At 36.7% G+C, this 60,948-nt stretch overlaps 2 protein-coding genes across 3 annotated transcripts; both read left to right on the top strand.

The window, feature by feature from the left end:
- Positions 1 to 9,710: 9,710 nt before the first annotated feature.
- LOC110737638 (protein FAR1-RELATED SEQUENCE 2-like) lies at positions 9,711 to 10,535 on the top strand. The gene has a single exon (XM_021917969.1). It carries the CDS (start codon positions 9,711 to 9,713, stop codon positions 10,533 to 10,535), a length of 825 nt encoding a protein of 274 aa, XP_021773661.1.
- A 19,541-nt stretch (positions 10,536 to 30,076) lies between these two features.
- LOC110737927 (phosphoglucan phosphatase LSF1, chloroplastic-like) lies at positions 30,077 to 46,742 on the top strand. 2 transcript variants are annotated; one of them, XM_021918275.1, is made up of 10 exons: positions 30,077 to 30,764; positions 32,674 to 32,780; positions 33,537 to 33,996; positions 35,237 to 35,305; positions 35,395 to 35,516; positions 36,169 to 36,384; positions 36,843 to 36,948; positions 37,091 to 37,203; positions 44,676 to 44,820; positions 46,193 to 46,742. In XM_021918275.1, the coding sequence occupies exons 1-10, from the start codon at positions 30,498 to 30,500 to the stop codon at positions 46,310 to 46,312; spliced, it is 1,725 nt and encodes a 574-aa protein (XP_021773967.1). In that variant the 5' UTR covers positions 30,077 to 30,497; the 3' UTR covers positions 46,313 to 46,742. The 2 variants fall into 2 exon arrangements, with proteins under 2 accessions (XP_021773967.1, XP_021773968.1); XM_021918276.1 differs by lacking the exon at positions 30,077 to 30,764 and having other exon boundaries at positions 32,674 to 32,770.
- Positions 46,743 to 60,948: the final 14,206 nt, after the last annotated feature.

Consider the following 60,948-nt stretch of genomic DNA (forward strand, 5'->3'; position numbering starts at 1 on the left):
TGCTCAAAGGCTGGTCGGACACCCAACCATGCCAGACCAGCTATGCTTGAAAGGGCGAGCTTTCCCATTTCACTCGGACAGACAACTCGGCAAGGTTGTTCGCCGCATGAAAGTAGAAACATGGATCCTTGCTCAATAGCAGCTCGGCCAGCTATGCTAGGAGGTTCATACCTTGAATTTTCACTCGATCGGCCTACTCGACCTTGCTATTCAGCCATGTTGCTGCCGCCTAGAAGTGAAGAGCTAGACCTTTGCTAAGTTGCAGGTCAGCCAGCTTGCTTGGTCAGATTGCTTAGCCGACCAGCTATTCTATCATGGTTATGTTTCATGATTTTAATCGGCCAGCAATACTGTTTCCGCCCAGCAGCCATTTTGCCGCCTAGAAGTGAATAGATGGGGCTTTGTTGCATAGAAGCTTGGCTAGGCCAGGCTGCTCAGCCAACTTCATCGTCTCTTGGCAATAATCATGTCAAGTGGCTAGGCTCTTAGAGGTGAGCTTTGCCTCCAGATTTCTCAGCCACTTAGCTCGGCTTTCTTGCAGCCGCCCAACTCTACTTGTAAGGACGAAGCTTTGTAATATCTCACGGCCATGATGCCTCCTATAAGAAAACAAGTAGGCCTTTACAGAGTTGAGGATTGCCTCGTATCAAGCTCGGCACTACTTAATTGGCCGGTTATTTTTTACTATTAGTTACTCTTGAAGGGCCTGCTCGGCGGTCATTCTTAGATGGACGGTCTTTATAGACGATTAGGCACTTGCTTTGTCCTTCCACGCTTGCTTGCCCATAATTTTCACCTGGCCTACTCACAAGGATTGCTCATAATAGTTTTGCTCTTGTTGTCATAAGTCGATCATGGTAGAGCTTTGCTTCTTATGGTTTTAGTCGGCCCATGCAACTCCCCACAATTTTGGAATGAGCTGCTCAAACATAACAAATGTATTTATTTAATGATAATTTTCTAAGTGAAATTATTATTATTAAATAATATAATTTTTCTTGTTTTTTCTTTATCAAAATCACATATGTATCACTCGGTCAACATTATGCCGAGTAAATGCTTGAAGGTGAGCCTTCCTTCAAGGGCAGTTCAACCGTTGCTTTCTCACATGGTGCTCGGCCAGAATACTGAGCAGCTAAGCTCATTAAATATGAGTGCCGAGCTGCTATGCTTGCGAAGGCAAGCTTTCGCATTTCACTCGGCAGAAATGATGGCCGCACAAAAGTGGAGACATGATGCTTCTCTGAAGTGCAACTCGGCCTGCTATATGTGCTGCTACTTCCGAGTCTCGGACGGGCAGGTGGTCGCATAGAATTGAACACATGAGGGCAACTCGGCCAGCCTGCAGCTCTGAAGTGCAACTCGGCCGAGTAGCTATGGTCACAAGGGTGAGCTTCGTATTTTCATTCGACCAGCAAGCCTAGCTTGCCGAGCACCTGTGCTGTGAAGAGCGATCTTGAGCATTTCACTCGGCGTCATTTAAGTGCCGTTTGGTCAGCTTGCTGCCTACTCAAGCTTGCTCTCCAATTTTTGCTTAAAAATTATGAACTCAAGCTTGCTCTCAAATGGTCTGGCCGAGTGACCTTAATGCCGCTTGACTTGAGCTCATAAAAGAGGAAATTTATGTAGTAATGCAGCTCCTACATTTCCACTAATAACTGTAGCAAAATGTAGTATATTTCTTCACTCTGCCTCATCACATCAGACATGTAAAAATGATTATATTAATTATGATAAATTATTATCATATTATCTTTTTTGGAATAATCTTCCCATGTAATGGAGCATGCCCACTATATATTCGGCATTATCATGCTTGGACAGCCTGCATGGCGATTTGCCCAAGTGGTGATGACATCAGGTGCCATTCACCTTTCTTTAATATACATATATTGGTATTAAATAATAATTCTTGGATTAAAAATAATTATATTTGTATTAGACAATCATGATATAATCATGATAGCTTTTAGTTAGTTGCTTTAATTTCATGCATACTAGCCCAGCTAGCTTCCGTATGATATAATCATGAGAGCTTTGCAAATTCTTCCGGCAAGATGGCCGTTTAGAAACAAAGAGGTGGGCCTTTGCTCATATGCAACTCGGCCACCAAGCTCGACCCACTAGCTGCCGTGTGAATTTTGGAAGGAGGGTTGACACTCACAGGGAGCTCGGCATGAGGAGCTTGGCATTCTTGCCGAGCTGCTATGCTGTAGAGGGTGACCTTCGCTAATTCACTCGGCATGAGGAGCTCGGCGGCCTAGCAGCCATGCCCTAAGCTTGTAGGCTGTAGCCATGATCGGCATTCAAACTTGTAAGTTGTAGACAAATTATGCCGAGTTGCTATGCTCTAAGCTGTTGTAAAATAAGTGTCTACAATAAATAAGAACAAAAATAAGAAAAGGAAATTCGGTGTGGCGTGAATAATCACTGCCTTTGAAAACGAATTCCGGTGCAATCAGGGTGCTCAATTATATTCACCGGATCGTTCCCTAAGGTTACACACCACTCTTACGCTAAGGCACTTTAGAATGAGAGGTGGAGCCTACGCAAATTTATGCCCAAAGAGAAATAGAGTTGTGTTTTAGCTTAATGTGTTTAGGCTACTTGTGACTGAATTTTTATGTGTCACAACATAAAATCTGATCACAAATATATACAACAACAAGGGAAGATGGAAAATCAAGAGGAAGTGAAAAGGTAGAGAAAATAAGCAATAAAAACATGTGTTTTAATCATCATAAAACACCTCTTAAGTGAGGGGTTATAAGAGATTGAAGAAGAAAAGAATCCAAGGAAGCTAGGCAACCCCACAGCTGAACCCGCGCCCGATCGGGCGAGCATCAGCCAAAAGATTGGCTGCTCTCGCGCCCGGTCGGGCGAACACATCTTCATTTTCCAAGCGTCCTCTAGCGCCCGGTCGGGCAACGAAACTCAGGAACTACAACCCTTCTCGCGCCCAGTCGGGCGCCCGAGTCAGGCTATTTTGGATTCCTTCCTTTATTCCAACATAAGCAACCATGGTTTGCATTTGCATTTTCATCCGGCGTCGATGTCGTCTCAATGTACAAGGCTAGCTTTCTCTCAAATTGTTGTACAACCACCAAAAGCTGCATATGTTTTTTGAGGTCGAGCCGTTTAATTTAACTCGACATTGAGGCCGTTTATGGGCTCTTTTCTCACGGCCATGGATAGCCATTTACGGGATGGTCAGTCGTTCCCTTTATCTCACAAGAGCTTAATTAGCTTACATAAGTTAAGCTCTCTTGCTGGCTGAATGTAGAACAAAGGTACGAGTATCAAAACTCTTGCCGCATGCATTTTGTATATGTACATATGTTGGATACCCAACATTTGTAAACAAATGTAAATGCATTTTATTGCTGTATGCTTCATGTACGTGTGTATACATATATATTTTATGTCGGAGTTGAAAGCTTCCTCCCATTGAGCTCGGCACTTGGCCGTTTGCTCTTTGAATGTGAGTTGCTCTTTAGAGGCATGTTTGGCTCGGCATTCTTTAGAATTGCTACTGCCGAGCTGCTATACTCTGAGCCATCCACGTTCGCATTTTATTCGACATGTTTACTGACTATTGAGGTGCCGAGTTGCTATCCTCAAGCCACTAACATTTGCATTTCTTCCGACCTCCATTGCTTGTGCAGCATACGTTGCTGGCCGTATGCATTGATGCGGCATACATGGGCAGCCTTAGTGCCGTATGGATAGGGGCGAGACGGCTTTCATAGCCACTTGGTTCCTTGGCTGTATATCGCTGCACTTATTCTCACACATTGGCTGTATATCAACTAGCCTTCGGACTAGCTTCCATTAATTACTTGCACGGTCTTAGTAATACGTCTTGAGTTTGCTACTTCTCATAGAAATAGCTTTCATCAACTAGCTTTCGTGCTTTGATGGCCATTCGAGAAGTATTAGTATAACTGGCTGGGTAGCAATACAATAAATATGCCACTTATGAAAGTAGTGTGTGTGTTTATATATATATAAGGATGGGTGCCATGCAAATTATTATATAATATAATAATAGTGCTAATGAGTGGCTGTACTTATACATTCACAAAATTATTCGGGCGGCTTTTTCTTTTTCTTTTTTTTTTAAAATGGGATCATATGAGAATCCTTAGCTTAGGTGAGAACCATTTTAAAGATGAGAATCCATCTTACACTATCCGTTTTCATATTATGGATGGTTGAGATTGAATTTCAGATTGCAGACTTGTACATGCGGGCTTCTTTTTTTTTTGTATTGGAACATGCAATTAGTCATCATTGCTTTCTTGGAATATGGTTTTATTTTTCTGCATTGAAACACGGTAATATGCATTGGAAAATCAAGAGATTTAAGCAGCCCATTTTTTGAATTGTAATTAGAAAATTGTTCCTCAACATTCTTCATTTGTTATGACGTTTTGGTCTGATTTTTTTCCTTTGCTGAAATTTTCATTAACAGATCTTGATTTGTAATGAAGCATGGATGTAGAAGAAAATTACGTTGCTTTAGTTGAATGCGATACGGCGAATGTTGTTCATGTTTGTACTCCTGGTGGAACAAAGCTATGGATTCCATGTTGTGATAGTGAAATAAGACCATGCATAAGTATGAGATTTTCAAATGTGGATGATGGGTTGCGTTTTTACGAGTCATATGCAGCTGTTGTTGGTTTTATTACTAGAAAATCTACTAAAAAAAAATGGTGTGATTTCTTTTCAAATTATTTTGTGTAATAAAGCTGGGTACAAAGAAAAACGGAAGAACGTTGTTCAAGATAAAGGAGATATTAGTGAAGAAGAAGACAATGTTATTCAAGATAAATAGGATATGAATGAAGAAGAAGTCAATGATGTTCAAGATGAAGAAGACAACGATGTACAAGATAAAGGGGACAGTAATGAAGAAGAAAACAATGTTGTTCAAGGCAATACTTGTATTATTAGAAGAAGATTGGATAGTCGAGTTGGTTGTAGGGCCAAAATGATATTAAAGAGATATGAAGATGGAGGTTATATTGTTTCTAAATTTGAAGAAGGGCATACTCATCCAATGTATTCTCATAACAATGCTCATTTTCAGAAGTCGAAAAGAAAGCTGACATTGTTGCATAGGAAAATGATTATTGATAATTCAAAGGTATTTAATTATGGTTTCATTAATTTGATTTATATTTCTCATACTGTAGAACATTAGTTTAATTATATGGAACATTAGGCACAATGTTATGAAACAATAATGTTTGAATATGGATTAGTAGATACGGTATTATGTACGACGGTTCATGTATGTATAATTGTATGGAACAATAGTTTTTGAAAATGAAACAATATAGTTTGTAGGAAAAATTATTGTAATTATTAGACTTCAAATATATGGAACAATTGTGTAACTAAATGGAACTTGTTAATTTATAAATGGAACAGTAGTTCAAGTCAGTGGATTAATAGTTATTATAAAAATGTGTTCATACTGAGTAGAACAATATAGATTCGTTTTCAATTTCCTTTTTTTTAAATTAAATGTGCACCGTCAGATCTAATTAAGCCCTAGATTTGATCTCATATATAGCATGGTTTCCATGTAAGGTAGGGTTTTCACCTACCTTATTATACACACTTATAATAATTTTATTATTGTTTTTATTGTACACAGGTTAATATTAGCCCTGTGAAAACATTCAGAATGATGAAGGAATATGTTGGGGGATATGAGAATATAGGTGCTAGTAAGTCTGATTTCAAGAACTTTCATAGAGATTTGAAGGCTTATATTGAAGGATCAGACACCCAGATGTTTGTTGACAATTTTAAGAGGAAAACGTTAATGTGGTCGACATATTTTTTTTTATTATGAAATGGATGAAGATGATTGTCTTTGTAGAGCTTTATGGGAAGATCCTATTTGTACAAAGAATTATGTTGTTTATGGTGATATGGTCTCCTTTGATACTACTTACCAAAGTAACAGGTATTTGTATGTGTATTATAATGGTATTTTTATATATGTATAAGTCGACTAGTATTTTCATATATGAATTCATGTTATACAAAAATGGTACATTAGATTATATATTTGGAACATTATAACAGTTATGTGGAACAACAGAGGAAGAATGAAGAACATTATTTTTAAAATATATTAATATTGGTTATATGAGTTTTTGTATTAATTTCAGGTACAATATGGTCTTTGGGCTATTCACAGGAGTCGATAACCACAAGAAATGTGTTACTTTTGCTGCTGGGTTTATAGCAAAGGAAGACGTAGTTTCATTTCTATGGCTATTTAGAACATTTATTAAGGCAATGGGCCATAGAGAACCTACAATAGGCGAAAAATGGTAATCAGCACCAGTTCAAACCCCTCATTTAGCACCGGTTTGAACCGGTCCAGATTTGAGGGATGCCAAAAACCAGAAGATTTCGCACCGGTTCAAAACCGGTGCCAATTCTTAGATTTCGCACCGGTTCTTGCTATGAACCGGTGCTAAAAGTGGCCCAAAAAATAAAAATAAAAACTTTTAGCACCTGTTTTGTTTCAAAACCGATGCCAAAAATACCCCAAAAAAATAAAAATTAAAAAATAAAAAAAATTTGCATTTTTTTCACTTAAATTGATATAGAACCACTAATATGTATAAAGTTACATATTTTCATTAAAAAAAGGTTGTAATATTACAATTAACCAACACTTCAACATCTTTATGCTGTAACGTCCATATAATTGCTTTCTTTCTATATCCAGGTAGCAAAGAAACGGCCACATAACCCTCAAAACCTACAAGGAAGATTAAAGTAACCAATCTCATTTTCACTCTGACCAGCAATACACCATGTCAAGAGATTTAATTAAGCATCAGTTTGACGAATGCTTTCCACACATAATAAGTAAAATAAATCTATGTAGAAGCCATCATATGATATAGCATATAACCCGAAAAAGACCTAGAGTGAACTCCTTAATCTTTAACCATTCGTACTTCTTAGTATCTTACAATCAAACCCCCACATACTCACTTTCACAACCTACAATCTGTATGGTGGAGCTAGCCTAGTTTGCTTCTGATCAAAAGAAAAAGAAGCCAAAGGTTCAATTGCTTGCTCACCCAACAAAACAATTAAACTTTCTTACCAGTAATGCACTACAATTACAGAAAGAAACAAACCTCATTCACTATTGTAATATACCAAGTACATAATTATAACTTGTAAAAAGGGATTTTCCCTCTTTAGTCTTCCATTGAATGATGAATCACTTCAAGCACCAACAATTAACGATAACTCGAAATTCTTAAATTTTATCACCCAAGAAACAATTAAATCAACAACACCCTTATTGGACTAAAATCACAATTAAATTCAGAAAATCAACAGTAAATCAATCTTCATAGATTATAAAATCACTTCAACAAGCTCAATTCCAACATTCACACAATTCAGTATGTCGAAAACATCAAAATATACAGAACACATACAAATTCCAACTTATCAACATCAATAAAGCAATAAAAATCCAACAAAATCACGAATTCTCCCCAAAAATACCCTCAACATACATCAGGAAGTGTAGCATCAAGGTAGGAAACATTGATCTCAACAGAAACACCGTTAGACGGAGCTCCAATAGTGAAAACAACAGCCGAACCCACCAAATCCACCAAAGACGCAATTGCGCCACCATGAAGAGTATTCGCAGTATTCTACAATATCATCCCCAAAACAATTTCGGAGATTCGGAGTCAAATTAGAAACCCTATTACAAAACCCATCAAAAATTATCATAAAAATTGAAGAAAGAGAAACAAATCAGGAGACGTTGATGAACATTGAAAGAGCAGAGAATACAACCATGTTCGATTTGATCAATGCGAAGACCATGAATGAAAGCGTGAATATAATGCAAAACCACCACCACTAAACTCGTAGCAGCAGCTCACGACCCACAAAACCACCACCGCAACCACAAAATCACCACCGCACCCACGATACCACCACCACACCCAAGAACCCACCACAAATAGCACCGACCACCGTCACCATAATCACAAAAAAATAAATAAAAATCAGAAATCCTATCATCTCACATTCTCACCATTAAATTCAATCAAAATTTCATTTTTTCATCTTTAATAAAAAATAAAAAAAAACATAGAACCTAGATTTCAAATCGAAGAGCACATACCTCGAATTTGTGATTTTTGAATCGATAATTGATTCAAGTTTGTTGTTGTTGTTGTATTTGGTTCAAATTGACGGCGGCGGCGATGGTGGTTGTGCTCGGTTCTAATGACGTCGATTTCAGACAGAGAAGGAGAAGGAGATCAAAGGAGAGAAGAAAGAAAAGGGAAAGTGGCGGTTATGGAGAAGGAGATCGAAGGAGAGAGAAGGAGTTTGAGGAAAGTGTTGAACCTCCATTATTGAACTAAAGGAAAGAGAGGCAGATGAGAGAGGAGGAGAGATCGAGGAATTGAAAGAGAAAGAAAGAAGATTATATAGACCGATTTTTTTTTTATTTCACAATAGCTTTCGCACCAGTTCGAACGTGCGATTAACTCATTTTTCGCACCGGTTTGGTTGTAACCGGTGTGATTGACTCATCTTTCACATCAGTTTGGTTAGAACCGGTGCGAAAACTCTTTCCCTCAATCCCGCTATTTTTTTGGCACCGGTTTTTAAAAACTGGTGCGAAAAGGGCGATGCTGATTTCAGTTTTTCTACTAATGCTAATTGTTTAATTACGGATCAAGATCCGACGATGAAGATTGCTGTTAATTCTGTTTTTGACCAATGTGAACACAGGTATATGATATTCTATTGTCATTTTAATGTTCCAGTTTTTTATTGTATTGTCCCAAATTCTTGTTTTAATGTTCCATATTTTTAATTAGCTGTTCCGAACTAATTTTTTTTAAATGTTCCATTTTTTTATAATATGCTCTGAATTATTATGTAATTGTTCCATTTTTTATTGATATTGTTTTGCATTATCGTTTTACTGGTCCACATTGTTAATGATCTGCTCCGAATTATTGGTTATTTTTTATTTTTTTGTTCCGAATTATTGTATTAATGTTCCCGTTTTATACGACATTGTTCCGAAATATTGTTCTAATGTTCCATTTTTTTAATTAGCTATTCTGTATTATTGTTTATTTTTATTTATCTGTTCCGAATTATTATGTTAATGTTCCATTTTTATAGGACATTGTTCCGAAATTTTGTTTAAATGTCCCATACTTATTTTGTTGTTATGATATTTGTCTGTAGATTTTATATGTGGCATATTATGAAAACGCTGCCTAATAAAGTAGGAAGGAGTATTACTCAGGAGACTGAATTTTTGAAGAAACTTAGTAAGCGTTTTTGGAATTTAGATATTGAGTCAACTGAATTTGAAGAGATGTGGAACGATGTTCTTGTTGAGTTCAATTTAGAAGACCATGACTGGCTTAATTTGATGTTTGAGATGAGATCTATGTGTATTCCTGCGTATTTTAGAGACGTTTTTATGGGAGGAATTATGAGAACTACATCAAGGTCTGAGAGTGAGAATAATTTTTTACGTCATTTGTTAATCCTCATGTGTCTCTTGTGGTTTTTTCATGAGGTATGAAACTGCGTTGGATGCACAAAGACACAGTTAGGCATAAAATGACAATGATTCACAGGAGAAGTACCCTCGATGTAAGACAGAAATGCTGATTGAGAGGCATAGTTCAGAGGTATACACCGTTTCTGCTTTTTATGATTTTCAAGATGAAGTTCATAGTGCTTTTTATTCTTGTGGTGTGGATAAATTGAGGAAGGAAAATGGAATGGATATAGCAGTAATTATTGAGGCTAATAGGAGAAGAAAAATTAATGTTATATTTGAGTCTGTTAATTATGAAACTACATGCTCATGTAAAAAGTTCTATAGGATAGGAATCCCATGTAGACATATGATATGGATGTGGAAAGCAAAGAATTTAAAAAGCATTCCAAAGCAATATATATTAGATCGGTGGACAATAACTACTACTCAGAAACCAATGTTAGAGAAAAGTTGTACAGATATGGATGGTGATAGGAGGGTGGTATTGAATCAAATGTGGTCTGAGATACTTTCTTGTGTGAGTTGGGTAAAAGGTCATGAGCAAGATTGTATTAAGAATATTCGAGAGTTTAAAAATAAAATTCAAGGCATAAAGAGTGTTACTGCAGTTGAAAGTGAGAATGCAAGACCAAATGAACATGACATTGAAATGTTAATTGGATGTAGTATGCCTGATGAAATACTGGTTCAGCCTCCTAAAGTGTCGAAGAATAAAGGCATAGGTGTTCATGATGGCAGTGGAATCAGTGGGTCTAAACGATTAAAGGGCGCTAAGGAGAAAGCAGTTGAACAATGTAATAAGAAGAAGAATAGGAAATGTAGTGGTTGTGGGGATATTGCATATCATGATATTCGGAATTGTCCTTATAAAACTGTTCAAAATTGCGCGTGCGAAATACTAGTTTGTTCTATTGTTCCGTGTTAGTATAATTATTGTTCCTTTTTATTAAACTATTGTCACTCACCTCTTTGTTTGTTCTAATGATTTCAGTAAGTTACCAACAGTGCAACAATAACTAATTATTGAAGATGCGGAGAACATTCAGTCAAATAATTGGAACAGTAATTCAAATGTGTGGAACAGTAATTCAAAAACTACGGAAACAATGGTTCAAACACATGGAACAATGACTTAAGTATTGGAACATCAGTTTTGACATATATGGAACATCCGTTTTAATATATGATTCACATGGAACAATGTTTGTACGCTGTCGAAAAAATGATTCACATATATGGAACATCAATGTTGACATATGGAACAATTGTTTCACTATATGGAATATTATATTACTCATTTAGAACAATAGTTCAAATATCCAGTAATTTCACTAAATATAAACAGTCATTTATTTGCATTTTAAAAAAGTTAAATAATAATCTTTGGAGACGTACACATTTCAGAAAATCTACAATTTGATTTCATGTGGGAATGTGTAATGATTTGACAAGTTTACTTTTTTTTTTATTTTAAAATCACGTGTGACACAAGATCTTTGGGTAGAAGTTAATGGAAACGTGTAATGCTGTGTTAATTCATGCTTTTATGTCATTTCACACTTTTGTGGCCTTCTATATAAAGTATCTTGGACTTGATTTGAACACAACCAATTTAATTCTTCTACAACTCTTTCTTTTATTTTCTTATTGTTCCCTCATTATTTCCGGTAATGGCGGTATACCACGGACTACGTTCAGGGTTATACGTCGGACTACATTTTGTGGTTTACTGTCATTGCCGGATCTGATATGGGCAACTGGACCTAATATCATATATAATCAATTACAGAGGTAAATACTATTTTGTTGTTTCATTTTATATGCTTACTGTTCTTGCATATTATACTTAGTGTGATAGTATATCTTTTTGAATTGAACATCTAACATGCATAATTATTGTTGCGTATTAGTACTACTATTGTTCCAATAATACATACATAATGTTCCATGTTAATAATCTATTGTTCCAACAATACAAACCCATTAAAATCTAAACTATCCATATAAAACATCCATAAAAAACATCCATTCAAAACATCCAAACATAAACTAATCTAAAATTGTCATTGATTACTGCGATACATGGCGTAGCTGCTCTAATGCTCACTTTATCCTATAAGTTGTTTGCTGGACTTGTTAAGATTTTGCCACAATATTCTATTCTCATCTTCTTCATTATTCCGAGTGAAAAATATTTTACCAATAGAAAATAAATACTGGAACAATTGATAATATACCATGGAACAACAGGTATAAAAACTGAAACAATTGGCATATTTTATGGAGCAATAGGCGTAATAACTTACATCTTTTGGGTCGAAACCTATATCCCAATGTAAATTAGTTTGTCCCGTATAACTTTCCATATGTTTCAGAGTGTGTACGCCGCGATCATTTGCATTTTCATTGTTTTGCCATCTTAGTTCCTTTAGTACTGGTTTGAATCTCGATACTACTCGACCATTCCCAATTTTATTCTCTGTCAGTACTTTTCCAAATGCCTTGATCTTCATAACAAAAAAGTACAATTTAAAAATAATCAGGAACAATACAAAATCTGTTAAGGAACAATCAATAGACAAACTAGAACAATACGGATAATATTTGGAACAGTAGTCAAATAAATTTACCATTATAGTTGGGAAGTTCCTGTATTTGGCGTCCATATCAACACCTTCTTCCAGTTTTATGTTTGTCAATCACTTCTAGTTTTTTGTGTATGAAATTAAAACAGAACAGGTAGTGGTGTTCAAATGCGACTATTGGAAAGAATACCTGTCATGAAACAATAGACATATTATATGAAACATTAGGCCTATTTTAAGAAATAATAAATGGATATAATGGAACAATAGAATTTAGATACTAACCAAGCCAACTTTGTCAAATGTAGTGATCTTGGAGTGTATCATCTCCTTTTCTATTCTAGTATTATCTCTCCACAAACTTGCCTTTTAAAGTGAAGTATTTGTCAATGCACATCATAATCTGCATTTGGCCAGGGAAAAAATTTAAAAATAAATTTAAATTTATTACTGTAGAAACAATAGCACAATTATTAGGAACATTGGGAATTTTTATGAAACAATAGAGCGTACCTATGGTCATATTTTGTGAAACAATACAGCATATAAAGAAACAATAGACATAATAATTGAAAAATCAGTCAGATTTTATGGATCAGTAAGTGTATTAATGGAACAACTGACATTTTTTATGAAACAACTTTTAAAAAAATCACACATAATTACCCAACATTTAGAAGTGCAGAAAAATCTGTTAATGGCTCCAGGTTTTCTTCTTTTGTTGGCCATGTTCAGAATACGTGCCCAAGAGTCAACTATGTTGTTGATTATGTAGTTGTTTTCTTGTGGGCATGAAATTTCATCCCTAGTGATAAAATTGAGCGTGTCATTGTACAGCTCCTCACTGAAATTGTGGAACAACAAGTTATTTAAATTGGAACAATAAAAATAGTATATGGAACAGTTGAATTAACAGAACATTTATTATGTTGCTTACGTTTTGGGACCGACAGAAAATGCATATTCAGCAATCGTTCTCTGCTGTGCATCAAACTTTCTAGATATTTTTTCATTTTGAACCATGAACGGTGAACGTATATTTGGTGGAAGGTTTTGAGTGATCCTTTTTTCTCTTTGTTGTCCACCTTCAGGCACACTGAAATGGGATGTTGTTATTTTATGAACAATTGATTAAGTGAGGTGTTCCAACTGTTGTTCTGTTGTTGGTTCTTCGGGTGTTGGGGAAGTTAGGGGAGTAGGAGGCAATGCCTGTGATCCTACGAAAAGGTTGAAATTTGGGCCGAATTAAGCAATTGGAACAATCTCTAAAACTAGTTCTTGGGGGGGGGGCTCTTTTGCAGCTTGTACATGGGAAGGGTCTTGAGCAGCATGTTCGGGGGGGTACTTCTTGTTCTTTCCCTTTATTTTGGGCTGGAATGTAGCCCAAGATCTACTCATCACATCATTCAACTCTGACAAAAACGCTGGTTCATCAAACAGATTCTGGTCTTGGGAGAGAATCCCAGGGATCCTGATTCTTTCTTGACTTATTGTGGGTTGTACTGAAGAATACTTACCCCAAACGTTTTTTATGAGACTTTTCATCTCATCCGGAATCTCAACCTCTTCTAACATCTTGTAAGCTTTGTCAACCAAAGCATACATCTCATTGACATGGGAAGCAAGTGCCTTAGCCATGTTGTTGAATTCATCTATTAAAAAAGCCTATATCATATGAACAATATAAATGAGATGTATTGAATATAGGTACTGGAAAAATATATAAAGAAAATGAAACAACAGGTATAATATTTGAAACAACATAAAGTTTTTATGGAACAGAAAATATTGGTAGATACAATAAACAACTTTAATGAAATAGTAGTTATATGTTATGAAACATTAACTGTAAAGATTGGAACAACATAATTGAGGAGGGTTCTTAATTGTAACATCACATACTGTATGCTTATTAGCAGGAACAATAGATATATTTTTTTGAAACAACACAATGCAGATGCTGGATCATTAAACAACAACAGGCATATTATATGAATCAGCATTGTAACATCAGGCATATTTTTTGTAATAATTGAATGTAAGTCATGGAACAACATAATGATTTTTTTTTTTGTTTTTACCATTATATCTTCAGGTGCAGAGGATGACGAGGGTTCTTGCTCAGCTTTTTTAACAGGATTTTCTTTGTTGATTCTCAACTTGTCAAGGACTATACCCTGCCCGAAACCTCTCTTTAATTCCACCTTCATCCGTTGTTGAATCATTTCCTTGTTCCAAACGGACAAGAGGGGTATTGTCCTTGGGGGTTGAGTTGTTCCTCGTTTTAGTCTATCAAAGTACATAACTTGTTTGAGAAAATAGATTAGTTACGTAGTTGTTTAAAATACATGAACATTACAAACAGCTTCTGGAACAATATACTTAAAACGTGGAACAATAGACTTAAAAAGTGGAACAATATATGTTCACTATGAAACAACATAATATATATACTGGATCATCACATAATTTGATTACTGAATCAACATTAGGCATACTGTAATTGGTGTAACATTAGGTATATTATTTAAAACAGTAAAATTATTAATTGGAACAGTAGAACTTTTTTTGGAAACAACAGAATATTATTGAATCAACATTATGCATATTGTATTTTTATGGAACAGGTATTCTTTATAATTGGAACATTACAAATAGTATCTGGAACAAGAGACTTAAAAATTGGAACAATAGATGTATAATATGAAACATCAGAATATATACATTGGGCATATTGTAATTAGTGTAACATAAAGTATATTTTTTGAAACAGTGAAATAATTAAATGGAACAGTATAACGTTTTTATGAAACAGCAGAATATTACTGAATCGACATTAGGCATATTGCAATTAAAAAAAATGGAACAGGTATGTTTTATTGTTGGAACATTACATACAGTTTCTGGAACCGTAGACTTAAAGATTGGAACAATAGCTATATAATATGAAACATCATAATATATATATTAGAGCATCAGATAATTGATTAATTAGTGAATCAACATTAGGCATATTGTAATTTGTGTAACAATAGTTTATTTTTTGAAACACTAATATTATTAAATGGACAGTAGAAATATTTTATGAAACAGCAGAATGTTACCATCAAAAATGGCAGAGGTCCTGTGAAATAAGAAGCTCCATCTTTCCGTTCCGCAACGGAGGTGATCAGGTTTTCATACGTGTATGCACACCAATCAAATGACTTAATTTTTGAAACATCCTCACAGCAATACAAGAATTTGAAATTGAGTTATTTGTTTATTATTGACCTGACATAACAATTAATTGCTACTACAACGAAATTCCAAATGAATTCATCGGTAACATCTTGGTCCTTTTGGGTCTCGATTCTATGCATTAACGCTGCATTGGTGGGACATCCATTAATTAACCCAAATTGGTCCCTCCATTTTTGCAGGAAAACCTGCAATTTTTCATCCTCCTCAACCCATTTGTTTTCTTTTATTTCTGATCCCCCTAGTGGTAGTCCAGATACTCCATGGAAATCCTCTAGGAGGATTGCAATTTCTTGTAACACCCCAATTATTCTCTCTTTAAAAACCTGTAAATACCTTTAACAATTTACAAGAGAATAATTGACGTGTTACCACCACGTGTTCAAATGTTAAGGCTAGTTCAGAATTTAGCAGCGGAAAAATTAACTCAGTTATCAATAAGTTTCAAAACCAAAAATCAAACCAAATTTAGTCTTACAAGTTGGAACCATTAAGGTCCATATTCAAAACCCAATAAAAGTAGTAAATAAATCAAACCAAAGTTTAAAAATCTAAACTTATGAAATGTAATAAACTTTGAGATTAAGCACAACACTCCACTCAAAATCCCATCACTTTGATGCAAGTTCTGATTAGGTAAGACCTGTGATTAGTCTGCTCCCCAATATTACAAGTGTAAAAATTAGATCATTACAAGGTCATTGAAAGGTGAAGGCCATGACCAAGAAAAGACACACAAAAGCACGCAATCAGCAACGCTGAATACATACAAGCTACGAAATATAGCAAAGAGCCCTAGCATGTTACTAAAAATCAATCTGCACACATGACTCAATTGTTAACATTACTAAGACTTCACTAATATAATTCATTTCATCCATTGATTGGATTAAGCAATAGACCAGGTTGTCCTATAAGTTGCTCCATTTCGGAACATTAATAAAAGAAAACCCTATGCCTCCTTTCGGAAACATTAATAAACATCCAATGGCAGACGGGCGCGACTCCGTGGCCATAGCTAGTATGAGATCTCATCTAACTCCTTATAGTTTAGAAAAACAATTGTTAACAAGAGACTCGTAGATCAGACGGCCTCTAGAAAGTACACGACTAATACCTCGTGTACCCCAACCCCTGTTTGTCATTGCTCTAGATGTGCACAAATCCAGAGTTTTATTGCTCATCCTTCTTGCACTTTACGTGATTTACCAGTTTAAACTTGGTGATGACTCTAATGAAAAATAATACAACCAATCAAACATTAATCACTCAAGTAATTCAAATTTCCAGTTCAATTCTTGATTTATTAGTGACAAACAATATTTAGTATTGAATCATTTAACTACCTTAGTGTATAAACACCTTAAGTGCATAAGGCACCTCAAATCCTCGACCTTGTCTTATTAGACTTTAATTCTCCCTTTACTCATTCCATTTCAATAAACATGAACGAGTATTAAAATAATTCATTCCACATATTCACGTACATTTGCCTCTAAGCTCATCTTGCATGTTAATGCATAAATAATACTTACAAGATAAATTAATACGCATTCCTCATACATGAAACAAAACCAATCACCACATTAATCACCAATCAAACTTACTACCATACAATTCCAACCAATCTACAAGGTTTCCTAACATGATTCTTAGGTTTTCCAAGTCCTTAAACATGCTTCTAAAGTCAAAGTTTTCGTATCCTCGTACGTACCTTGAGTACACGAGTTGGTTGGCCACTTACGAAACTAAAAATCGTCTTCTACAAATCCCTCTCCTAAACCAAACAATAATGGTTCAATCAATACCCAAGCAATATAATTTACAACAATATTAACTTACTTTAAAACCCCTTAAACCATTGAGATAATGCTTTTTAATTACTCACAATAGTCAAATTTAATAATTCAATAGTTCAAGTATAAGTTTATATGTTAAAATCATGAAAATATAGCTTATAACATAAAATTCTAGCAACTTTAAAGTAAGGATTATAATCAGGAAATTTAGTTTAAGATTATAAAACAACCTCATAAATATCTCTTCTTGAAATAATCATTATATAGTAGGTTAGTATGTTAAAAACCTAAAAATCCATCATAAAACCATTATATAAAACCTTTAAAACCAAGATTAAAAATCTGAAATTTTAATTTAATAGTAGAATGTATGAATACAACAATCTAAACTTGAAATATATAATTAGAATTCAACTAGTTTCATAAAAACTCAATCAAACCTTCAAAATTCAATTAAACAACACTTTAAAACCTTCCTATTTTCTAGAATTAAAAGCTTATATATTATTCTTAAAATTTCCTACATAAAAACATTAAAATACATACTTATTCATAAAATTACAGCAAGTTTAAAGCTTTATAAAAATTTGAAAATTTATTTTAAACATTAAACCTTCACTAAAAATCAAAAACTGCCCGAAAATCATATTTAGAGGCTGAATTTGGCCACGAGAAACACTATTTTTTTTTTGCAAAAATCAGACAAGTCAAAATGTGATTAAAACGTGATTAAGAGAAATTAAGAACGAAAATCATAAATTAACTACGAAAAATTGAAAACTTGCTTTTGAATTAAACATCATCATATCATAGTAGAATCACAATATAATCATACTTAAATTGAATAACTTTAACAACACGTTTTTAAGCCCTAAAACCATGAAAATCAAGTTTTAAACCCTAATTTCTTAACTAAATAAATCTGAAATTTTGATGCATAATTTAAACATAATAAAACTTATAAATTTATAATCTCTTATAATTCATATACATAATAAAACCATAATAATAACAATTAAATAACAAAAATTGATAAAGATTTAAACTTGGGTTGAATTAACAAAAGAAGAGAAAACAAGATGGAGGATGAAAATAAGACTAACCTTTTTGTGTGGGGAAAATTTGGGGATTCATGGGGTATTTATAGGAGAGAATTGTAGGGTAAAATTGGGCCTCATGAAAATAATGGGCCAATTAAATAAACAAATGGGTTAGGCTTTGTTTTTATAACAATAGTTTGTAGGATATAGATTCATAAAATAATTTAGCCTAAAATAATTTTTGACCCAAATTAATAATTTGAAAATTAAATTATGGAAAAATACAAATAAATATTATAAATAAAATAAAATTTCATTTATAAAATATTTAAAAATACGGGGGATTATATTTCTTCTCCATTGGGAAGTACAATTGAGGATTTGTCTAGGTTAAAACTATTGACAAGCTCAAAACAAAAATTGGATTTGTTTGAATCCAAGTCCAACTGTAGGAATCCACCAAAGCCAATGTTCCTTATGGCTTGTTGGTGTTGTTCAGGCAGTCCTATTAGCATGTTCTTCATGAATTGGGGGTGGAATTCGTTGTCTAAAAATGACATGCTATTCTTCGTCTTCTTCCTCAACCCTAACCCTTTTTGGATTAACAGGCTAGACATCAGTAGATGGTTTTTTTCTTTTTTTTCTTCTGGGATTGGGCTAGGACTAATTGTTTTTCAGTGATCCTAATTGAGAATGGAGCAATAGATTACAAATACAAAACAATAAGTATACTAATTGGAACAACACACACACTTTTTGGAACAATTGAATACACAACCAGAACAACAACTAATATTATATTGTTACATGATAAGTCTATTTTATATATTTTTTATTCCCCGTCCCACGGTCATATATGTGCTTATTTGAGCTCTGCGGAGCTATTTTTATTACTAATATACGTTTTCTAGTGTTTTTGTAGAGTTGATATTATTTCGTAGGAATTTACAGAATTGTGATAATTCCCGAGCTTATTAAGCCACTACATAAATATTAGAGTCGAATCGTATTTTATGATCGTATATTTAATTACCCAAGATCGAGTTGCAGGAATTTAGTTCGGTGATTTAAAGCTCGATATGTGAGGAGGTGCAAGATTTACAAAGATATTAATATTTCGGACCAAGAAAGGAAAATGGGCTAAAGCTAAAATAAATGACCCAACTTATTGACCCAAACGAAGAAGCAATCAGCCCAATTAAGAGCTGCTGGGCGTGATTATTGGCGGGCCCAATCTGGCGGACTGATACCCGGCAAGGTGTTGCAAGGCCGAACCAAGTCGGTTTGATAGCTTAGCTATTAGATTTTTACTGTTAAAAGCCCAATAACTTTGTTATAAAAGGGGGTAGTACGTAGGATTGGGGGGGTGAGAAATTATTTTTTTAGTTATTAGTTACGCTTTCGTCTCTTTTGTCTTTTCTTGATAGTATTAGTCAGAATTTTCTTGTTTTCTTTACGCTTTTACTTTATTTTCTCATATGTTAGTTTTAATATATTTCATTAGTTTGAGCTTCATTAACGATAGTTTTTTACGAAGTATTTGATTTTGTTTTATTATGCATGGTTTTATCGCTGTGGTTAGTTTAGATTTAATTATGCACGAGTAGTTTAATTCTAGGGTTTGTGGGGATCCATGAATAATACGAAGGGGTAATTTATTATTGTTAATTATTTATGATTGATTAATTTTCTATTGATTGATTTAATACTATGCAATTAGATTTGCGCAGGTTTAATTGTATGAGTTTTGCAATATTGATTCGAGATTCGAGAGATGAGAATTGATATTTAGGCTTAGTTTCAATAGGCATGTTAATCTATTAATGGTTAGGTCGAGATTCGAGAGATGGGATTTAGTACCAGTAGATTAATTATGTGATTATAATACGTAGCGACAACCCTTTATAATCTGGTTAATTTATGCATTGATAATTGATCGTATGTTTTACCCTGGAGTATTATTTATTGGTGAACCTATACCCTAGAGCTTTTTTATTATTGATTATTCCTTTGATTAATTTGCTTAGTTTTATTATTAGTTTAATTCATACAAATACAAATTGGTTACCTGATAATTTAGATTATAATTGTTGATTAGGAATAGAAGAACAATGTTTCCCTGTGGATTCGACCCTACTTCCCTATCTACTTTAGTTAGAGGACTTAGGTAATTACTTTTGATTAGGTGATACGACTAGATCCTGTCAAAATTTGGCGCCGTTGCCGGGGAAACGGTTCTATTTCTATTTCTGATTAATTTTTGTGGTCTAAATTATTTTCTTTCGTCTTAGAGAACGCAAGTTCTTTGAGACAGTTTCTCATACTTGTTTGTTTAGTTCTGTGTTTATGCCCAGGAGTTCTAGATCAGGTTACATTCCATTTGACCCTGAGATTGAACGTTCTTTTCATAGACAGAAGAACCTTTTTAAACAGGTACGAGCTACTTCCGATGGTACTATACCTTTGGAACCACCATATGATTCTAGTGATACAGAAGTTTATTCAGAACTAGAAGCAGAGATGACGCACCAACCACCTCGCAAGCTTAGCGATTATTCACAGCCGTCCCAGGCAGATTTCGAACATCTTACTCCTCCACCTGATCTTGACGGAGTACAATTTGAAATCAAGCCCCAATTTATTACTATGATCGAAAGGAAGCAATTTAGCGGAGCTAAGGGTGAAGATCCAAATCTTCATATTTTAGATTTCTGTTAATATTGCAACACCATTAGGCAAGTTGGGGTCACGCATGACCAAATCAGGGAGATTATTTTTCCTTTCTCTTTATGTGGTAAAGCTAAATTGTGGTATAATGGATTAAATAGAGTTGCTCTTGGTATTACTAACTGGGATACTCTTGCCTTGAATTTTTATAGTAAATATTACCCTGCAAAGAAGACAGCTTTGTTAAGGAGTAAAATCCTAAATTTTTCCCAAGAAGCGGATGAATCTTTATATGAAGCTTGGGAAAGATTTAAGGATTTGCAGAGAGAATGCCCTCATCATGGGCTAGCACAGTGGCAGATAATCCAAGCTTTCTACAATGGGATTGGATATAATTCAAGAATGATTTTGGACTCTGCAGCTAACGAAAGATTCATGAAATTTAGATGTGAATATAGCAAGCAATGTTGTCGAAGAAATGACTATTCACAATTCTCAATATGGGAACCCAAGGGGATTTGCAAATAAGGGAAAGTACCAAGTCGATTCTATATCCTTTTTGCAAGCACAATTGACTGCTATTAGCCAGAAACTAGACAATATTAATAATTCTAATTCATCTTCCGTTGCTAACATTTCTGCTATTGGTACTAACTCTGCAATTAACTATGAAAATTGTGGTCTTGTAAGTCATTGGGCTTAGGAATGTACTAGTTCGCTTGAGAAAATTAGTGCTTTTCAGGCTTATAAGCAAACTAGTCCATACTCTAACACCTACAATGCAGGGTTGAAAAATAACCAGAATATGTCGTACAACAGTACGAATGTGCCTAACCCCCACCACAGGTACAACAACCGCAGCAGAGGTACTACCAACCTCCACATCTCCACATCAGAGACCACAACAGACTGTTACTCCCCCTTTTGATTCTGGCTTATCAGAAATCAGAATGATGTTAGTTGATATGCAGAAACACATGCAGAGTAGGGATGCACAAATTGATTCACTTTTAGCCCATAATAAAATCATGGACAATCAAATTGCGCAACTTTCCTATGCTCTACAAACTCGTCAGCAGGGAGCCCTACCATCACAGCCGGTGCAACCTACAGATCACGTGAATGCAATTACTCTATGGAGTGATTCACACTATGATGGACCTCCCATGCCCAAAGATGATGAACCTATCATATCTAATAATGTTAGCTCTGATTATGTTGTTTTAAATGAGTTTGTTTCTAGCCCTGCAGGGTTGCAGGGTAGAACTAATACTTCAACTGATAATGCATTGTAGGGTAATACTAAACCCAAAGGTGGAGATGTGCAGAAACCAGTTATCAACCTACCATTCCCAAACAGACATCTTAAGAGTAAGTTGGATAAGCAGTTTGGTAAGTTTCTGGATGTTATAAAGAATTTGCAGGTAACCGTTCCTTTCACAGAATTAATTACTCAATTTCCTGCATACTCTAAATTTATAAAAGAAATCTTGACTAGGAAAAGATCTATTAGTGAGGTAGAGACAGTTGCTTTTACTGAAGAATGTAGTGCCATATTACAGAATAAGTCTCCCCCTAAACTAAAAGATCCGGGTAGTTTTTCTATTCCTTGTCACATTGGTAATTTGATCATTGATAAAGCTTTTTGCGATTTGGGTGCTAGTGTAAGTGTTATGCCATTATCTGTGAGCTCTAAATTAAATATGGGTAAATTAAAGGCTACCAATATTACTCTGCAAATGGCAGATCGTTCTCTTAAATATCCTTTAGGTGTTTTAGAGGATGTACCTGTTAGAGTAGGTAAATTTTATATACCTGTTGATTTTGTTGTCCTTGATATGGTGGAAGATTTGCAAATTCCAATTATATTGGGTAGACCATTCCTTCATACTGCAGGGACAATAATAGATGTGAAAAGTGGTAAGCTTACGTTATATGTAGGGGATGAAAAAATTATTTTTAATCTACATAATGCCCCTAAAAGCCCCATGTTGGAAGAGAAGTGCTATAGTATTGATGTGGTTGATGTAAATAATTTTTCTAATAAGCCCCAAGCTCTCGTTAGAGATCCCTTGAAGGCGGTATTGTGTGTTGCATCTTCCACAGGAAAAACCACTACATGGAAGGATGAAGTGGATGTTATAGAAAGGGCTTTGAATTGTGCAGGGCTTGGGTTTGAAAATGAACAAGTGGAGAAAAAAGAAAAAATTGAGAAAAATTGGACTCGTTGTAGGGCGCCCGACCGGGCGAGAACCCGCCCGACCAGGCGCGAGAGGAAGTCTGTATACGAGAAATCTCGCCCAACCGGGCGCGAGAGGAAGCCCGTATACGAGAAATCTCGCCCGACCGGGCGCGAGAGAAAATAGGATTTTCGCCCAAAACCATCCTAAAGGTCGAAAAAGTGTTAAACTCGCCCGAAGGCGCGCCTGGCCGGGCGGAGCCTCGCCCGACCTAGCGCGAGAGCGCGACAGCAAAACTGACCAACTTCAAAACGCCATAACTTTTGCGTTTCTTTACGGAATTTTTTGTGTGACCTATTGTTGGAAAGCTATTCAAGTCTACTTTCCAATGAAATTAGAATCACTGCATTATCATTTTTATAAAAAAAGTTATGAACGGAATATTGAGCCTGACTCATTTTTACCTCTTTTCCTACTAACACTTTGTTTCTTTCTTGTCCAGAACTGTACCAAGGTGATGCATTGCAATGCTTGGGATGGTGTTGGATACAATTTTAATGATGAGGGGTAGTCATCTGGGTTACTTTCCTCCCTTTAAGTCAATGAAGACATTGTCTAGTTTGGCTAGGAGGGGAATTTCTTGTATATACAAGTAATCTTTCTTCCCTTTTCTTTTGAATTTATTTTCTTTGGTGTGCTTAGTATAGAATTTCTTTCTTTCTAGTATAGTTTTATTGCTTTTTAGGTTAGATTTATTGCTTTGGAAAAAAGTAAAAAAATTCAAAAATACGATCCAATGAATGATAAATCATGCTTCCCTGTGCCCCATACATGAAAATTTTCAAAATTGTTTTGATTCTTGGTATATGATGATGAGTATTGTGGATAGGTTAGCCATGATTTGATGTTTGATCGCTTGGATGCCCTAATATGAGTCAATTTTGCCCAACTCCTTGTGAATATAGTGCTTGACTAGTTGATTTGGTTAGGAATGTGTGTTAGTTCCTGGTATGTCAATGAAGTTGAGTATTGGTTTATAACTTTGAGTAATGTTTATATGACTCTTTATTATGCACAATGATGAGGACGAAGGCATTTGTTCTCTTAGGTGGCATTCAGATGATATTAGATACATTTGTTCCCTTCTTGCTACCCATGTTGTTGCCTTGACTTTTTATTGTTTATTAACCACATTACTAGCCTAATTTGCCCCATTGGTTACTAGTCCCAAGCTTGGCTTGGGGGAGCTATTAGTGAGTGAGGTGAGGGAGTTTGTAGTGTGCACATAATTTGCACAATTTTGGGTGGATTTGAGAAGTTTTTATTTGTTCTTATTTTTATGGATTGGAATAAATATTGAGAAAAAAAAGGGTGTTTAAAAGTGAAAAAATTCCAAGTGAGATAAAAAGAAAAAAAGAGCAAAAGAAAATAATTGTTTAATGTCCAAATGTTCTAAGTGAAGGTTGTTCAAAAGAGAAAAATTGAGTTTCAAAAGGAAAAAAATCAAAAACAAAAAGAGAGTTTAAAGTTTGTCAATCACTCGAGTTCTCTAATGTCTATTTTTATGAGTGAAATTGTAAGTGTTGGGAATTTTTTATTATAATTGGATGTTTGGTGAATTTTTGGTAGAGTTGAGTTGTGTTGGAGATGATTTGGTCATTATTTAATTTTGACCTTGGTTTTATTTATTAGGATTTGGCTCCCTTTAGCATGGCTTTACTCTCACATTTTCCCAAATGTTTCCTACCCTTTATCCTAGCCTTACATTACAAGCTTTGAAGACCTTCTGACCTTTGTGCATAGAGTTGTGTGAATGTGAAATTAGTTGTTTATCAATGCCAAGAATGATTTGATGTATTTCGAGTCGACTATTAGGTTGAGAGCATGTCTTTTAAACACACGAGTGCGTGAGTTGGGAGGGCATTATTCACATTAAAGGGGTTGGATGGAGAGTGATCGAGTACATCTTTTACTCACCACATAAAAGATTGAAGAGTGCGTGAGCACTAGTCTTGAATTCCATATACACTTGTGGTTTGCTCTATTTGACAATTGTTAGGGAGAATGAGTGGTCGGATGGATTTGATTGGTTGACGTTGATGCATATTTGTTGGATTTGTCTTGAATCGATTGTGCTTGATTTAAATTATATTTGGGGTGAAGTTTTGGTTTATTTATTCATTGTTTTGCTTAGGGACAAGCAAAGAGTTGGCTTGGGGGAGTTCAAATTTTGACAGGATCTAGTCGTATCATCTAATCAAAAGTAATTACCTAAGTCCTCTAACTAAAGTAGATAGGGAAGTGTGGTCGAATCCACAGGGAAACAATGTTCTTCTATTCCTAATCAACAATTATAATCTAAATTATCAGGTAACCAATTTGTATTTGTATGAATTAAACTAATAATAAAACTAAGAAAATTAATCAAAGGAATAATCAATAATAAAAAGCTCTAGGGTATAGGTTCACCAATAAATAATACTCCAGGGTAAAACATACGATCAATTATCAATGCATAAATTAACCAGATTATAAAGGGTTGTCGCTACGTATTATAATCACATAATTAATCTACTGGTATTAAATCTCATCTCTCGAATCTCGACCTAACCATTAATAGATTAACATGCCTATTGAAACTAAGCTTAAATATCAATTCTCATCTCTCGAATCTCGAATCAATATTGCAAAACTCATACAATTAAACCTGCGCAAATCTAATTGCATAGTATTAAATCAATCAATAGGAAATTAATCAATCATAAATAATTAACAATAATAAATTACCCCTTCGTATTATTCATGGATCCCCATAAACCCTAGAATTAAACTACTCGTGCATAATTAAATCTAAACTAACCACAGCGATAAAACCATGCATAATAAAACAAAATCAAATACTTCGTAAAAAACTATCGTTAATGAAGCTCAAACTAATGAAATATATTAAAACTAACATATGAGAAAATAAAGTAAAAGCATGAAGAAAACAAGAAAATTCTGACTAATACTATCAAGAAAAGACAAAAGAGACGAAAGCGTAACTAATAACTAAAAGAATAATTTCTCACCCCCCCAATCCTACGTACTACCCCCTTTTATAACAAAGTTATTGGGCTTTTAACAGTAAAAATCTAATAGCTAAGCTATCAAACCGACTTGGTTCGGCCTTGCAACACACTTGCCGGGTATCAGTCCGCTAGATTGGGCCCGCCAATAATCACGCCCAGCAGCTCTTAATTGGGCTGATTGCTTCTTCGTTTGGGTCAATAAGTTGGGTCATTTATTTTAGCTTTAGCCCATTTTTCTTTCTTGGTCCAAAATATTAATATCTTTGTAAATCTTGCACCTACTCACGTATCGAGCTTTAAATCACCGAACTAAATTCCTGCAACTCGATCTTGGGTAAATAAATATACAATCATAAAATACGATTCGACTCTAATATTTATGTAGTGGCTTAATAAGCTCGGGAATTATCATAATTCTGTAAATTCCTACGAAATAATATCAACTCTACAAAAACACTAGAAAACGTATATTAGTAATAAAAATAGCTCCGCAGAGCTCAAATAAGCACATATATGACCGTGGGACGGGGAATAAATATATATATAAAATAGACTTATCATTACAGCATGCACAATTTTTTATAACAACACTGGAACAATGAGCATATTATATGGAACAATTAATGTAGATAATGGAACAACATATAATAGATAAGTAAACACAGATAAATGTTGAAACTTTACTTGGATGAAGCATCTTTCTTTGTCATTTTTGGAGCTGATTTTGTTGCAGTTTTTGTCACTTCTTTGGGCATGGGTTTTCTGTTTACAAAGCATTTAAATGTTTAGATACAATAGTTCATTTTTTGGAACAATCTCTTAAATAAGTGGTGCAATCAATTAAATATATATCACAGCAATAGACATGTTTTATGAAACAACAAAATATAAATATAGAACATTACACATTTTTTAAATAATTGAAAATATGTCTGTATAATTCATGAAATAGTATTGGTACAATAGGCATATTTGATGAAACAATAGTATATATAAACTGGAACAATTAAAAATACATAATAGAATGACAAGCATATTACTTGGAACAACAAATATTTATTGTGAAACAATAGGAGTATTAATTAGAACAACATATATATATTATGGAACAACTGAATACATAAACCGGAACAATAGCTAATACATTCTGATTAACATTGAATAATTTAATACACCAAAAGTGGAACAATAAGCACATTTTATGAAACAATTTATGTAGGTAATGGAACAACAGATAAAATATTAGGAAACACAATTAAATTATGAAATTGTACTTGGATGCAGCATCTTTCTTTGTCGTTTTTGAGGTGATCCTGCTGCATTTTTTTTCACTTCTTTGGGCACCGTTTTTCTGTTTACAACCCATTTACAAGTTTGAGATACAACAGTTCAATTTGTTGGAACAATCGCTTAAATACGAGTAACAATTTGTAAACTTTTTGGAACAACAATGTCAATATTGTGGGGTTATCAACATGATGCACAGAAAATAAACGAGGAAAAACCCTAGAAATAATTGTGAACCTTGAACATATATATGGAACAATAAAATCATAAATGGGAACTGTACTTAGTTGTTGAAGCTTCTTTTGCTGACAATGGTGGTTCCGTTGCGGCAACAACTGCGGTTGTGGTGATAAGGTTTACCGGAACAACTTCACTTTCCACACCATCCAATTCTCTTCTCATTCTTCTCTGTTTAAAACAACATAAATTGTGATTTTTTTTAATTTCTTCATATCAAATTATAAAATCCTTACTTCAATTACCACGAAAAGAACTTACTGGAATTTTTTGAAATTCTCTTTGCGTCGAATGCTTGCAATTTTCTTCTTGTCCATTGATTTGCTTGAAGTTTTTTGAATTTTCTTGAAATTTACTATTCGTCGTCACTTCTAATGGTGTAATTTTGTTGAAGGATTGCAAAATGTAAAATGGTGATTTCTGGGAACTTTTATAGGAAAAACTGTAGCGGTTATGGGAAGTTTTTTTGTAGTTATGGAGGAGTTGTGTGTTTCAAATGGCGGAAATGGGTTTGAAATGACAGGAAAATGAGTAGTCAGTTCATAACCGTCAATGATGGTTTTCACATTCCGAGGAAAACTGCTCATTACGTGTATTAATGCAATTTTTTTTTTTTTTTTTTTTTTTTTTTTTTTTTTTTTGGTAACTGCTCAACCGTCAAATCTAAATAAATGGATGGTTTAAGATTGGTTCTCATTTTAAGATGGTTCTCACCTAAGGAATATATATATATATATATGTGTGTGTGTGTGTGTGTGTGTGTGTGTGTGTGAGCGCGCGCGTGCGTGTGTGTATTCATGCACATTTGCATATATAAGGATGGGTGCCATGCAAATTATTATATAATATAATAATAGTACTAATGAGTGGCAGCACTTATACATTCACAAAATTATTTGGGCGACTTTTCCTTTTTTTTTCCATCATAATAATGATTTTTGATTATGTCGCCCAAGTCTTGCATTCTGACAGGAGTTATCTCATTCTCAGACGACGATTTGAGATCATTACGACTTTGCCCTCACATTGGGTTTCACAAGTAATGAAATGTTCTATTTCTTGAGTTGGTGTTTGATTATGGCTAAGTGTCATTCCAGACGTGTCTTCTCACATACAACACCAAATGTTTCAGGGATTTTTGGAATAACTGAAAGGGGAGTATGAATTCCCTCGGGAGACAGCCGAAATGCAACACCTGTACGACCTGAACACCTGCAAAACAACGAATCTCCGGTTTATCGGAGATCTGCCTCTTCCGATCAAGTTAGTGGCCGACAACGGAATTTTAGAGAGAGAAAGTAGAGAGAAGTGAGAGCATATTTTTGGGCAGAGTGCCTTTGGGAATTGTGTAGTCCTTTTCCCATCATAGATTTATGGCTTATTTATAGGAAAGTGGGAGATCATGCTCCTAGGGTTTCATAACCTAGGAAGATCAGCTGCCCTATACGTGGTTGACACGTGTATTAGGGTTTGCTTCATGCTAGGCATGTTTCCTTTAATGGGCTTTGAGCCCTTCATTATCTGATATTTCTCTTTAGGCCACGTGTCATGCTCATATTGGCCTTTACTAGTTGAGTAGGATGCCATGTGTCGGCTTATAATTAGGCCCTTGTCGGCCTCTCATTTGTCTATAAAAAGGGGGTAAAAATACCCCTAAACACTATGCTTCTTAACACTAGAGGTAATCCCCACCATGAGCTTGCAGTGGCTGTATGTGATGCAGCCTCTCTTTTTAGTGGATTTGATATGGCTTTTATCAATCAAATTCCAAGGGAGATGAATATATTGGCTTACAATCTGGCAGTGTATGGGAAGAACATGGCAGTTGGCTACAAGACGCACTACTTGGTTCTTGAGTGCGTGAAGGATGTCTATGAAGCAGACTTGGAAGCTTCTGCTACTTAATCCTCGCTATGTTTTAGTGTTTATCCCAAGAAGTGGATGACTAAGTATTTTGAACAATAGCTTGCACACTAGTATTTGCTTTCTAGCTAGTTTCAGCAGTAAGGTTAGGCTTTGTATTAGCCGGTTTTTGTTCAACACCAAGTTTTGTACCACAAACTTAAAGGTGTTGTTGTACATTTTAATGGCTTTAGCCTATTAATATAAATCTTAGTTTCTTGTTTTAAAAAAAAGTTAATTTGCTGGCAACCAACATTCCATTTCTGCATTGGCCCACACACGACCATTGCCGTATTGAGTAAGTATAGGCCCATACCTTGTATAGTCCATACCAAATTCCTTTTTTTTTTGTTTCTATTTATTTCCTCCGTTCAATAATAATTGCAACAAATGAATATTTTATATCTCACAAATAACACCCCTTTGTTGCAATTAATATTTAACGGAGTAAATATACTGTTATTATTGATAAATATACAGTTATTGTTGATTTTATACTATTATTTTTTATTTTATATTGTTATTATTCCAGCGAGATTTCTAATGGAGAAAGAGGGAAAGAGAAAAGAGCGTATTTTATTATTATATAATTATTGTTGATTTTATACTATTTATTATTAACTTTTACACTGTTTTCGCCCTTTGGTACGGTCCATACATGGTAAAGGTCCATCACACCTCGTATTGTATTTCTGTTACCCAGCACACAAAACGCGCACTTCCTCAAAATTATCACATCATATATCCACCTCGGATCTCTCTACTTGACTACTTCTCCACTCACTTCACTCTCATATTCTCTCTATCTCCTCTTCTGCGCACTCTGTTCCACCGTCATCGACCGCTTGAAACATCATCTCGTAATTACATTTTCCTTCAATGTCTTTGTGCAATGGTCTGATGTCTTCTTCAATTTGGAGAACTGATTTTACCTTAAATGGAAGCATTGATCTCATACTTAGGCGCACCAATGGGCACAAATACTTCAATCACCCAATTTATAGGGTTTTTGCGATGTCCAAGGACAATCAAACTGCCTACAAGATGAATTTGAATGAGTATATGGTCACCTTAGATAAGCCTCTCGGAATTCGCTTCGCTCTTTCGGTTGACGGCAAGGTTTTCATTCATTCTCTCCGAAAAGGGGTAATTTAATTATACTCCTAATTACTCTCTCAGTTTTGATCATTATTTTTTACTGCCGTGCAATGTATGGGTTGAATTTGATTGAATTATCTTATACCAATCATATTGAAAAGAAAAAAAATACTGTACACTTTCTGTAATATTAAAAATTTAAGGTTAAAGCCAGATATAATATATTTTCATTAATATGATGCAAAGCTTATATACTACTACCTACATTTCTTATTAATTGCAACAAAGGAATTTTTCATGTCTCACAAATTATTATAACTCTTTGTTGCAAGTTGCAACTAATATGAAACGGAGGCATTATATATAAAATGTGATCCTGAACCTTAATACTCCCTGTTTTCAGATGTTCGTGTCATTTGGTTGGACTTGAGAGATTCCATGACAACTGGAATCTAACAATTTAACTATTTTTTATATTTCAAAACATTCACCTGCGATCATGTTCGATTGGTCTAGATTTCTAGCGTCTAATTGTTGTAAATTTTTTTCATAATACTTAGTTTGAGATATTAAATTTCAATATTACATTACAAACTGTGGAAAAATCAAATAGGACAAACAATGAAACATAGGTTAGTAGTAAATGGAGGGGTTAATGCTACCCTTCACTATAAAAAGAAAAAATAGAGATAAATAAAAAATAGAGATAAATAAAAAATATAGAATTTGACAAGTGAAACTAACATTTGACAAGTGAAACTAACATTTGTCAATCACATAGTTATCAATGTAAAAAAATTTGAAGAGGATGGGTTTCAGTTTATTGAAATCAGGGGGTAAAGTAAAAAATGCATGATGACTTTAATAAAAAGAAATATGCAATGATACATGGTGATTATTGCACAAAGAATAAAATAAAATGTAAATGCAAAAGAGGGAGGGACATGTGGCATTTTGCAAGCGAATTTTCATGTTTTAAAATTTTGATATTGATATAGATATAGATATCACTAATTGATAATCTTAAAGCACTCGTCACGATGAATGAAAGCAAAACCCCACATTACTATTTTATACACTTTTGTATTTTTATACTGGGAATAATGTAGAGGTAGTTGCAAGATCACAAACAAGAACTTCGAAAAGAAAAAGAAATTCATTAACGGTGTGTTTGGATTGAAGGAAATGAATGGAAAGGAAGGGAAGGGAAATAGAGAGATGTGATATCTTTCATTTGGAAAACAAATGAAGAACGAAGGGAATTGGAGGGGAGAGAAATGGAGGGATTAAATTGTAGGAAAATGATCCCTCCAACCATGGAGAAATTTGGAAGGAAAACTCACCATTCTTCCCTCCCCTTCTTTTCCTTCCTCTTTCTTTATCCAAACACACTGTAAGTAATGTATTGAAGCTTTTAGTTATGATATGTTTGGATAGGCAAAAGGGAAGGATAAGAAGGAGAGGGAGGGGAAGGGGGAGGGAGGGGAAGGGGTAGGAAGGGAAGGGGATGGGAGGGAAAAATAAAGTGTTTTCCTTCCAAATCTCCATTGTTGGAGAGATTAATTGCTTACAATTTAATCCCTCCATTATTCTCCCCTCCAATTCCCTTCTTCCCTCATTTATTATCCAAATGAAAGATAATTCATCCATCCATTCTCCTTCCTTTCCCTTCCCTCCATTTCATTCAATCCAAACAAGTGTTTAGTTTTTAGCTCTATAGTTTTTACTAATATGATCTATGGTGTCCTAAGGGCTTCTTCAAATCTAAAATGCTATTGCACTATTGGTTAACAAAGTTATTTCAAAATCACACATAAAAAATGTTATAAATGTTCTATCATTGCTTATGCTTTCCATTCGTTTGTTCTTTTTTTATTTTATTTTTTTTATTTATTTTTTTTATTTTTTACGTAGCCCTATCATTTTCCTTAATAACTATTTGTAATTTGATTTATAGGGGAATGCGGAGAAATCAAGGATAATAATGGTAGGGGATACTTTAAAGAAGGCAGGTGATTCTTCCGATGGCCAGTTTTTAGAGATCAAGGACATTGGTGATGCACAGTATACATTTCTTTTACTTTTAAACTTCTGTTTTTCTAGGCATTTAACCTTTTGGGTATATTCTCATTTTTGAATGATTTGTTCTAATACCCCAATTGTTTATTTTTTTGAGATGTGAATGACGTATAATTCCAATTTCAATCAATGAAATCATGAGAGCACACTTAATTAGTTAATTACTGGCCTCATTCATTATGTATAGTTTGGACTTATGGAGTGTGAATAATTTCTTATTCACGAGGAAATTGGGCAAGCATAGTGAGGAAAAATAGTTCATTACTCATCCATGCAAGGTTTAATAAACATGTGAAATGAACAGGGTTTTGGGAAGATATTGATTTCAGTTGTAGATGAGTAATTTGTTGTCTTATTGTTTTGTTTATGATCAAAGAGGCTACTCATATACAAAGTATAATGGAAGTTGGTCCACCTATTAACTCGGTTTCCCTATAGCTGAGTAAGGAATCTACCCGCTTGCGAAAATTACTGAAAAATAGGGGGGATACTTTGTCAGTTTTCACAAATGAGAAGTGTGTTTCTTATAACTTAATATTGTGAACTATTATGAATTTACTTTTGAGAAAAGTCACATGTTAATTATATTGGGAATTTCTTATAATCTTAAATACCAATGTGCCTAGAAACATATACTTGATAGCATTACTTATCTTATTAATGGACTATTGAATAAAAAGTTAATAAACAATTATTGCTTGTTCAGTTGTTGATGGCTTGATTCTTGTATGTTTTTGTCAGGAGTATGCTCAAGGAGAAAGTTGGATCTTTTAGCCTTGTTCTTGAGAGACCTTTTTCACCCTTTCCAATAGAAGAGTTACTTTCAATGAATGACCTTGATATTCTTTTCAATAGAGGCCGTGTCCCTGTAGCCACATGGAGCAAGACCCTAGTGGCTTCAGCTTTGCAGGGGTCTAGTGAGAGTGGTGGGAATTCAGGTTTTGTAGTGTTCTCTTCAAAGTTTCTTGTATCACGGGCATGGAAGATGCTGAATGGGCAAAATGGAAATGGTTATCTGTTATCACAACATAACAGTTTACCAGCATCACTTACCCAGCTTGTTTGCATATCTGTGGAAGAAGATTCCACTGATGCTGAATGGTCTCATGGAAGCTTTCCGTTAGGTGAATATACCAAGGCAATTGATCGTTCTAAAGGAGAAATCTACTATAACCATTCTCTTGGTATGCAGTACAGCAAGGTGTGGTATTCAGATACCTTATTTAGTGTAGCTCTCTCTTTCTCCCCCCTTCCCCCCCCCCCCTAATTTAATTTATTTGAAGTATTTTTTTTTATATAAAAAATTCAATTTGTTTTGTTGAAATACTAGTTTAATCCTGTGCGTTCGATTAAATAGTTATTATTTGTTTAAAATAGTTGTCAATATTCTTTATTCAAAAAATGTGTACTCATAATCATAATCTCATCAATTAATTTTGATAGAAATATTGTACTTGTATTTATTTAGTCTTGAACTTAGGAAGAAAAAAAAAGAGAAAAAACAGGATAATGTCAAAAATACTTTTGGCGGGAAAAAATTTCATGAGAAGTTGACATGTGTCCCTTAATGATGTCAACATGTTTTGTTTTAGTAATAGTTAATAGATTAAGGTACATGTCTTATCTATATAAGGTACATATTCTAAAATTATATAAGGTACATGCCCTAAAGGCATAAGGTACACGGCCAGTCCTTTTTACTATAATAAAATATTTTAAAAATAAATATTTTTATAATGTTGAGTTGTTACTTCCAAAGTTTAATAATCTATTTGTAAAATCCATATAAAGTTAATGTTTACAAAATTATAATCTAAAGAACAAGTAATGATAAAAGGGACTGGCTTGGTCTTCAAAGCTGACATGATTATGTAATTATAGTCAGTATTACTTATCCCATATTTCACAAATCTTGATCTTAATTTCTTTGGTTAGCCTTTTGCTTTTCCATCCCTTTGATCTTTGGTGGCGAAATTTTAAACTCATCATATACACCTTTAGGCTTTTAATTCTCCAACTGAGCAATAATCTTAGCAAAACTTACAAAATCATGTAAAATACTTTCGATTATAAAGCAAGTGAAATAAGTAGAAATCTGGGGTCTAATGCCCACTTATTTCCTAAAAACAGGTTTTTAACATGAAAGAGGGGAAACCATTGCCGTTAAATGCACTTATCATTCATGAACCCTAATATTAAAGTATGTACCCTCCAATTGTCACTTTGTGGTGTAAAGTGATTAAACTTAGCTGTTAACATATATTTCTATGTAATACATTATCAACCAATTTGTCACATAAGCCATCCAGGCTAGATATTGGGCAAAATTGTAGTTTACTTCAAGCGATGGTTCGTTTGTCCACAATATGTTTTTTGCTTGATGTTTATGCAATAGAGAGGTTTTATTACTTATATACTTTTTATGTTTGTGTTTTTGTCAGATAACTGAACAGTTATATGTAGGTTCCTGCATACAAAGAGAAACTGATGTTGAGGCTCTAGCGAGTTTGGTGAGTGCTGTGGTAGTCATCAGCATGATAATTCTAACAACTATAGGAGGCATTGATGTCATTACTGAGTTCTGACAAATATGTACCAGGGAATCACTGCTCTCTTAAATTTCCAGAGTCCGATTGAAGCAGAAAACTGGGGAATCAACTCTAATTCTATCAAGGAGTGTTGCCATAAATGTGATATTCTGATGATCAATTACCCCATAAGGTGACTGGAGCCTCATATCATATATGGTGTTTTTCATTTCTTATCTTGCATTGTGTTTATTAATCAGAACTTCAGAAGTGGGCCTGAAGTCATTCTCATATGGAGCTCTTCTTACAACAAACTACTTAGAAATTTGAATTTTATTAAATAATTAATTCCTGATTATACATATTCTTTGTCCTTATCAATGTGACTTATGAGAAAGTAAATATCCTTACTGTAACTTCTTAAATAGACCTAGTTCACATTAATGTGGACCATTAATGTTAGGGTCACTATGTTGATAGGTTGCTATATTCAAATCAAAGTCCTTATATTAATAAAAAGGTCAAAATAAAGGTTATTATGTTGATATAGAAGTCATTGTGTTATAATAAACGTAATAAGAGATTAATATATTTTATAATTAGAGTTTTATTATACTGGTCAATATGAGTAATAAAGGTTACTATATTAAAATTAGGGTTACTATGTTCAACATAACGTTGGCTGGCACGTGTAGACCTCAGGTCTACAAAAATATTATTTTGAACCAAGTCCACGCATGTTTTTCCTATTTGTTAATTTTGCTTTGGCTTTTATCACCCGGTTTTGCTTTTTCTTTTTTTTTTTTTTAATTTTTTTTTTAATGTAATTTATTTTGAATTTACAGGGAAGGAGATTCCTTTGATATGAGGAAGAAACTGCCATTTTCCGTGGGACTGTTATTGCGCCTGTTGAAAAAAAACCACCGAGTTTTTGTCACTTGTACATCAGGGTTTGACCGTTCTCCAGCATGTGTCATTGCATATCTGCACTGGATGATGGACACTTCGCTAAATGCAGCTTATAATTTTGTCACTGGACTTCACACTTGCAGGGCTAACAGGTGCTTCTCAATATAAAGACATCAGTAATTAAGTTTCCGCTGTCACTAAAGTAATCCAAAATTACCTTCATTTCCCTTTCCTTGATCTTTTTTACTCATATCTCCTCTATCCTTTCTCCCTGTCAATGGGCAGAGTAAAGAGCATTCAAAACAGAAACTTAATAAATCTTTTGAGGTCTGCCACACAGACTTTGTGACACATTGAGATTAAATATTTTCTTGAAAGAGGTTCAATGGAGAGAGATAAACGGTAGGAGAGGTAGGATCTGAATTTGTTTGAGAAAATTATTTAGCATGCTTTATATCACTGTCTTAGGAAAGTTACTCTGAACAATGACAGGCTATTTATGACTGTTATTATCAAGTTCCTCTTATCTGCTTTTTTCTTTTCTCTTTATATTTAACTTAGGTTGTAATGCTAGACATTTTAGAGTTAAACAATGGAGAACTGAATGCAGGCCAGCAATAGCTTGGGCAACATGGGATCTCATAGCCATGGTTGATAAAGATAGACATGACAGGCCAGCGACCCATGCTGTGATATTTGTCTGGAATGGACATGAGGTAGCTAATTTACTTATTTATTTAGTTTTCAGGGCCTTTTATAGTCTCTCTTGTTTGCGTTTGTAATTCTAAATTCATATTTATTAAATAGTCTGTCTCTTTACATTTATTTATGTGATTCTTAATCTATTTCTAATGGCAGGGTGAAGATGTGTGCTTGGTTGGGGATTTCACTGGTAATTGGAAAGATCCAATAAAGGCAGTGCACAAAGGAGGGCCAAGATATGAAATTGAAGTTCGGCTACCACAAGGGAAGTAAGTACAAGTTTTTGTACGCAGTATCGCATCAATTAATGATTGCTTTAAGTTTGTGCAACCAAGTCAAATAGTTGGAGATAGAATTTGTGGGGTGCAGTGGCGTACACTATGGTACTCAAACATTGTTGTTTCGGCCTAATATCCCAATTGATATGTCCTACTAAAATGTGTTGTAGAATCTATATTGGATACTATGCTAGGCAGTTGAGCATAGTGGGCCTAGAAGACTGCAAAGCCACCCAAGAAATAAGCGAGAAAGATATGAAGATAACTTTACAGAGTCTTGAACTTTGTCAAACTTGCCCAAAATTACATCACATCTAGATTAATATTAGGCCTAGAGTTTAGATTGACCCTAATCTAGGACTAAAGCATAGGACTATTGTTTGTTTTAGAAATTGAGTTGACGTGAGGGATTGCAGAAGGCTTATCACATGATATACATTCATGCATTTCTGTTAATCCAAAAATCAAATTCCATAGTTGTGATAGTATGTTCTTTTTATGTTGTCACCGCGTCTTAGGATGGGACAGGTCCATATGTTTTAAAGTTTCAGCTATGCCTACCGCGGGACTCATACATCTATCATAGGATATGCAGTCAACCATTGGATTTTTTTTTTTTTTTTTTTTTTTTTTTTTTTTTTTTTTTTTTTTTGGTGGCCTGGTGGGTGTTTCTAGGAAAGAATTATGATTTTTGTAAATAATAATAATTATTATTTTATTATTTTTTTAATTTTAAAGTGAGAGATAAAGTAGAAGAGGAGATAGAGAGAAATAGATGATTCTTTTTTAATTTTCAGAATGAGATTACTAGTGAGTTTATAGCATTATTTATACAACAACAACAAAGCCTTAGTCCCAAAATCATATGGGATTGGCTAACATGAGTCATTACAAGGAACCGTCCGAAAGACAAAAGCACAACAAGATAATCAATTGAATGTAAGTTTGAAATAAAAAAAAGGTGTACAGTGAGAAACAAAGAGTATACAAATAAAATTTAAAAGAGTTTTAAAGAGTGGTAAGGGAATAAAAAGGAGAGGAAAAACATGTGAGTAAAAAACATGAAGGTTTGAGTAAACTATGAATTTTTTTTTTTCCGTTCTTTTTGAAAGAAGGAAAAAAAAATATTTAGAGAACAAAGTGCCAAAACAGGCTACAAGAGCACACTGTACAAAACCTAACAACAGGCTAACAACAAACAAACCAAAACAGAGCTTTACAATAGGCAAGCTATTCAATATCTATTGATCCTACTTGTCTTCTTAGGCATCACCTCAAAGATCCTATTGTAGATTTCGTCCAGAAGCTTCTTCACAACTCTATCTGGGCTTTGCAAGCATCAACTCCAAACAGAATATTTCTTTGCTGTCAAATTCCTTGTATACTACTCAACTGAAGATTACACTTTCTCCAAATTCTGCGAACTCCACTGAATTCCAGGGCTTTGTTCACAATCTTACAGCATACTTAGAGTATGTCTACACTCAAAAAATAAGTGATCCACAGTTCATCACTCAAATCACACAAATGGACAAGTTTGCTCAGCCATGATTCCATACTGTACAAGTTTAGACTTGACTCTGATTCTCTTCCATAAGATCATCCAGTAGGTAAACCTATGCTTAGGAATGTTAAGTCTATTCCAAGCCCAACTACACCAGGGCAGTTCTGGATGCTCAGGATTTAGGCTTTAACCATTTGTGTCCACTTGCCACTTTATAGCCTTTAGCATTAGCAATCCAAGTACCACTTGTATAGCCTGTTTTAATTTCATCCTTGATTTTCCAATGTGCTTCCAGGTCCAACTAGCTGTTGTAGCACATGTAGCCCTCTTCCAACTCCTCCCTTTCAAATAAGTGATCAATCTATTTTAGCCATAAGCTATCTTGTTTACTAGCTATATTATATATCTGCTTGCCTAATGCAGCCTTCAATCAATCAATCAAAGCCTTAATCCCATAAGTGGGGTCGGTTAACATGAACCAAATTTGATTATTCCGTGTAGTCATCGACATAAATCTTTCTCCTCCATCCCTTACGATCCAATGCTTCATCCTCATGCAAATCCATTCACTTCATATCCTTCCTAACTCCTTCCAACCAAGTCATTTTCAGTCTCTCTCTCCCTCGTTTAACCCTCCATGGTCCTACTCTTCCACTCTTTGCACCGGTGCACCTTCGGGTCTCCGCCTTACATGCCCAAACCAACGCAAGCGATTTTCCCTTAGTTTATTTGTAATGTCTGCCACACCTACTTTCTTGTGAATAACCTCATTTTTGATTCTATCTCTTAGAGTATTCCCACACATCGACCTTAACATGCGCATTTCCGTAACCTCCATCTTTTTAATGTGCTCCTTCTTAGAAGCCCAACATTCTGTACCATAGAGCAATACTGGTCTTATGGCAGTCCTATAGAATTTTCCTTGAATTGTAAGGGAATGCTTCGGTCACATAACAATCCCGTGGCCGCTTTCCATTTAAGCTACCCCGACTTAATCTTGTGAGCCACGTCTTGATCAATGTCACCATTCTTCTGGATGATCGACCCAAGATACTTAAAGCATACACTCATGGTCAAATCCTTTCCATCCAAACTCACCACTTCATTGCTTGTCCCCCTCTGAGTACCAAAACGACATACCAAATATTCAGTCTTACTCCGACTCAGCTTAAACCCTCTAGATTCTAACCTTTGTCCCCATTGCTCCAACTTAGTATTAACCCCATCCTTAGTTTCATCTACCAAAACGATATCATCAGCGAACAACATACACCATGGAACCTTCATCTTGAATTGGTCTAGTTACTTCATCTAGAACCGTTGCAAAAAGAAAAGGGCTTAATGCAGACCCTTGATGCAATCCGATTATAATAGGGAAATCTTTTGTCAACCCTCCACATGTCCTCACATTTGTTGACACATCCCGATACATATCCTTAAACAGGTCCACGTACCTTCATGGGATACCTTTCTTCAACATTGCCCACCAAAGTACCTCTCTTGGCACCTTGTCCATATGCCTTCTCTAAATCAATAAAGACCATATGGAGATCCTTCTTCTTTACCTTATAAAACTCCATCATTTGTCTTATCAAATGGATTGCTTCCATAGTAGATCTCCCAGGCATAAAACCAAATTGGTTATAAATGCTTGTGCATGCCCTCAACCTATGTTCAATCACCCTTTCCCACAAATTCATAGTGTGGCTCATAAGCTTGATCCCTTGATAGTTAGAACAATCTTGTGCATCTCCTTTGTTTTTACAGACCGGGACCAAGGTGCTCTTCCTCCTTGTAGCCGTCCATATCTTGTTGAAAAGGTCTGGTAACCAATCAATACCAATCTTATCCAAACACCTCCACACCTCTATCGGTACACCATCAGGGCCAACCGCCTTTTTAGGCTTCATCTTCTTCGGTGCAATCTCCACCTCTACTCTCCTAATCCTCCGCATATACTCCATGTTGATTTCTTCATTACTCACGGAAGTATCTCCAGTCACAACTCCATTACTTCCATTAAAAAATTCATCGAAGTACCCCTTCACCATGCCAATATCCTTCCTTGTCTCTTGTCTTCTCTTTAAATGATCTTTTCTCCCTCCTTGGAGTCAAGCTTTTCATAAACCTCCTGATAAGCCTTCTCTTTTGCTTGGCGAACAACTGCCTTTGACTTACTCTTAGCCTCTTTATACGCTGCAAAGGTTTCTTCACTTTTACATTTTCCCAAGGCTAGATAACATTCCTTTTTTTTGCTTAATTATTGCTTTCACCTCTTCATTCCACCACGAAGTATCTCTCGAAGCCCTTCCCCTTGATTCCCCTAAGACCTCTTTAGCCACTCTCAGGAAATAGTTCTTCATTCGTAACCCAGTCATGTTTGGATCCACCTCTCCATCCCAATCCGCCTCCTTAATTACCTTTTGTGTAAAAACCTTAGCCTTTGCATCCCTTAGAGTCCACCATCTTATCATTGGCTCCTCTTGTCTTCCTTTTTTCTTCGCCTTCTCTTTCAAACGGATAGTCATTACCAAAAGCCGGTGTTGGGTGACCGCACTCTCTCCTGGGATGACCTTGCAGTTTAGGCAACTTTGTCTATCCGTGCTCCTTGTGAGCAGGAGATCTATTTGTGAGCAGTTTAGGCAACTTTGCCTAATGCAGCCTTATTCCATAAAAAACAATCATGAACTCCCAGACCTCTTTCCTTCTTATTCCTGCAAATTATCTCCCAAGCAACTGGGAGCACTCTTGTAGATATTTCTTTACCATCCCAAAGATAATTCCTACACATCCTCATCACCCCAGCCAGCACTCTTAGAAACAGTTTGATAATATTGATTAATATATATAATGCTTTAATAAGCATGAGTCTAATTAAATGACAAATTATGTGAAATTTGTTTGAAAATGTCAGAATATAAACTCTTTACATACACTCATGGAAAAAAAACTCGGCCGTTCCGTTATATAACGCCCGCTTTGTAACGGGTTTCGGACCGATCCGAAAAAGGCCGTTATATAACGCCGAATTGAAATTCACTCCCAAATCGGCGAGTTGGCGTTATGTAACGGTAGAACGCTAAAATCCATTAAATCAGATTGTCTCAAGTTATAATTATGATCCATTTCTATTTTACCTTTCATTTTTAACAGTCCATCTTTCAAAGTGAATGTAGGATGGCCGATTTAGTGCTGACATTGCTAAAATATTTCCCTGTAACTATCATCTAGGTTATAACAGTGTTTTTTCTATCCCCCTAGGTCTGAACATATTAATGCCCTACATAGCTTATCAGATCCATGTTCTCTTGATAATACATCTGCAGCTACATTACATTTTCCTGATCACTCTGATATGGGATCTTATAAAAAAAAATGCCCATGAGCTTAGAGAGCTGTAATTGCTTAAATGGAATTGAGATCTTTTGTTGAAGGAGACATTCAAGACTTTTTTAATCTGTCTTTATGACAAAATGACTTACCACGAGGCTTCCCATTTTTGCACTTCAAGTGGCTCTTTTTTCATATCTGAAATTTTTTTCATAAAGTTCTGCTTGTAAAACCAAAAGCCGCCTTTTCTTGGAGTTGGATGCATTGGTGTCCACTGCAAACACCTTTGCAAAATCAAGAACCAGTGCTGTGACTAAGGTTTGTTTCAGTGTTTCAAAAGCCACTTGTGGAAATTTATTCCACATATAATTCCTTTTTATTTTTTACAGCTCCTGCAATATGGTTTACATATTACAGTAAATCTTGCATATACCTGTAAAAACTTTCTGTACTAGCCACTTTGCTACTGCTGCTATTATCTTAGGATCAGTTGATGTACCTGTGAATCAGGAATTCAAGCTTGTCAATATCAAAGCTACATTCACTTTTTTTTTAATGAACATTGCATTCTTTGTTATGAGTTAAGCAGTTCTTTCACATGTTTCTAGTGTTCAGAATTTTGCCTAGCTGTAAACTAAAAAAACAAAAAACGAACTCACACTTCCTTGGAAGTGTTTTAAAAACTTGGCTAATCCATCATGGGAAAGATGCAGGGCATTGGTTTAGACAAAAGGTGTTACAACTCTTTGATCCAATTTGCTAAACACCAATTCATCTATTAACCTTTCAATTACTGGAATAGGAAACTTTTCCTTCACTGTTATAAAGGAATTTTACACAAACTGAAAAACTGGAAACATTTCTTATCCCACATGGCAGAATTGTTTCCATCAAACCTGGGAAATTCGATTTTGGGATTCGTACCTAGGATTTCGTTGGATTGGCCCTTTGAGCTGAAACGTAATTTTTAAAAGAGGGAGTTGGAGTAGATCTATCTCTTGAAGCAGAATATACACTATCTCCCAAACTATAGAAGCTTAATCAAATACTCAAATATTTGATCCATCTTAAAAATGTCAGCATTCCATTGTTCTTGAGCATTCATTTTCCAGCGCATTAATTGTCTCGTTCATTTGCTAAACTTCACTCGGGAATTAGTGCCTTTTTCCAACAATTGAAGAGAGTATGTTGTGAATTATCAAGTTTTCAGAATTTGGTTAATATCTGAATGTACTTTGTTTGAACTCTCAGTCGAGCAATCTATCAAAGAGGTGTTGGGTATGATTCTGGATAATAGTATTTTTTTAGGATGCTTTCTTAAGAAGTGCTGGCTTAAAATAGAATTCGAGGACCCTGCAAAATCTTGATCAAACCAAGCTCTTGTACCAATAATGCAGGATCAAAGATCATTGATTAGATTTTTAGGAAAGAATAGAAAATGAGAAAGAATAGAAGAGGAGGTACAGAGAGAATAAGATGAATCAGATGATTGTCATTAAATTTTCAGTATGAGGTTACAATTTAACTTATAGTTCAATTAATAACAAGAATAAAGCAACATCAAACTAACTCAGAACTCAGTCTAAAACAGAAGGAAAAATCTAACTGAATTTTTGTATTCTACTTACAGTTATAAAAAGATGTGGTTAATAACGGGTTCGCCACCAAAACTATCCTAAAGCCAACATGATGAATTTATACTAATATTCAGCTTATTTGTTGCTTCCATATTATGAGGAGAAGATTGATCATCTTGTGAGTGGAGAGTGTGTATGACACTACTTGACCTGTAATACATGTGATTTGTCTATAGAAACACAAATGTGGCATAAATCTAGAGAGTGTATGACACTACTTGACCTGTAATACATGTGATTTGTCTATAGAAACACAAATGTGGCATAAATCTAGAGAGTGCAAAATTTTTTGTTAGGTTTCAAAAACCCTAGATCTGAAAATTCAAGTTGTAATGAAGAGGAAGAAAAATAAAGTTTGCCTGCAGGTAGAGCTCTTATATGTTTGGGGAGGGTGGTAGCGTCATGAGTCGTACTATTTATAGTATTATAAAATACATTTTATGGGATAGCATTAATTTGCTCTACCAGCTGTCACTAATCTTATGTCACAAAAAAAGAGACAAAAAACACTTGTTTTTATCTATTTTACACCTGACATTAATCTCCTATTCTAACAATAACATTTTTTTTCTCATCCTATCTGTAAGGACCATAACTGCCAAAGTACTAATCCTCCATTCCTGCCAATTAAAAATAGAATGAATGCCCATTGATTTTAGTTTGAAAATTTTAAATTTATAAAACTAATAACAATTGTTTCAGTACATTTTCTGTCCCTGAAAACGTGTCCCTAAACCTTTAACAAATTCAGAAATTGAGGTGTTCTTGTTCCAATGGTGTTTGAAAAATGCCATCAGCCCCCGGGCTTTTAGGGGGATGTTTTTATATCAAAGTCAAAAACAAATATTGCAATCAATCTGACCTGTACAACTATGTTTTTGCAGTTTTCTTAATTCCCATAGTTGCAACGTTTGTATCATATTCTCCTGGACCTTATTGCATGAAGTGGCCCATCTGTGTGTGTGTGTGTGATTTAACCATTTCACTTGCAGGTACTACTACAAGTACATTGTTAATGGCCAGTGGAGGCACTCGATGACTTCACCAACAGAAAGAGATGAAAGTGGAAATGTTAATAATATCATTATGATTGGTGATACAGCAAGTGCAAGGCCCTCTGTCCAGCAACACATAAAGGTTGGTTCTGTTCATTTTTTTTTTTTCCCCCCCCCCCCTCATGTCTTCATATGTATGTGTTTTCCATGAATCTTAGGGTACTAGTCGTGATCATTTTCCCAATAAGTCTCACTGCTTCTTTCTACTTCTATGAACAACAATGGAATTGGTCCTTCAACTTTGAACCTCTGTTATTAGCTATCCTTGTCAGTAATAGCATGTAGCACAAAAAAGCATATGGTTGAAGATTCTGGTAATGTGGTGTATGAGGGGAAGAATTGCACTTGACAACATAATACTTTATTTTCTTAGTATTGATGATAGATTAGTCGAATGATGACTTGGAAGAATTCTTCCTAGCATCTCTATGCATCAGCTATTTTGCCAACCAAGTAATATGTAATCATACCAAGCAAAGGTTGGCCTATTGGTAAGGATTGAACCTTCCAACCTTGAAGTTGGAGGTTTACCTACCCTTCTCCCCTGCTTTCAAAGTGTCTAGCCTGCAAACTCAGGTCGCAGTTTGACCTATGAGGGGTTTCGGTCCAAAAGAAAAGTTTTGCCTACCTAAATAAAGGTAATTTGAAATCTTAATTCAAGCAATAACTGGAATGGGATACTTTTGGAGAATTTGAGGCTTATAGAGCTGGGAGTGGGAACGAAAATTTTCTACGTGTCTTAGGTTTGTTTTGTGGGATAAGAATTTTTGTTGGTTAGTTTGTGATTGAGAATGGACAGCTCACTTTACCAAAGGGGGATGGAGGTAGCACCGTAACAAAGGATGAGACAGAAGTAACTGACTTGACCATATTTTTAAGTGATTTCTTATTATTAGTCCAACTATCACTTTATCTTTAATCCCTGAATTTCCATTTTCATGTTTGAAATGCCAATTGAAAGTTAATGGATGATTATGCTACTGTAATTTGCTTGAAGAGTTTGGAGGACTGGCTCTTGTTTCTATGGAAAATCATTGGCTCATTTCCACACTATAATGATAAGCAATGTTTATTATTGCATATTAAAGCCCTTTACAATTGTTACCATATGAGATAGTAATGGACTCACATAGTCAAGTGTATAAATGAGTATGTATGGCTGATGTATGGCTTAAGAAGCTCTCCTTTTAACTTTTGAATCCTCATTTGATTTTGACTATTAATCTTGACTGTTTATGCTGTTTTACTTCCTGTTATTATTGATGTTCCTTTCATCACAATCTATTAAATATATTCTCCATGCAAAGTTCAAATCATTTGAGAATTGTTGGTTACCTTCTGGTCTTGTTTCTGTCTTTCAATTATATCTATTTGTTATAAAGCCCATCGTTTTCATCATGGAACACATCATAAATGAGCCATTATGCAGCAAGTAATGTTGTTTATTTTTACAGGATGCTAATATTGTGAAGGTCATTGAGAGACAGCTGACAGAAAACGAGCGCTTTATGCTGGCTAAAGCAGCACGCTGCATTGCTTTCTCTATATGTCCAATAAGATTGGTGCCCAAGTAGCCCCTTAAACAAGCTTCTAAAAAGATTATTTTGGAATGAAAGGCGAAGTCTTATGAGAGTATAATCAAACCCAAATGAGTAGCTGCGTATTTGTGGTGTATGTGTAAAAACTTGTAACATACACGCTGTAAGATTATGGCAAGTTAATAGATGTCTATGTGCAAGATGATACCGGATGTGGAGGATTTAATTTGCCATCTTTGGGCCTTAGTTGATCATTGAAGCCACTATAATGGAAAAAGGTAATGATACAATGAAAATTCTAGGATGTAAAAAATTAGGGAAAGCCTTGTGAAAACAATTTTATTTAGGAAAAATACACTTTATTAATCCCAACTATGACCAATTTACTTTGAATAATCTCAACTTTCACCTCCGTTTTCTTCTATCAATCCCGAAAATCGGTTACCTGCTGAAAAGGTTTTTTTTTTTTTTTTTTTATAAAGAATTAAAATGCCACGTGTGACTTTTTCATTTGTCCAAAAAAAAAAAACCCACAGCCACCCCTTCATTCCCTGATTCGGCCATCGGGAAACCATCGCCTTCCTCTGCCCCGTCCCCCCCTCCCTATCCTCATCGAAAACATACCCCTTCCCTAGTTGCAAGCCCGCAACCGTTTTTCCTCCGCCGCAAGCCCACAACGACCAGGCCACCATAACCAATTAACCTCGTCCCACCATACCCCAACCGTCAAATTCTCTCTCCTCCGCCGCAAGCATGCAACCATCCGTCCACCATAGCCAACCTCGTCCTCGTTCCCGTCTTCATTCTCGCCGATTGGGTCATTGATCCCCGCCTTCGTTCTCGATTTGAGTGTTGACGAAAGTTGCAGTGTCGCAAGCAGATGGGAGTGGTTTCAAGGGAATGGCTTTGGGGTTTTGGTCGATTTCGACGGTGAATCTGGGGATAGGGGGTCGTTTCCGATTGGGTGGTCGGGGAAGGAAGTGGTTTAGTGGGGTTGCGACTGTGCGACGACAGGTTAGGGGTGGCGATTGGGGTGGCTGTTTGGCTGAGTTTGTTTTTCTTTGGTTTTTTTTTTATTTTTTTGGACCACTCACGATGCGACACGTGTCCAACAACCTACAATTAAAAGGTTTTTGACTTTTGCTGACCGGTTTGGGATTGGTGGAAGAAAATAGAGGTGAAAGTTTGGATTATTGCAAAATAATCGATAGTTGGGATTATTCAAAGTAAATTGGTCAAAGTAGGGATTAATAAAATGTATTTTTCCTTTTATTATTTATTTATAATTTTTTTCAAGGGTCCTTGTCATATGACATTCGGCTAACTAATTATGTATTTAATAGCAAGCCCATGCTTTAATGGGTGATTGGACTAACCTACCCTTGAGTCAATTCAAAGAAATAATTCTCTAAAATTGACCTACTCATCAAACTCCATGAATCAAGGGTTATGTAGTGTTCCTTGCATAAGAGGGAGCACAGGTTTTATGTTTATCAAATGATAATTTAGTAAATATCTTGCTTTGTTTTCTACGAAATGTAATACCCCGTATTTTTATACGTATTTCAAATTTAAATAAGTATTTCATGAATTATTTAAATAAAACAAAATGAATTATTTAAATAATACGAAATGAATTATTTAGGGTTTTCTTCAATACAAAAAGAATGATTTTAATTAAAAGTAAGTTTTATTATTTAATAATCTTGAAAGTATTTGATTTCATGGTTTAAAAATATTGGGGCATATTATTTTATAAAAGATAATTTATTTTAAAAGGATCAAAAGTCTAGTTTGAATAGGAAAGGGATTATTAAGGGAAGTAAGTAGGAGTTTAAGAGAGAGGGTATAAATACCCATCATATGCCTAGGGTGGAGTGCACCCAAAGGTAAATTCTCTCTCTCCTCTTATTTTATTTTTCCTTATTTTTTCCCCTTTCCCTTTAATTAATTAATTTAATTGTTTATTGTTTAACCACCACCACACACGCCGGCCACCACCACTACCAACCTTCGCCGGTGGCAGCAGCCACCAGGCAGCGTGGTAGCGGCGGCCCAGGTGGTTGCGTGTTGCCTATTCTCCGTTCTTAATTTTCTTAATCATGTTTAGATTCTAACTCGTCCGATTTTTACAAAAAAATAGTGTTTTTCGTGTGTAAACAACATTCTAAACAAAATTCACTACCTATGGTAATGAGTACCACCCTCTCGTGGCCAAATTCAGCTTCTAAATATGGTTTTCGGGCAGTTTTTTATTTTTAACAAAGGATTTATGTTTTTTTTTTTAAATTAAATCTACCTAAATCTAATTATTGTTTTTGGGTTTTGTGGTGATTTTATAATGTTTAAAAATAAGTATTTTATTTATAATTTTCAGATTTTAGTTTTGAATTGAAAAGCCCCAAAATTGAAAACCCTAGGTTTCTAAATTAATATGTGTTAATGGGATTTGATTGTGGATGATCTAAATTATTGAAATAGGTGTTTTAAAATCAAATTACAGCAATTTAAGATGTTTTAATAATGCTGGAAACTTTATATATAAGCCTAAATTAAGTTTCTTGAAGGAATTTTTAATCACCCATATAATTGGGAACAAAGTAAGGGTTTTAAATAAAATTTAAGCTTATTTTAAAGGTTTTGTGAGCGATTTAAAGAGAGTATATATTGCTGGAATTTTTGTGTTAAAGAGGTATTAATACTCCTTTATAATTTTGGTTTGTAGGAGTTTTCCAAGTGAGTGACTTTGTGTAATCGTGGCTATTTTGAGATTGTATTCAATGTACGTTCGCGTACTTGGTAAAGTTTAGAAGCATGCTAGGCTTTGTTAAATTAATTCCAAGTAGTATCATGATAGGTGTTGGATGAAATTTGTTGATTGGATTGATGTTGGTGAATGATTGGTGACATATGATTTATTTATGGTGAATTGGTGATTGGAATTAATTGTGTTGGCATGTTGATTGTGAATTATACTTTTATTATTGGCATGTTAGAAAGCATGTTTAGTTAAACTAAATGTTTAATTTGGTTGAGAATATGAAAAAGGAATTTTAATATGGTTCATATAATTTTTATGATGCTATAAGCATGAGGAAGGAGCTATTAAGTGTCTATGTACACGAGGATTAAATTATATTTTGGTGCCCAAGTGCACTTAAGGTGTTTCTAACACCGAGGGATAGGATTTGTGGCGCATTATGCATTTAAGGTGTCTTTGACACTGAGGTAGTTTAAAAAGGGTTCAACATTAAATTTATGTGGTCACTAATTATTCAAGAATTAAATCGGAATGTTTGATTGCTTGAATAAATTATAGCATTTGGTTTGTGTTAGGTCTGAGAGTCATCACCAAGTCTAAAAATTGGTAAATAACGTAAAGTGAAAGAGATTACGCACCAAAACTCTTGAACGTATATACCTTGAGTATAAACATATGGGGGGAGTTATGGGGTTTTATATAACCATAACTTCTACTGGAGTACAGGACGCTGTATTTTCCTTTTTATTATGCGCAGGAATTCCGCCACTCACGAGTGGTTTATTTTATACTTTCACGGTTAGCTCCCGTGTTAGTACCCCTTTATTGGGGCAGGTTAGGGGAAAACCCGTTCGATGCGTAATCAAGCTAAATAATTGGACTATTTATTGGTATAGTTAAGTGTTGAATTTTTGTATGCTTGTAAACAGGTGCAACAAGGTAAGTTGTGTGTTGATAGGATGAAAGCATGTTAGTGTGTTCTTATTATGCTTATGTACTTAGCTTTGCTGATTGTGTGTATCGTGTGTTTGTTTGGCCTTGTCTTTACCTTGGCCCTACGACGACCCATTTCTAATGGCAGTAGTGGGGACAAGTAGAGAGAAACTTTTCAGGTGATGAAGCATAGTCATGATGGGGCATGAGTGAAGAGTGAATCATGCTTAGTTCTCATAGGAATATGATGTGTTTATTGCTTTGAATTATTATTTCTATACGTTGATTGTGAGACTAATGCAAAGGATTTTTTTTAAGCATTTTGGTTTAAGGGCCTACAATGGTTCCAAGTTGTAGGTCAACTTCGTTTGACTTTGTTTGACTTTTACTTTCGTTTGGTTTGACTTTTAAAGTTGACTTGATTTTTAAATGGTTTTAAAGATAGTCTTCCGCTGTGTGTCTTTGATAATTACCTTAGCCGTTTTCATGGTGGCGGTAATATCTTAGATTTTCCGTTTTCGTGTTTTAAAAAGGGCAAAACAGGTATTTTAAAAGAAAGAAATTTATAGGGTGTTACAGAAATGGCTTTAAAAATACATTTGGCTCTGTTGTTAGATGGCACTAAGGGATCCCTGTTAACGCCAAGTTAACGTCTAGAAGACCATCGTCAAGTTAGAAAGTTATTTGGGTTAATTTTTTAGAAGAGAGAAAGTGCAAAAAAAAAAAAAAAAAAAAAGAGAATCGATACAAAAACTAATACTCCATTATGGCCATGGATGCAACGACGAGCTTATTAATTTAAGACCAACAATCCAGTAAGGCTTCTCGGTGAAAATTGCTCCACCTTCAGATTGGTTTTTAATTTTTTTTCCCTTTTCATTTTTCTTTTCCATCTTCTAGTCTTCATCCTCCAACTTCTTCTTCTTCTTCTTCTTCCTCCTCCACCTTCTTCTTGCTTTATAGCTCCTCCATTGTAGTAGCTCATGAACACCACTTTCACCACCACATTTTCGATAGCTTCGCCGCCGAACTAAACGAAAATTCTAATTGAAAAGGAGGAAAAGAATGGTATGGTTAACCATAAGTGAAAAGGGTTGCGTCCTCCTGCCCAACTAGGAAGGGCAACGGATCGGATTTGGGTCGGATGGAGCTTCACCCGCTCACTCCATCCGCTCCACCCAATCCACCCGTCACCCACAAAACCCATCACTTGCATCCAATCCATCCGTCATCTGTGAGTGAAACGGGTGAATTGGATGCTTAATAGGTGATGATATAAATTTTAATTTATAAATTTATCAAAATTTCGATGCATATTATTGATGTTAATACATCAAAATTACCGATATTACTCATTTTTGGGAAATTAATCCCTTAACACAATACCTACCATTGTTGATTGCTTAGTAACTTTATCAAAACAAAGGCAACTACAATCTTAACATTCAACGCATTAACTAATACAATTTCTGGGTAATATTACCACTACAACCATATTCAAAACCCATATAAATTCTTCAAAGTCTTCGTCTTCTTCCGTTGTTTTGGTATTATATCTTAAAGAAGAATAGAGAAAATAGAGGTTTAAAGAAAAAGGAAAAAAGCCCAAGAAAAAACGAAATTTGAGGGGGGTCACGCTGCCGGTGAGAGTAGCCGGTCAGTGATGGTGAGGTGGTGAGAAACTGAGAGAGATAGAGAAATTGAGAGAGATAGACTGAGAGTTAGAGAGTGCGAGAGGTGGCGTTAAAAATTAGGGGTTAGGGTTTCAGAATTTAGGGGGGTAGTATATATATATATATATATATATATATATATATATATATATAAAGGGTCAGAATCCGGTGAGAACAATCCTAATTATGAGAACAAATCTAAGCCTTAGGATGAAACAATATCAACGGCTCTAATAAATCTAAACTTTTGATATCAAACGATATACTGCTGCTACTCAGAAATATAGAGCAAAGAACTACGAGCTTCAATTTAAGTGAGATTCAAGAATTTCGAACACAATTCCGTTCGATTTTTGTCAGATTTCAGCAGCAACAAGAATCAACAAGCTTCATAGGTTATACAGGTAAATAATCAACAAAAGTTATGTTAGTTTTTTCCGAATGTAATTTTCTTAATTTTTGTCAGTATTTTCGAATTTCATGGTTTGAATGTTGGATTTTCGTTAAAATTTTACCATTGAGTGATCTTAGCATCAAAATTTACAAAATATTTTTCAATTGCACGTTAATCTTAGTGTTTGAGGATTTCAAATTGTTTAATTCGAATTATTTTCGTTAATTGCATGTTAATTGCATGATAATTTTCGATTATTGAGGTTCTTTCTGTTCTCATTGAATTACATGTTTAATTGCATCAATCGCCAAGTTATTGAATTGCATGTTAATTGCATGATAATTTTCGATTTTTAAGGTTTGTTCTATTCTCATTGAATTACATGTTTAATTGCATCAATTATTGATTTGATTGAATTTACTTCTTTGAAAGTTTTTGAATTAAATCAATAATTTAGGTTTGATTAATTTGATAGAGATTGAAAATTTGCAATTAAATTTAAAATGAGCAAATGAATTGAAAATGAGAAAACCTAAATATTTGTAATAATATAAAAAAAATATAATGAGCAAACATAAATAAAATGAGCAAATCCAAAAAAAAAAAATGAGCAAATATAAAAATGAGCAAATGAGCAAAATAAGTTGGTGATGGTGGTGGTGGTAGGGTGCAGGGGATAGGGGCAGCGGCAGGGGAGTGAGAGTTAGACAGGTTGTGGTGGTGATAGTGGTGGTGGTAGGGTGCAGGGGCAGGGACAGGGGCGGAGGAAGGAGAGAGAGTTTGGTGGTGGTGGTGATTGTACGGTGTAAGGAAGAGGGTGAGAAATGGCATTCAACTCATTATCATGAGTTGTAGAAGCAGTGAAAGTGAAAGAGGTAGTTGTAGCTAATGCTAGGATTAGAAGAGAGAGAGTTCCTAATAGGGTAAAAATACCCTATGCCACGTGGCCCAATCAAAGGGTGACACGTGGCATCTTCAGAGTGGATCATAAGGACCAATCTCCTCTGGACACGTGGCACATGCTTTCAGATCCTATAAATAGGAAGATGTTTCCCTATTGGAAACCATACACAATTAATACCAACCAACTGAGTACACTAAGTGCATATCATTTACTCCCCATCTTGTAATTCAAGATCATTTACTTCCTCATTTATTACAGACTCCATTCCGGTTCTAACTTGATCATTGGAGGCGGAACTCTCCCATCCGGAGTCTCCGTTGTTTTGCAGGTACAGACGTCCGAATTCCAGTCTTGGTGTTGTAACTCTCCCGAAGGACACAAAATACCCCGAAACATTTGGCGCCGTTTGTGGGGAGAGTACTGCTAAGATGGCATCCAAAGAGTCTGTACCACTTGCCGAAGGCAAGCAGCTTACAATCGAAACCGAGGTCCACACAGACCAAGATAGTGGTGATGACCTTGAGGTCGACACCTACGTGGCCCCAGACGGGTCATTCAGGACAAGACGCACCCGTTCCAAAGAAATTAGGGAACGGGGCGAAGATAAAGCTGGCCCAAGAAACCCAGCCGGTATGCCTGCTGGATAACCCTAGGCGGTAGAGGGTGACACTCCCGTCACCCGCGACGAGCTTATGAAATTCATGACTAGTTTTAAGGGGGAGGTCACAGACCTCTTAAACAAGAGGACTAGTGGCTTAGGTAGGGGTCAGACAGCTAAAAAGCCTTCACCCATGGAGAAGAAGAAGCCAGTTCAGGACCGTGTCCCTACTCCCCATCCTAAACCGAAGGAGGGGAACCGGTCCTTTGGCGACTTAACCAAGATCCGATTCCCTGAATCGGGGAAGGGGAAGGCCATCCGGCATGTTCAGCCGGATGGTTCAAAGAAGACGTTCTCGGATGCCCAGATGTTCATCCAGGAGAAGAGAAGTCAGCAATTGTTTGAGTCGGCTTCAACGCCGACCTACCCAGACAGTTGCTTGAATACCTCAATGAGGTGTTCGGAAACGAACCGAGAGAGTCAGTCACGCGGCCTGTCAGTCACGCCGGCTTCGTATGTGCCCTAACAGCCATACATGCCGTATGGATTGCCTTACATGCAACCGACCTTCCTTGGAGGTTAGGCGGCTCAAAACGTCCAGCCAATGGACTTGCAGCTTAGGCTGCTCAATCTTAGGGAACAACCTTCTGCGTTCTCCAAGGAGATAACCGAAGCAGCACAGCCTGCTAAGGTTAAGAATGTGTTGGTGGGTGCCTATGATGGTACCACCAACCTAGAAGACCACCTGATGTTATACACCAAGCTCATGTACTTACAGGGGTTGGATGATGCCACTTGGTGCAGGTGCTTTCCCACTACATTGATGGGCATTGCCCAACGATGGTTTGGAAACTTGCCAGCCGGGTGCATAAACGGCTTTAAGACGCTTGCGTACTTGTTTGCATCAAACTTCTCCATGAATATCCCTGCAAAGAAAACAAGTCTGGACTTGAGTGCCATACAACAGGGAGACAGAGAAGGGCTTAGGTCCTACATCAGGCGGTTCAATCTGATGAGAATACAAATTCAGGGACTGTCTGACGAAGTGGCTTACACAAACTTCTTTAATGGTCTGAAAGACGGATCAACCTTTAAGTTTGATCTCGTCCGAAAAAGGGTCGTTACCCTACAGGAGGCTTTGATGGATGCAGAAGCCTACATACAGGCTACTGAGCTGTGCGTTATCAAGCAGCCGTCGGACTTCAAAAAACCCGACAAAAAAGAGAGCCAGCCTTCTCAGTTGGCAAAAAAGGAAGAGAACAAGAAAAGAAAAGAAGTTTGGGTGGCGGACGATTCTAGTCAGCCATCCCAGAAGAAGAGGAAGGAGTTGAAATCGTACACCCCCAAGTACGAGTTCAACAAGGACAGTTACTCCATCCTCATGGAGATCAAGGACCGGGTATCTATCGGTAAACTGGTTTCCATGAAGGGTTCCATCAGAAATCGGAACAAGAACAAATATTGCCACTTCCATGAGGACATTGGCCACGACACCAATGACTGTTTCAGCCTCAAACGGCTGTTAGACTGTTTGGCTGATAAAGGAGTACTGAAGTCCTACATTTCTATGTCCAAGGTGACCCTTAAAGAAAACAATGGACAACCGTCCAAGAAGGCACCCTAATCTGCTAATAGTTCGGACACTGATGATGAAACAATCTATACTATAGTAGGCGGCTTTGCCGGTGGGGGTCCTACCATTCGAGGCACCAAGGACTACGTCCGGAGGCTGGACGTCAACGTAGTGGATGAGGGTCAGGCGTCGAAAGACACCTTCCCTGACGTCCTCATCACTGCGAAAGACAGGGGCAAGGTCAGATGGCTGCATAATGACCCCATTGTGATCTAGTGCAAAATAGCCAACCAGAAGGTTGGCTGGATCCTAATCGACACTGGGAGCTCATCCGACCTAATTAGTCACAAGTGCTTGCCTAAGCTCAAGTACAAGCCCAGTAGCATGACCAAAGTCTCTCACCCCTTAGTTGGATTTGGGGAAGGGGTTGTGCATCCGGTGGGCAGAATCGATTTACCCATCCGGTTGTGAGAGAAGGGGGCAGGACGCCACATGGTGGTTCGGTTCCTTGTTGTTGAGGATTTGACCGCCTATAACCTGATACTAGGCAGGCCAACGCTGAATGAGTCCAAAGCGGTCATCATTCCCTCCCTCATGCTCCTAAAATTCGAAAGAGATGATAGATCTGTAGGCTCCCTGAGCGGAGACCAGAAGACGGCGAGAGAATGTTATCTCTCGGACGTCAAATCGACTGTGACTGCAGCCGATCAGGATGAGGAGCCTGTAGACCATGATGAGGTTAAAGAAACTGCACCTGCTCCAAGAGCAGCCGAGAAAAAGAGAAAGGCGGACTAATTGGTAACCGTCAAGAAAGAAAAACAATAGCATTACTGACCGGGGAAAGGTCAGACGAACTGCGTCCCTAACCGGTTGGTGATCACGTTGACATCGTTCTGGATGACACCCATCCAGATCGAACTCTTAAGGTGGGGACGACTGCTTTTACTAAGTTGGGTGAAAACTTGCATACCCTCCTAAAGGAATTGCAAGACATTTTTGCCTTTGAAGTTGAGGAGATGCCAGGCGTCAGCCCAGATCTAGATGTGCATAAACTCGCCGTGGATCCTAAAAAGAAGTCGATTAGGCAAAAGAAGAGGAACCACGATGAGGAAAGAAGCCAGGCGGCTGCCGCCGAGGTAAAGAAGCTCCTAGAGGCTGGGTTCATCGGCAATGTCACTTCCCGGATTGGGTTGCAAATGTTGTTTTAGGCAAGAAGCCAAATGGGACCTGACGGATGTGTGTTGACTACACAGATCTGAACCAAGCGTGTCTGAAGGACAGTTACCCGCTTCCAGAGATCGACAGTCTGGTCGAGCCCACAACCGGTCATGCCTTGATGAGTTTCATGGACTCCTACTTAGGCTTCAATCAAATACCCTTGTGGAAGAAAGATCAGGAGAAGACGACATTCGTCACTGATCAAGGGTTATTCTGCTATATTGTGATGCCGTTTGGGCTGAAAAATGCGCTTGCTACCTTCCAACGTATGATTAACATAGCCTTCGTTAATCAAATAGGAAGGAACGTAGAGGCGTATATAGATGACATGATAGTCAAATCCAAGCTACAAACGAATGACCTTGCTGACCTCCGAGAAACCTTCACCACCCTTAGGCGGCACAAGGTCATGCTTAACCCCAAGAAGTGTGTCTTTGGTGTTGAGTGTGGGAAGTTTCTCGGATTCTTGATTGATCAAAGGGGGATAGAGGCAAATCCAGAAAAGATACAGGCGGTTATTGACATGAAGTCACCTCGCACTGTAAGGGAAGTCAAGAAATTAACCGGTTGCCTGGCGGCATTGGGGAGATTCCTCAGCCGGTCAAGTGACAAGTGCCTCTACCTCTTCCAAGCAATCAAGAAGAAGACAAGATTTGAATGGGGGGATGATGTTGAGGAGGTTCAGAAATTGAAAGAGCACTTGCATTCGTTGCCAAGGCTTGTGAGTCCTCTACCTCAGGAGGTTCTCTACATGTACCTAGTCGTCTCAAATCACGCCCTCAGTGATGTTCTCCTTGCTGAGAGAGACGACATTCAGCTTCCGGTGTATTTCATTAGCCACGCTCTTGTTGGGTTTCGTAGTGACCCACACTACACGGAAAGAAACCCGCCAAGACCCGCTCCCATAATAAAAGCAATTAACAAGCAAAACATAATTAAAACATAATTAAGGATAAAAGATTATACCTTTGACGCGTGCTTCGCTCAACTATGAGCTCTTACTCGAACCCCGAAAAATACGAGGTCTCCAACGGGATCATACCCTCGAACCCGACCCGAGCGTCCTAAGTTTCGAAGGTTAGTCGAGACCCGGACAAATAAAACTATGAGTTTTACGAATCAAGGTTTACTCAAATCAAGAGTTGCCTTTTAATTCCACTCAAGGTTATTTTTTTTCCTAATACCCATGCCTTTGGTATTTATAGGGAAATGCACCCTTGATTTCCAATCTTCCACCAATGCGGGAGAGTTGGTAAATTCAATAATTTATTTAATTCTAAATTAAATAAATAATTAAATCAATCACAATGCGACAAGTGGCACAATTACATCCTAAAGAGTGATGCCCAAGGTTAGGGGGGGGGGACCATAGCCTTGCTCCCCAAGGCTTTGTTTGGTCTCCACACCCACACACAAAACGCCTCAAGGAGGGCTGTGCTGGCTGCCAGCTAGCGTGCCAGCTAGCGCTGCCAGCTAGCACCAGCCAGCAGCCTCGCATCCCAGCCAGGCAGGGCGTGCTGGTGCTGGGTGATGCTTGGCGCTGGTGCTGCATGCTAGTGCTGTGCTGTGCTAGCATGATGGCACTGGCCCAGCACTCCCACGCAATTCCTCGCACACACACGCTGCTACACACAGCCATGCCAGCCAAGGCCATGCACTTGCTAGCAGCGCACACCCAGCATACTCCTCCCCCACACGCACACGCACGACATGCATGCGCACCAACACGCATACGCACCACACGCACTGCTAGCCCAGCCAGAGTGCCTAAGCACGCAAGGGCCTAGCATGCGTGCTGGGCAATGTTGCGAGGCATGCTATGGCCTGCGATGGTGCGAGGCACAATATGGCCTGCGATGGTGCTAGGCATGCACGCACACACACATGCGCGAGTGCCCAGCACTGCGATGGCTGTGCTTGGTGCGTGTGGCCTGCCATGCACGCCTAGGCATGATGATAGGGTTGCGATGGCGCTTAGGCATCATGCTAGGGCTGCGATGGCGCCTAGGCATGATGCTAGGGCTGCAATGGCGCCTAGGCTTGATGCTAGGGCTGCGATGGCGCCTAGGCATCGTGCTAGGGCTGCAATGACGCCTAGGCATGATGCTAGAGCTGCGATGGCGCCTAGGCATGATGTTAGGGCTGCGATGGCGCCTAGGCATGATGCTAGGGCTGCGATGAGCTAGCCTAGTCTAGCTACGGCTATGCTCGTACTTGTCGCTTGTGATTTTGCGACGCTCAGTCTCGACACCCTAGGCTCGATATCCGACGTCAGTATTCGTAAAACTCTTTCGACTCATTAAATCCTTCGGATTAATTCGTCTTCTCGGATCGGTTGTTCGATTGGGTTCGACCCGAAAGGTTCAGTTAAGATTAAGCTGTAATATTAATTATATCTTAATATTACTGATCGGAAGCGGCCTCCATCTAGGAATTCCGATCACTTGACCTTACTGAAGAATTAGCTCTGTAATAATTCTGAACCCTCTATCAGAATAATACACTTTTTGGAAGGAAACCATTCCTTTCAGCTCTTCGAAATGTTGAGCTCCGGTACCCCATGGTCGAAAAATTTGGGTTGGCTCTTTTCATGGCAGTTAGGAAGTGAAAACCATACTTCCTAGCACATCCGGTGGTAATCTACACAGATAAACCCCTCAAGCGGCCCATGACAGCCTTGGAGTCATCTGGTCGAATGCTCTAATGGGCTATTGAAATGCAAAGTCTGGAAATCACTTTCGAACCTAGGAAGGCGGTGAAAGGTCAGGCGTTCGCTGACTTCATCATCGAAATGACAAGGCCGGCTGAGCCGGAGAATCTTGACCAGGTTTGGAAAGTGTATGTAGGCGGGAGCTCTACAATGAACGACTGTGGTGCAGGCATAATATGTCAGTCCCCAGAAGGGGACAAATATGAATATGCGCTACGGTTCAAGTTCCAGACCTCAAACAATGAGGCAAAGTATGAGGCTCTACTAGCCGGTATCCGTATGTGTAAGGCAGCAGGAGCAAAGAAAGTTGACGCCTGCTCTGATTCTCAGTTGATCGTCCGCCAATACCATGGTGATTATGAGGCCACCCATCCGGCTATGATCAAATATCTGCAGGCAGTCAAAGATGAGGCTAGGACACTTGATGAATTTCATTTAAGTCAAGTGCCCAGGTCAGCAAATAATCAGGTGGATGCGCTATCTAAACTGGCATCATCCGCCTCCTGTGATACGCCTAGGTTTGTCTTTTTAGAAGTCATGGAAAAAAGAAGCATCGAGCATGATCCCATTGGAATTCTTGACCGACGCTCGACCTGGATGGATGTCATCCGGGTCTATCTGACAGACGACACATTGCCGGATGTCCTTTTAGAGGCGGCTGCATTAAAAAAGCAAGCCGCAAGCTTTGAGGTCCACAAGGGAGAACTCTTCAAAAAGGGCTATCTTTAGTCGCTTCTGAAATGTGTCACCCTAGAAAGGGGGAAGGAAGTACTAGAGGATCTACACTCGGGCTTTTGTGCATCACATATAGGCGGCAAAACTCTAGCAAAGAAGGCCAGGCGACAAGGCTACTTTTGGCCCACTCTTGAGGTAGACGCCATGAAAATGGTGAAGAAGTGCGACAAGTGTCAAAGGTTCGGCCGGCTCATACACCGTTCGGCTACTGATTTGACGGCTATCTACAGCCCGGTTCCATTTGCAAAATGGGGCATGGACATCCTGGGTCCATATATGCATGCTACAGGCGGACGAAGATATATCTTGGTGGCTGTAGATTACTTCACCAAATGGGTTGAAACATAGGCGGTCAAGGGCATTAAGACAAAGGATGTCATCTCTTTCATCTGGAGAAACATCATCACCCCGTTTGGGATACCTATGTCTATGGTCTTTGACAATGGCTCTCAGTTTGAAACGCCTACCCTCAAGAGCTGGTTGGGAGATCAAGAGATCTCACATTGTTTTGCATCAGTCAGCCGACCCCAAGCAAACGGCCAAGTTGAAGCCTTCAACAAACTCATCTCAGACGACATCAAGAAGAAAATTGAAAGGGCTGGTGGTCTATGGGCAAACGAATTGCCTCATGTCTTATGGGCCATCAAAACAACTAAAAAGGGAGCAACCGGCGAAACCCTGTTTCACATGACATACGACACTGAAGCCGTCCTGCCTATTGAGCATTACGAGCCAACACTCCAAGTCATGCTCTATGATGAAGAGGACAACTGGGAGGCCATGCGTCTAGAATTTGATTCACTCCCGGAGCGCAGGGGCAATGCCGCCTTGCGTCATGAGATATACTGTCTGAGAATGACCAGAACCTACAACAAAAGAGTGCACAAGCGGCCTCTAAAAGTGGGGGACTTTGTGTTGCGAAAAATGGAGGCAACCGGTAGGGCCAATGAGCAAGGAAAGCTGATTCGTAATTGGAAAGGCCCCTATCGAATCTGTGAGGAAGTTTGAGGCGACACCTACCGCCTGGAAACACTAGACGGTAGGCAGCTAGCCATAACTTGGAATGTGGATAACTTGAAAAAGTACCACTTCTGAGATTTTGTGTAAATTATTGTAAATAAAGTATATCAATGAAAGTAACTTTGTTTTCAAATGTATTTATTTGCTTTCTGT

The sequence above is a fragment of the Chenopodium quinoa genome, unplaced genomic scaffold, assembly GCF_001683475.1.
Source record: "Chenopodium quinoa cultivar QQ74 unplaced genomic scaffold, ASM168347v1, whole genome shotgun sequence".
Taxonomy (NCBI): Eukaryota; Viridiplantae; Streptophyta; class Magnoliopsida; order Caryophyllales; family Amaranthaceae; genus Chenopodium; species Chenopodium quinoa.

Bases quoted from the DNA above. Each gene is read 5' to 3' on its own strand.
- LOC110737638 (XM_021917969.1), top strand. From the start codon at position 9,711: ATGCTGATTGAGAGGCATAGTTCAGAGGTATACACCGTTTCTGCTTTT.
- LOC110737927 (XM_021918275.1), top strand. From the start codon at position 30,498: ATGTCTTTGTGCAATGGTCTGATGTCTTCTTCAATTTGGAGAACTGAT. The intron at 33,997-35,236 runs GTGTGGTATTCA...TGTTTTTGTCAG, and splicing joins TTGGTATGCAGTACAGCAAG to ATAACTGAACAGTTATATGT. The intron at 36,385-36,842 runs GTGCTTCTCAAT...AACTGAATGCAG, and splicing joins CACACTTGCAGGGCTAACAG to GCCAGCAATAGCTTGGGCAA.